Below are 66,081 nucleotides of genomic sequence, written 5' to 3'. Positions count from 1 at the left end.
CTGTGTGTGTGTATGTGTGCTGTATGTGTGCTGTGTGTGTACACAGTGTGTGGTGTGTGTGTGGTCTGTGTGTATGTGGCGTATAGTGAATGTACATGGTGTGTGCTCATGGTGTGTACACAGTGTATGGTGTGTGTGCACGGTGTATGGTGTGTGTACAGGTGTGTGGAAGGTGTATGGTGTGTGTGCACGGTGTGTGGAAGGTGTATGGTGTGTGTGCACGGTGTGTGGAAGGTGTATGATGTGTGTGCACTGTGTATGGTGTGTGTGCACTGTGTGTGGAAGGTGTATAGTGTGTGTGTACGGTGTATGGTGTGTGTACAGGTGTGTGGAAGGTGTATGGTGTGTGTGCACGGTGTATGGTGTGTGTACAGGTGTGTGGAAGGTGTATGGTGTGTGTGCACGGTGTGTGGAAGGTGTATAGTGTGTGTACAGGTGTATGGTGTGTGTGCACGGTGTGTGGTGTGTGTACAGGTGTGTGGAAGGTGTATGGTATGTGTGCACCGTGTGTGGAAGGTGTATGGTGTGTGTGCACGGTGTGTGGAAGGTGTATGGTGTGTGTACAGGTGTGTGGAAGGTGTATGGTGTGTGTACAGGTGTATGGTGTGTGTGCACGGTGTGTGGTGTGTGTACAGGTGTGTGGAAGGTGTATGGTGTGTGTACAGGTGTATGGTGTGTGTACAGGTGTATGGTGTGTGTGCACGGTGTATGGTGTGTGTACAGGTGTGTGGAAGGTGTATGGTGTGTGTGCATAGTGTGTGGAAGGTGTATGGTGTGTGTACAGGTGTGTGGAAGGTGTATGGTATGTGTACAGGTGTGTGGAAGGTGTATGGTGTGTGTACAGGTGTATGGTGTGTGTACAGGTGTATGGTGTGTGTGCACGGTGTATGGTGTGTGTACAGGTGTGTGGAAGGTGTATGGTGTGTGTGCACAGTGTGTGGAAGGTGTATGGTGTGTGTACAGGTGTGTGGAAGGTGTATGGTGTGTGTACAGGTGTGTGGAAGGTGTATGGTGTGTGTACAGGTGTGTGGAAGGTGTATGGTGTGTGTACAGGTGTGTGGAAGGTGTATGGTGTGTGTACAGGTGTATGGTGTGTGTGCACGGTGTATGGTATGTGTGCACCGTGTGTGGAAGGTGTATGGTGTGTGTGCACGGTGTGTGGTGTGTGTACAGGTGTGTGGAAGGTGTATGGTGTGTGTGCACGGTGTGTGGAAGGTGTATGGTGTGTGTGCACGGTGTGTGGAAGGTGTATGGTGTGTGTACAGGTGTATGGTATGTGTGCACGGTGTATGGTGTGTGTACAGGTGTGTGGAAGGTATATGGTGTGTGTACAGGTGTGTGGAAGGTGTATGGTGTGTGTACAGGTGTATGGTGTGTGTACAGGTGTGTGGAAGGTGTATGGTGTGTGTACAGGTGAATGGTGTGTGGAAGGTGTATGGTGTGTGTGCACGGTGTGTGGAAGGTGTATGGTGTGTGTACAGGTGTGTGGAAGGTGTATGGTGTGTGTACAGGTGTATGGTATGTGTGCACGGTGTATGGTGTGTGTACAGGTGTGTGGAAGGTGTATGGTGTGTGTGCACGGTGTATGGTGTGTGTACAGGTGTGTGGAAGGTGTATGGTGTGTGTGCACGGTGTGTGGTGTGTGTACAGGTGTGTGGAAGGTGTATGGTGTGTGTGTGTACTGTGCGTGTGCACCGGTGTGCTCGCGGTGTGTGCACCATGCTGACTTTCCCTCCTCAGTCACTGCACATTCAGAGAAGCGACGCGGACCTGCTGAGGACGAAGCTCCGGCGCCTGGAGGAGGAGAACAGCCGGAAGGACCGGCAGATCGAGCAGCTGCTGGACCCGGCCCGGGTGAGTGCCCGCCGCGGGCGTGCCCGGGCCAGAGGCGAGGCCGGGCGCCGGGCTGCCCGCTGTCCTCACGCCTCCCTGCCCACAGGGCCCGGACTTCGTGTGGACTCTGGGGGAGAAGAGGCCGGACGCCGGCTGGGTGAGTGTCAGCTCTGTCCGCTGAGTGAGGCCCCCTCGCTCCAGAGCGCGCCCATGGGTGCAGCGACTGCAGCTGAGGGGCTCGAGCTTCCTGAGACCCCCCTCCGGAGCCCGGCCTCCCGGACGCCGCTGAGGGCCTGGGAGGGGCCGGGCCGGGGGAGGGCCAGGGGAGGGCGGCTGAGCAGCCCCCACGGGTGGAATCTGTAGGAGACACGGTCACGGGGCCTCCCCCCACTAAGCAAGTGCCTGCCGCCGGCACCTGGTTCAGAGCCGGAGCCGAGCAGAACCTCCCCCACACACACATCGCTAACGCCCGTGGCACGCTGAGGGACGGCGATGGGCGCGGGTGTGGGCAGTGCTGGGCGGCAGCAGCAGTGCACAGACCGGCCCCGGGGCAGGCGGGCTCAGGAGGGAGTGTCAGCCCAGGCCTGGGCTCTGCTGCAGGTCATCAATGGGCTGAAGCAGAGGGTCCTGCGGCTGGAGCAGCAGTGCAAGGACAAGGACAGCACCATCAGGTGCGGGAGAGGGGGAGCAGGGGGGCCGGCCTGCACCACCTGGGGCTGCCACGGGGGGGGGGGGCGGCCTGCACCACCTGGGGCTGCCACGGGGGGGGGGGGGCGGCCTGCACCACCTGGGGCTGCCACGGGGCAGGGGGGGAGGGAGGGGGAGCCTGCTGCCTCATTCACTCTGGCATTGGCTCCAGGTTCTCAGCTACAGCTTGACTTCCCACCCACCCCCCCTCTGCCCCAGGTCCCTCTGCCCCAGGTCCCCCTCTGGTCCAGGGCCCCCTCTGCCCCAGGTCCCCCTCTGGTCCAGGTCTGGTCCAGCTTTGTGTTCCCCCAGAAAAGGAGAGTGAGTACTAGCCGTCTCCTGCAGGTGTCAGTAGGGAGCAGGGTGTCCTTGCCTTTCCGGTGCTGCCACATTGAAACCTCTGGCCCCTGTGCTCACTCTCCCCTGCAGCAGGACCTGAGGGTCTTGACACAAGAAGCCCTGAAGCGTGGCTTGTCCCAGGCCGCCCCCTCCCCTGCCCCCGCCCCTCCCCTCCCCTGTGGGAGGCGGACGGGAGCCCTCCCGCTGTGGCATTGGCTCTGGCTCGGGCTCTGCTCTGTCGTGCAGCGGTTCCCTCTCGTCTCTGCTGTAACGGTCACGTGCCAGCCCCCGTGCAGAGGGCCTGCTCTCCACCGCCCTGGGTGCCGCTCCCTGTCCGTCAGCAGCTGGAAGGGAGACTGCTGGCCGGACGGACGGAGAGAGCACTTCTCTGTCCTGTTACGCTCTGCCCCGGACGCCCACCCCTCCTGAGGCCCCGCCGCAAGGACAGCTCGCCCTAGTGACGCATGTCAGGGCGCCTGTCCCCTTCCTGGGAGCAGCGGGCGCGGGAGGGCCCGGCTGGCAGTCTCCCTCAGGAGAGGGCCCTGTGGCCGCCCTCTCCGGGGCCAGACCGGCCGTCTGCCGGGGCGGCTCTGCTCATGCGGGACTTGTCTCAGCAAGCTGCAGACGGACATGAAGACCACCAGCCTGGAGGAGATGCGGGTTGTCATGGAAACGTACTACGAGGAGGTGGGTGTCCTCTGCCGGCGGCGTGGGCTGGTGGGGAGGGAGGGTCGCTGCTGGCGTGGGTGGCCACGCGGCACAGTGGGGACCCCGCCCCCGCCACGCGAACATGGTCAGGCACAGCGCCTCCCTCTGGCACGGCAGGCGGGCCTGTGACTGGCTCCGGGGGGCGTCCGTGGCGCTGGGCTCAGTGCCTCTCTCTGTGCCCAGATCCACCGCCTCCAGACGCTGCTGGCGAACTCGGAGATGCCGGGACGCAAGTACGACACCTCGTGTGACACGCACTCCTGCCGGCGTCCCTTCGCCGCGGTCACCCCGGTGCCCCCCGCCCTCTCCCTGCCAACAGCATGGCCTGTGCAGTCACTGACCGCTCCTCCCACTGCCCCCAGGCGGCCGGCACGGCTCCCAGGCGCCAGGGTGCTGGGGGATGGCACAGGGCGCGGGCGGTCAGACAGGCGGGGGGGACACTCAGTGACCGAGCCGAGGCTCCGGCAGTGCCTGTCCGACCCGGCGTGTCCGTGCTGACCAGGCCCCTGTGCACGGCGCGTGCGGCGGGTGGAGCCTGGGAGGGCCGAGGCCACTCTGGGCTGGAGGGAGGGGTGTGCATGCACCAGGGTCCGCAGCTGGGCCTCCACCGCGGTGCTGGTGCGGGGACGGAGCCCTGTGGGCTGACGGGGTCAGAGTGCGTGTCCGAGGGCCTGAGCGGTGCGGCCCGCAGGCCCGTGATGGAGCGGAAGGCCGGCCTGCGGCGGCAGAGGAAGCTGAGCGGCGCGCTGCTGAGCCTGTCGCGCAGCGTGCAGGAGCTCACCGAGGAGAACCAGAGCCTCAAGGAGGACCTGGACCGCGTGCTCAGCAGCTCGCCCACCGTCGCCCGGACCAAGGGTACGCCCTCCCCCACCCCCGCAAGGCCGCCAGGCAGGACCTGCCACTGGGCAGCCAGCTGATGCGCCGGGACTTAACGAGCCCCTGCCGTGCCCGGCTCCGGCCTGGGTGACATGGTGCCGGAGGGGGAGGAGCCAGCAGGTCGGGTGGGCAGGCGGGATGAGGGCGGAGAGGTGCAGGTTTGGGGCGGTGAGTGAGGTCAGGGCCGAGGCTTTGGCGGACCAAGGCCTGGTGGCCATCGGAGCAGGTGGCCGGGCGACATCAGCACCTGCGAGTGAGCAGAGGGGCCAGGAGAGGCTGCGGGGGGGGGGGGGGGGGGGGAGGCTGTGGGCTGGCACAGAGGGGACCATGGCTTTGAAGAGCCTGACTGACGGGGCAGACCCGGGTTGCCTGAGGCCTAGGAGCCGGGTGCTGGGACTCCACAGTGGGGGGCAGATTCCCCGCTGCGGAGAAGCCCTTTGGAGCAGGACTCTGCCGCCTCACGGGCCCGGGGCGGTGCCGGGCGAGGACGGGTGGCTGCAGGCCCAGCGTCCTGAATGCCGTGCCTCCGCCAGGGTGTGCGGAGTGGAGCAAGCCCCGGCTGCTGCGGCGGATCGCGGAGCTGGAGAAGGTGAGCGCCCACCCAGCACGCTCCCTGCTGGTCAGGGCCGCCTTGTGGGGTGGAGGTGGGACAGGCGGGGCTTTGCTCCTGGACGCGGGGACTGAGCGTGGCCCTGAGCATGGCTGACCGCAGATGGGCGCAGGCCAGGGGGCGCGGGCCGGGCAGGGTGGGTGCAGAGGGCCCAGCACCTCAGAGAGCCACCGCCCCGGCCCGTGTGGCTCCTGCTGCCCACGCATCGCGGTGGTTTCCTCAGTGTGTGTGCTGCCTGCGCTCACGGACGTGGCCGGCCACATGCACGCCTCCTGCACGCCGAGGTCACGCTGACGTGACGCCCGAGCAGCGGAGGGGCTCAGAGCCAAGTGGCCCTGTAGCTTCACGTGTTAGAAGTGACACGTACAGCTCTATGACCTGGGCTTTAAACCGAGCTTGTCGGGAAGGAAAGGCCCAGGGAGGCTGTTCCGGCCGATGGATCCGGGGAGGGGAGCGGGGGTCGCAGGATAAGATCTAACAAAGCCTGTGTTGCCCCCAGAAGATCAGTTCGATGGAAAGCTCCAAACCGCAGGCCCTGGACGGGGTCTGGTCGGACCCCCTGGCGCTCTCGTGGGGGCACCAGCAGCCGTGCCCTGAGCCCCAGGAGGACAGCGAGCGCCCCCAGGACAGCAAGTGCCAGGAGGACAGCGAGCGACTCCGGGGCGCCCTGCGGAGCCTCAAGGGCGAGCGGAAGGCCCTGCAGGCCCAGCTGCAGGACAGAGAGTACGTGTCCCTCCGAGCGGCCTCCGCTGAGCCGTGTCCTCCGGGCCGGGGGCTCGGCTCTCTGCAGCCCCGCACGTGCTTGTAGGGTTCCGGCTGCGAAGTGCAGGCCACGGGAGTGGTGGAGGGACAGGCATTGGCCACACTGCGTCACTGACAGGCGGCCCCAGGCCCCTCACTGAGCTGGAGGACGTCCACTCTCCTCCAGTCCTGTGCGGAGGCCCACAGGCTCCCCCGGTGTCCGACACCTGCCTGACGGGTAGAGAGCCGAGGTCTATGGCCCGGCTCTGCGAGAGGAACCGAGCCGGGCGGCTTCTGAGACCGCATCTCAGACTGCTGCTCGGTGGCGGGAGCCAGCACCCCGCGCCTCGGTCCCGCCCACCGGGGGCAATCTGACAGTGCCCGCTGAGACCCCTGGTGCCCTGTGCACATCCAGGCCGGGAGCACTCCCGCTGCCCGGTGGCTGAGTGCCCGCTGCGTCTGACAGCGGAGCCGCGCCTGCAGGGAAGCCCGAGAGCATCCGGGAGCGAGGTGGCGGCTCCTCCTGAAGGCGGGTGTGTCGGGAGCGAGCGGCCAGGCTGGGAGGGCAGAGGCGTCTGTGACGGCCCCCGAGCCTCACGTGGCAGCAGCTGCTTCCGGAGCCTGCTGTGTGCGCTTTGCCCACCACCACGTGTGCGGCCCGGCTTCCGGCTGAGGCCTCCTGGAGCCCCCACCCAGCCGCTCCCTGTGGACGGGAATGGCCACGAGGGCATGGCGCCTGCGGGCCTGTCCCCAGGACGGTGGAGCAGGGCTGCTCGCCACTGTCCCTGCCTCTGCTCTCGCTGGCGGCGGTGGCATGTGGCGTGGGCTCGCCCATCCTGGCTCTGCCTCGCCCTCCGCCCCTGTTCGCCCCCCATCGTGAGGATGGGAGGGGCTGCTGGCTGAGCTCCCTGCAGTGCCGGCCGCTGGGGCTGACTCTCACTCTGGTCTCTGCAGCCTGGAGGTGAGGCAGCTGCTCCAGGCCAAGGCCGACCTGGAGGCGGAGCTGGAGGAGCTGCGGCGAGGTGAGGAGGCGAGGCGAGCGCAGGAGGCGGCTCTGAGGTGAGCGAACCAGGAGCCAGCGGCATGGCCGCTCCTCGGGCCGGCCAGTCAGCCCGCGGCCCGGCCCCTCCACCCAAACCCTCAAGCCCCGCGCCCCGTCCGGCCTCCTGGGACGGTGCCTCCTGGTCCACCCAATGTCCATGGTGGGTGGATAGAGAGAACGGGGTGTGTCCTGCCAGGGAACGAGAGGGACACAGTCGGACACGCACCACGCATGGACGGGCCTCAGACGTGTCCACGGAGCGTCAGGCAGGCAGGCTGCCGAGGACCTGGCACGTCCAGAGCAGGCCGGGCAGGCAGGGAGGGGTCAGTGGTTGCAGGGCGAGGCCGGGGCATGGGGGTGACGGGGGTGCGGGCTCTGGGCTCCCCAACACCGGGAGTGTACTGGGCCCCGCTGTGCGCTCTGAAATAGCGGCTTTTACACCAATGAGAAACCCCCACGAGGCCGAGCAGGGATCTGCGCTCTCAGTGATCACTAAGTCAGGCTTCTGAAATAAACTTCACTTTTACAAAAGTGTGTTCTTAAACATACACCAGGACAGCACTTCCTTCCAGCTATAGGGGCGGGAGATGCTGGAGCGGCTCCAGGGACAGCTCACTCCTGCCAGTCCTTACCCCCCGCGGCCGGGCCTCCCCCCCCACCCCCCCACCCCACCCCCAGGCCTCCCCCGGCCCCGCCGCCTCCCCTGGCCCCCCCACCAGAACCGAAGTGGTGTTTGTTCTCGGGAGAAAGGCAAGGCTGCGGTGCGCTGGGCGGGCCAGGGGCGGGGCCGGCAGAGGCTTTCGCTCCCTTAGCCACATCGGGACCAACCACGCCCACTGAGCCGCGTTGCCAAGCACCCGCTCGCACTGTCAGCCTCTCCCGTTCCCGCTGGCCCCACGGCGCTCCCGCCAACGGGACGACACGCGTGCCCATGCGGGTGCCGCGTGGCGGCTGGGCCCACACCACTGTCTGCCGCCGGGTGTCACGCGGACGCTGGGCACCGGTGACGCAGCCCGCGTCCCTGTCCCCCACAGAGAGGAGATGGAAGCGCTGACCAGGAGGTGTCAGGACCTGGAGGCAGCCAAGGAGGAAGAGGCAGTCGGCCCCGCGGAGGGGCCCCCTGAGGTACGGCCTCCACGTGTCCCCACGGAGCCCCCGTGAGGACGTGGTGCAGGTGGCGGCTCTGGAGCGGGTCCTGTGGGCCGAGCGTGTGGACCCCACGTGGCACCACTCAGGCTCACTGACCGTCACGGAGCCGTTCTTGCTGCTTTCTCCTTCAAAGCCGGCTAGGAGCCTGCCCTCGCCCGAAGGCCCGCATTTGTACCTGCATCAGCCACAGACCGAGGGCCGGGCAGCAGGCATTCTGGCCTGTGTAAAGCCACCGGCTGCCTCCGGGAGCCCGCATCCCGGAGAGCACACCCGAGGGCCAGGCAGCAAAGCCCTTCCGAGCGTCCCCTGGGCGTGCGGGCGCAGACTCCGGGGCGTCCCCTGGGCACAGACTCCGGGGTGTCCCCTGGGCGCAGACTCCGGGGTGTCCCCTGGGCACAGACTCTGGGGTGTCCCCTGGGCACAGACTCCGGGGCGTCCACGGGGCACAGACTCCGGGGCGTCCACGGGGCACAGACTCCGGGGCGTCCCCTGGGCACAGACTCCGGGGCCTCCACGGGGCACAGACTCCGGGGCGTCCCCTGGGCACAGACTCCGGGGCCTCCACGGGGCACAGACTCCGGGGCGTCCACGGGGAACAGACTCCGGGGCGTCCCCTGGGCGTGCGGGTGCAGACCTCTCCGCACCGCACAGTCTGTCGGGGCCAGTGACCCCGCACCCTGGTTCCCCGCAGGCCCCAGAGGAGCCCCGGCCCGCGGGAAGTCTGCCTGAACAGGACCCGGAGCCCAGCGCCAGCGAGGACAGCCCGGCCCCGCCCTGCACCTGCTCAGAGCAGCGGAGACACGCAGCTGCCAGCACCCTGCAGGCCCGGTGGAAGGCGTACAGGCGCCAGGTGCGGGTTCCCGGGCCCTGCGGGGCTGCACCCACCAGGCAGTGCTGAGGCCCTCCCAGCCGCCGAAACCTCTGCTGTCTGTTCACCGACCCACCATCCCTGGGCCCCTCGGACGGGCGGGCCTGTGGTTGGTTGAGGAGGACATGGGACAGAACAGACGTGGAGAACGGTGTGCCTGGGAGGGCAAACACCACTCTGCAGGCGCAAGGGCCCTGGGAGGAGTGAGTGCGCACCATGGCAGGGGCAGGGCAGTCCCAGGCCTGGCAGAGTGGGCACCTGCTCTGTCTCCCCCCCGGGACTGGCGGGGCCGGACAGGGAACGGCTCCGAGGGGAGACGCTGATCCTCACACTGACTCGGCCTTGTCTGTTTCAGAAGAGAAAGGCCGCGCTGGACGAGGTGAGCGGGTTTGGGCCCGGTTTCTGAGAAGGTGAGTGTGGGGGGCTCCGGCAGCTCAGTCCTGGCCCCGTGGGATCCTTCGGAAGACACAGCGAGGCTCCTCCGGGGTGCGGAGGGTGTGTGACGCGGTTCACGCACACTGAGCCTCCGGGGGTCACGGTCACGGTCACGGGGCCGGGCCGGTGAGAGAGGCGCCCAGTCTCGGTGACTGTGCGGTCGGACGTGAGGGACGCCCTGCCTCTGCTCTTGGAGCTTCCCCCCAAAATCTCCCCTGGTCCCAACCCCCACCTTCTGGGCATTAACCCATCTCCTGCCCTCTCCCTGCCAGGCGGCCACGGTGCTGCAGGCGGCCTTCCGGGGACACCTGGCTCGGGCGAGGCTCTTGGCGAGCCCAGCGTGTGGTCCCGGACCTCCCAGTGCGCCCGGCCTCCCCAGCCAGGTACCCCCCCAGGGCGGGGCCCAGCGGCCCCTCCTCGTCCCCATCCCGCCTCCCCCAGGTGGTCTGCCTCCCTCCCAGCCCTGCAGGCCCGCCTGGCGCTCCCCAGCGCCCAGTCACGTGGCGGCGCTGGGACACCCGGCGAAGGTCCTTCCTGCCGTTCAGATGGGAGCTTAGACCGAGCGGGCGCCTCTCCTCGGGAATGGGGGTGTCCTCTGAGGGTCTCTAGCGCCAGGAACTGACCCGCACCGGGAACTCTGCCTGGAAGGAGGGGCCGCCCCCGAGGGAGCTGTGCCACCCGAGGGCGGACGGCTCAGGGCTCGCCCTGTCGCTACCCACAGAGCCCGCCCTCACCCCGCCCTCCGAGCCCCGTGGTCCAGGCCGAGGGCGACCCCCGGCAGGAGGCGGCCGTCATCCTCATCCAGTCGGTCTTCCGGGCACACCTGGCACGGGGCAGGCCCAGGTGAGTGCCGGGCAGGCCCCCTGCTCTGTCCCCGGCACAGGTGCGCTGGCACGGGGTGGAGGGGGCTAGGCCAGGGCAAAAGCCGCACCTGCCAAAACCCACCCCTGTCCTGGTCAGACGGGCAGGTCAGGCAGGAGGGTGAGGCCCGTGGGGCTGGCAGAGCCCAGCACATGGACTGGCTGCACCATGTCCCAGCGCACCCCCCCTTTCTGAGGAACCGCGGGCCCCGCCCCCCAGGCTCAGGGCCTCCTGCCGCCACACCATCCCGAGGGATTCGTGCTGCTGCTGGTCACGCTGCCCTGGGGCAGGACTCAGCCCCTCTGAGCGAGCTTGGCCGCGGTGGGTCCACAGCGAGGCTCCCCGGCCGGTGTATGCTGCTCTCCCCCTCCACACCTCCGTGTCTCGGCCTGCAGGGCCCACAGCTCCTCCACGCAGAGAGGCAGCCACGCAGAGCCGCATGGTCCGGCTGCCTACGACCATGGCGCCCCCTCCTCCCCCGGCACTCAGCCAGCGGAGGAGGGCGGGGCCTCACCCCGAGGCAGCAGGGCGGGGGTCTGAGGTCCGGCCTCAGTGAGCAGGCGGGGGGCTGGCTGAGGCCTGGGGGAGCCCACGGCCAGCTGTGTCAGGAGGGGTTCGGCCAGGGCGCAGCTCCCTGCTGCCCACCCAGCCTGGCCAGTGGCCCCGAAGCCAGCGAGCCCAGCCGCGGTCTCTCTTCCAGTCCCGGGGCGCTCCCTGCCGCCCCCACCAGGACGCCTGCTCCGGCCGCACTCAGCACACCCTCCTCGCCTGCCCCCGCGGCGGCGCCTGCCGGTGAGTCACGTCATCGCGTGTTGGTGCCAGGGCCACAGCCCACCCCCCGGAGCACAGGACACGGAGCGCGTGAGGGCCCGATCCCCGCACCTGCAGACTGAGCCTCCCCCCACCTCCCTACCCCGCCTCCCATCACAGCGCCCCCTCCCGGGGCTGTGGGAGGACAGGCGAGCCCCATACACTTCCTGGACTCAGAACCAGCACCGGTGCCCGGTCCCCGCCTCGGCCCGGTCCCCGCCTCGGCCCTGTCCCCGCTGCAGGCAGGCATCCCGGCTCTGCGCTCGGCTCCAGCTGGGCCCCCCTCGCTGGTCCCGGGGCTGGGTTTTCAGTGAAGAATGGCTTGAGCTTCCTTTTCCGCTCAGGAAGGCCCCGAGCCGCTCCTTGGAAACTGGGGTGGTGGGACCCTGTGAGGAGGCAGCTGGGAATTGCTTTCAGCCCCCAAATCCAGGGCGCTCTCTGTCCTGGGGACCCTCCTCCCTCGTCCTGCAACTGGGCAGCTCACCTCCACCTGCTGGAGGGGGAGGAGGCCGGGTGGGAGGCAAACTGAGCCTGCAGCCTTAGATCTGAACAAAGGTGCCGGGAGGACGGAGGCCGCGGGTCCACCCGGCGCTGACTCTGCTTCGGGCCTCGTGTTCAGGTCAGGAAGACGGCGAAGGGAGCAGTGGGGACGCCGTGGAGGGCCCAGCCCCGCAGCCCTGCCCTGGTGAGTGGGAGGCCCCGGACAGCAGCGGCCACGGGGCGGGAAGGAGATGCCCTCGGCCCAGCACCTTCCCTGCAGGAGGGAGGGGCGGTTCCCGGACCTGCTGAGTCTGCACACAGCTCGCCCGGAATCCCCATCGGAAACCGTCTTACCGTCTCCGTCGCCCTTGGCAGCCTTGTCCGGGCTCTCACTCGAACTCCAAACCTCCGTCTGTAAAGCTCAGCAGACGGTCCGGGACCCGCCCAGCCCTGCACTGGGGCCCGGGCTCCCCGGCCCAGCAGAGCCCGTGCGCCTGGTCCTGTGATCAGGCTGCGGGGTCGCCCCGGCTCCCGGCAGCCTGGCCGCCGCCGCCACTCCGTGTGCAGCCTGCTCCCGGACCAGGCTGTGTGACGGCCCGAGCCGTTCGGTCTGGTTTTGAGGGGAAAGGCCTGGGCTAACCTTGAATACTGACGTGGTTTTTTTGTTTCATTCGGTTAATCCTCACCCGAGGGTGTTTTTCCATTGGTTTTAGGGAGAGTGGGGGAGAGGGAGACAGAGGAACATCGGTGTGAGAGAGAAACATCGATGGGTTGCCTTCTGCAAGAGCTGGGCCAAGGAGGAGCCTGCTACAGCCCCTGCCTGGAATCGAACCTGAGCCCCTTCCCCAAGGCGACACTCTATCCCCGGAGCCAACCCGGCCAGGGCGACGTTTTTATTTTCATACGTTTCCACTTCGGTGACCATTTCTTCGAGTCACAGAGGAAGCCGATGCGGCGAGAGCTCCCTCCTCTCCCTCCGGCTCAGCCACATCTCCCCTCCGATCCGCCACGCAGAGAGCGAGGGTCTCCGGTGGGTCCTGGCCCCGCGCCGGAGGGGGCAGCTCAGCTGTGCGGGGGGCACGCAGCTTGGAAGCCCCAGTGGCTGCTGGGTGGTCCCGCCTCCGCCCCTGATGGGCGATGCTCAGGAGGAGGCTGGTGGCCCGGGCGCAGCATTTGCCGCCACCGCCCGCCGGACCTGCTGCCAGGGCGCTCGGGAGCCCCACACTCAGCCGCCGGTGCCGGTGCCAGTGCCAGTGGCGGCAAGGCCTGCCTCTCACGGCGTTTGCGTGTCGGAAAGGCCAGTGTTCGGAGCTGAGCCGAGAGGCGGGGGTGGCTAGGCGGTGAGAAGCGGGTCCGGGTCTGTCCGACCGCTCTGGCAGGAACCCGTTTCCTGCCGGAGGCGGCGGGTGACCCCTCCCCGGTTCCTTCCAGCCGCGTCCCCGCCCGCGCCCGCGCCCTGGGAAGACGTGGACTCGGACGACTCGGACGAGGTCGTCGTGGCTCCAGCTCTGCCCGCCAAGAGGAGTGCCGCCCTGCCCCCCGCCCTGGCCCCCTGCAGGCGCCCCGCACTCGGGGACTCGCTGTCGGCGGAGGGCGAGCTCCGGAGGAAGCCGCCGGAGGACAGGCCCTGACCGGCTCGCTTTCTCGGGAGAACAGGACCTGCTCTCCCCCGCACCTCCGGCTTCTCGCGTGGCTGGTTTGTGGGAGCCGAGCGCCCTCCTCCCCGCGGGCCGGTGCTCGCCTCCCGGCCGTGTCCGCAGGGTGGAGCCCGGCCTTCCCCCTCGCCGCCGGCTGCTTGGTGCCGGCACAGGCGGCCGCTGCCCAGCCTCACTCTACCCGCTGGGCCCGTCCCGGTGCCCGCCCCGCCCAGAGCCAGTGGCCCGGAAAGCCCGCAGGTGCTGCGTGTTCCGAGGCCCCTCCGCCCGGAGCCGGCCTCTGCACATCTGTCCCTCCGGCCGCTCCGGGCGAAGGGCCTGAGGGAGCCCCCAGGGCCTGGACAGACTTGTGTCCTGGGCCGTGTGGGTGTGTGTACGTCCTGTGCCCTGGCCTCAGCACACGCCGCGCCTCCGTGACTTGATGGACGATGCTGTGGCTGTGCGGTGTGCAGCCTGCCTGTGGCCTAGCCCCTCAGACCCGAGACTGTTCCCTGGAGATGGCCCAGCCCCTGCCGGGCACACGTGCAGGGCTGGGACCCAGGGCCCGCCCCCTCCTGCTGCCAGTCTGGCACCCACTTCCAGCGCCCAGGTGGGCACCAGTGCTGAGGCCCGCAGGGAGCAGGGCCGGGTGAGGGAGCAGGGCCTGTGTGAGCCTGGGGGTGAGACAGGGAGGTAGCAGGACGGAGGCTCCTGGGGAGGCTGGCCGGGGTCTGAGTGTCGGGGAGGGGTGGCTCTGGGCCATTTCTCTGCACGCCTGGGCATCACCTTGCCCTGTCTGTGAGCACACCTGTCTCCCCAGACCGAGCTGGCAGCGACCTCACGTCATTGGCTGCGGAGCTGTGGGGGGACCCGCCCACGACCCGGATGCGGGGACCACCCCTCAGGCTCCAGGGGCACTCCCTCATGGCCTGTCTGTCCCACAGGGCCACCCTTATCTCAGTTCCTACTTCCCCCTTCCCCGCCCCCCCCCCTCGCACAGACAGACTGCAGCCCCGGGAGGCGGGCGCTGGTGGGAGTGGCCCGGACTCGGGCAGGAAGAGGAGGGGAGGCCAGGTGGATGCGGGGCTGCCGGCGTGTGTGGAGCGTGGCCGCCGGGAGGGTGCGAGGCGGGGCGGCCTGGGTGTGGCTGTGCTGACCAGGGCTCGTCTGCGTGGCAGGAGGACGGGCAGGGCCCTGAGGCAGGCGCTGCTGTGTGCCGGGCTGTCCCTGAGGCGGGTGGCCTGGGAGAGGAGGTGCCAGCCCGTCCGCAGCGGGGCGGCCAGCCCCAGGGCGCCCTGGGACGGGGGGCTGGGAACAGGTCGCGCAGTGGCCAGTGGCTCGGGCTCCGAGGACCTGAGAGCCGACACCAACCTGCTGGCCCACCTCCCGCCCTCCCCAGCCCGAGCAGCTGACCCCCTCCTACGTCCTTAAGGCCCAGGTGCCCTCTGGAGTGTGACCCCGGGCGGGCAGGTCCCTGGGCGGCGTCCGTCTGCCGTGTCCAGCTGCCCTCGTTGTTGAGACGGGGTGAGCCCCCTGCCCCGAGCCACGCCGTTGTGAATAAAGCCATTTGCCGCCATTGTCATCCTCGCCTGGAAAGCTGCCGTTTCATTGCTCCCAGGCGTGGCTGGGGCTCCTGCCAGCCTGTCTGCCGGGCCCGGCACCGCACGCTGGCTGCCTCCAGACGCCCTGTCCGTCCCCCAATGTGTCTCCTGCTCCCAGCGAGGACTTGAGCACCAGGAGAGGAAAGAGGGGCGTCCCCGAACCCCACTCCACTCTGCTTTGGCCGCAGGGAGAGACGTTCCGGGCCGAGCGAGGTGCCCAGCGAGGACGGGCGTGTCCTGGGAGCCCGGCTTCCCAGTGCCCGGCAGACAGGTGTGTCCGTGGTCTGTCCGCGTGCACTGCTGCCGGCCCTGGCCCTGGCCCTGGCGGAGCTGCTCTGAGCCCCCAGTGACCTGGGGTTGGCCGAGGCGTGTGCCAGGCCCGGCCTGGTAGCCGATGCCCGCGTGGCGAGCTGGCAGTGGCGCTCGGAGACGGTGGGGCCTGTGGGCCGTGACGGCGGGCAGCGGGCACATCAGACAGCCTGCCACGCGCTCCCCGAGCCGGTCAGAGCAGAGGCAGCCGGCGGCGGGGGGTCCAGAGTGTGTGGAGCCTCCTCCCGGGAAAGGAGAGCCGGCCTGTAACCATAGAAATGTGTGTCAGGGGCGCACACACACACACACACACACACACACACAGCCCTCGCTTCCCTCGGGAACTCTGCTTCGCCGCCTCGGAGACCAGCCTGGCCGATGATGTAAGGCCGATGATGTAAGGCAGGAATGCGCCCGCCCGTCGCCAGGGAAACGGGAAGCCAGGATCCGAGCCTCCCCTTCAGCTCGCTGGGGTTCCGGGGCGCTCTGGCGAAGGGTGAGCCGCGGTCGGCTCCCTGCTGGGCACAGCCAAAGGCCTTGGAGGGGCCTCCCTTCCACTCACCCCGGGGCCCAGCGTGCAGCCTGGGGCGCCCCCTGGAGGCACTGCTGGGGGGGGGGGACGGGGTGTCCTTCCTGAAGAGGCAGGTGCCCCAAGGCCCGGGCTCCCAGCGAGGGGAAGGGGTGCGTGTGCCCCAAAGCGCTGCCCCCGCTCCCGGCACACACATCTGAAATGGAATGTAAGACCAAGGGGAGCCCTGGCCGGGGTGCTCAGTGGGTAGTGTCGACTGGAGGACCAGAGGGTCATGGGTTCGACTCCCGGCCAAGGGCATGTGCCTGGTTGCACGCTGGGCCTCTGTCGGGGCACATGTGGGAGGCAACCAACCAATGTGTCTCCCACACCGATGTTTCTCTCTCACCCCTCCCGCTCTCTAAAAGCCAATGGAAAAAATGCCTTCAGGTGAGGATCAAAGATCAATTTTTAAAAAACGAAGAGCAGCCGGGCTGCTGTGGCTCCATGGTTGAGCATTAACCTAAGAATCGGAGGTCAGGGTTCGATTCCCGGTCAGGGCCCATGCCCGGGCTGCGGGCTCGATCCCCAGTGTGGGGCGCACAGAGGCAGCTGGTCCATGACTCTCATCAGCGATGTTTCTCCCTCTCCCTTCCCCTCTGATGTCAGTAAAAACATTGTCTAAGGAAGAGGAGAGGCCCTGGGGAGCCGGCCCTCCCCTCCCATCCCCCGCTGCCCCGGCCCAGGCCCTGGGCCTCCCTGTGCACGGGGGACACTGCCTCCCCTCCCGCTGGCTGCAGCCCTTCCCCGAAGCCAGCCTCCCCGCCCCGCCCCTCCCTGCCTCCGCCAGGAAAGCCTGCGCAGAGCCAGAGCGGGCCACGGCGCTCCGGGGCTCACAGACGGACACTGCGCCGGTTTAACACTCGCTGCACGTGGGCCGGGCCGCAGAGCGCTTGGTGGTGGCAGGTTCCGCTCATCGGTGTGCCGGTCCGTCTGCAGCGGCCGCTCCCGAGACCCCCCCTCCCGGAGACCCTGCCCGGTGCGCGGGGCAGGCTGGCAGGCGGGCACCGTGTGCAGAGGGGGCAGTGGCCAGAGGCTCGGGCATGCTGCCCCTCCCCCAGGAAAGGGGAAGGGGGGGTGTCTCCCTGGCCCTCAGCCTGCACGGTGCCCGGGGCGGGCCTCGGGCTGGGGCAGAGGCCTGTGAGGCCTGCCGCTCAGGAGTCCGCCCTCCCCCAGGGACGTGGGAACGGAGGCTGTGGCTGGAGGGGGACCGCTCGGCTCGGCTCTCAGAAGGTGGACGGGTGCTGGCAGCCTGGCGGGCACACACTGGCTCACAGCTGGGAGGGCGCTGTGAATGCTGCCGCCCTGCCCCCTACCCCCTTTGCCCCCTCCATCCCCCCCACCCCCCTCCGCCCCCTCCCCCTCCGCCCCCTCCATCCCCTCCCCCCTCCCCCTCCGCCCCCTCCATCCCCTCCCCCCTCCATCCCCGCCCCCCTCCGCCCCCCCATCCCCTCCACCTCCGCCCCCTCCATCCCCTCTCCCCTCCGCCCCCCTCCATCCCCGCCCCCCTCTGCCCGCTCCATCCCCTCCCCCCTCCATCCCTGCCCCCTCTATCCCCGCCCCCCTCCATCCCCTCCCCCTCCCCCCTCTGCCCCCTCCATCCCCTCCCCCCTCCATCCCCACCCCCTCCATCCCCGCCCCCTCCATCCCCGCCCCCTCCATCCCCGCCCCCTCCATCCCCGCCCCCCTCCATCCCCTCCCCCCTCCATCCCCTCCCCCCTCCGCCCCCCTCCGCCCCCCCATCCCCTCCACCTCCGCCCCCTCCATCCCCTCCCCCCTCCATCCCCTCCCCCCTCCACCCCCCCATCCCCTCCACCTCCGCCCCCTCCATCCCCTCTCCCCTCCGCCCCCCTCCATCCCCGCCCCCCTCTGCCCCCTCCATCCCCGCCCCCCTCCATCCCCTCCCCCCTCCATCCCCTCCCCCCTCCGCCCCCTCCATCCCCTCTCCCCTCCGCCCCCCTCCATCCCCGCCCCCCTCTGCCCCCTCCATCCCCGCCCCCCTCCATCCCCTCCCCCCTCCGCCCGGAGCCCGGAGAAGCCAGCCTGATGGAAGAGGAGAGGAGAGTGCTCAGGCAACCGGAACCCGGGGTGGGGCTGGGGGTCTCAGATGGGGAGTGCGTTCTGGGCCTGGTGGGGCAGGCAGGGTGGCAGCCCTGAGCCGGTGTGCCATGGAGCCGGGCCTCGGCCCTGGGCAGGTGGGGAGGCCGCCCAGTGGGGCCGCCGGCTCCCGTGTCCCCTCCCCGCCCCGTAGCCAGGCTGCAGAACCGGAGGGTCCCGGCTGCGGTGCTGCTGGCCCACCTGGCCAGGCCTGGGCACGCTCCGTGTCCCCGTCTGTGCACGGGGAGTGAACGTGCCACAGCTCTGGCTGTGAGCGGGCAGCCGGGCATCGCCTACCGAGGCCTGGCCGCGCCCGCGCCCACTACGTCATGGCCGTGCCCGTCCCAGCGCCGGGAGGGCGGGGCGGGGGAGGGCAGAGGGAGACTTTGGACTTGGTCCTGAGGCCGGGCAGCAGGAGGGACAGGGCAGGTCCCCCAGAGGAGACGGGGCGGGGGGCAGGGCAGGCGTGGCCCGCGCTCTGGTGGCCTGAGCAGGACGTCGGCTCATATTCCCAGGGCCCTTCGGAGAGGCCGCCGTCCGGGGAGGGCCACCCTGGCTCCCCCTGCCCCCCCACCCCTGTCCCCCGCACACACCCCGCCTGGGAGGGAGGGAGGGGGGAGGTGTGTCAGAGCTGGGCTCGGAGTCTGGGCGCCCAGGGCCCCCAGGACGGACCCTGCTGTCGGCGTGGTGACAGGCTTAGGGCTGCGGGTGGGGGGGAGGCTGGCCTCCAGCTGTGGCCGCCTCCCCGGGTTATCCTGGCACCCATGGGGGGTGGGGGGTGACTCCTGCTTTCAGACGAGGAGACCGAGGTCGGACAGCTGCCTCTGAAGGGCCTGTGCCCTGGAAAGGGTCTGTCCCTCCCAGCCAGGCCCCCGCCACCACCCATCACACACACACACACACACACACACACACACCCCGCTGGCCGTTCCCAGGCCGATGCAGGGCCACGCGCTGCCATGGCCCCCACGATGCAGGGGGAGTGAGGCTGCAGGGAGGCCACACCGGCCTCCACGCCCGTGCCCACCATTCGGTCCGCCCCTGCTGTGCCCGCAGGGAGCGAGCGGCTTTGCTGGCTGAGGAAAGGCATCTTCCCGTGTGTGAGCCCAGGAACCAGAATTGTCAAAGCCACATCCCGGCCCGCGTCTGTTCCACCCCCGTGTTCATGCCTCCGTGCCAGGCCTTCGCCGGCATGGCCTTGGCAAACAAGCCTCAGAAGGGGGACCCTGCAGGCCGCCCGCACTTGGGCTCGCACCCTCTTGCCTCGCCGAGATGCCAGGCGGACATCTCAGGTGGCCTGCAGGAGCAGCGCCAGCCCCAGCCCCCTCGGAGCTGCCGCGGGACGGCAGGTGCCGACGGGAGAACGGCCTGCTGAGCCCCAGCCGCGGCCCCAGGGGGGCACACACACAGGCGGGTCCGGAGCAGCAGGTGACGGACCTCCGGCTTTGTAAGCTGATCGCTCGGCGGGCTGTTGGAGAGAGCGTCCGACCAGAGAGAAGACGGGGTCCCCTCTGTCTGCACCTCGTCTCCCCTCGCCGCCGCCTCTTACAAAAGGGTGGTGCCATGTCATGGGGGCGAGGCTCTGGGTGAAGGGCCGGGGACTTGGCAGTGGCCAGACGTCTGAGGACACGGTCCCCCAGGCGGCCTCGCTCTGACCCCAAGCCGCGCCGCGTGGCGGTGGTCCTCCGGACGGCGCCGTCGCTGGCGGCTGGCACTCCCACACCTCCGCCTGCAGCGCAGCCGATGCCGCTCACAGTAGGACGGAGGAGGAGGCGCAGGGGAAGCCTGGCCCTGGCCCTGGCGGGTGGCAGACACGTGGCTGTCGCCGTGCGGGCGTGAGCACGCCCGTGGTTCTCGGCAGCCGGGCCCTCGGGCCGGTGTCGGGGAGCAGGCTGGGCTGGCCACAGCACCGTGGGCGCCGGGGAAGCCGCCCCCCGCTCTCCCGGGAGCTCTTCCCGTGGAAAAGCGAGCCGCTGTGGGCCAGCCCGCTGCAGGGATCCCATTGTCCTGGCTTCCGCCCCGGCCCGGGCCGGCCAGGGGGGCCGGCCCCCTGGCCTCTCTCCAGGCTCCACGGGTCTGGGGAGGCCCCGCCGGAGCCTCAGCCCAGCCACCGCGGCCGGCCCCGAGCTGGGCCTGGGCCTGGGCCTGGGCCGCGCTGGCCCGGCCTCCCCCTCCATCCTAGGTGCTGCCAAGGGGCTCAGGCCCGGGGCCCAGGCTTCTCCTCCCAGGGACACCCACACACACTGCTTCCCGGGAGGGGGGGAGGGAGGGAGAGAGGGAGCGAAGAAGGAAACGGAGGGAGGGAGGGAGGGAAGAAGGAAATGGAGGGAGGAGGGAGGAGGGGGGAGGAGGGAGGGAGATTCCCAGGGAGGCCCTCTCACATGTGTCTTGGGGAGGCTGTGGGGTGAGTTTCATCCCCGTTTTAACCATCCAGAGTCTAACTCAGTGGCGTTTAGCACATTCACAATGTCTGCACCATCACCACTCTGTTCTGGAACATTCCCACCACCCGCGAGGAAACCCCGTCCTCACTCAGCGCTCACTCCCCCCTCGCCAGGCCCTGCCGCCTCTGACCCCCTGTCCGTCCGTCCGTCCCTGAGGAGGCGCCGCCCTGACCCCGCGGTGAGGGAACCCCGCTGTCTGTGGAGGTCCTCACAGGCCCCTCACCGCTGTAGCCGCCGGCCGCGTGGTCCTCGGTGTGGCTGGGCCGCGGGCGCTGCTCCGATCCATCGCCAGCGGGCACGCGGGCCGTTGTCACCCTCTGGAAGGGTCCTGGGTTGGATTCCAGTCAAAGGCACATGCCTGGGGTTGCGGGCTCGATCCCCAGTGGGGAGCGCACAGGAGGCAGCCGATCAATGATTTTCTCTCATCATTGATGTTTCTGTATCTCTCCCTCTCCCTTCCTCTCTAAAATCAATGGAAATATATTTTTTTAAAAGAAGAAGAAGAGAGGGAGGGCGGGGCTGGGGTGGAGCGGCCACGCAGGGCTGTCCTTCCTGTCCTCCGGGCAGGCAGTCCAGGCTTCCGGTCCCTGGAGGAGGGGCACCGCCTGGAGCCACTTCCTTCGCTGGGAGAGACCTCGCAGTTCCCTATCTGTCACCTCCCTGACTCACCCTGAGTCATCGCCGGCCCAGGCCCCGGGGCGCTGGGGCCCATCCGTCTCTGACTTCGCGGGCTGTGCCCCGTGCCAGGTCATCCTGCTGTGGCCAGGCTGGAATCTGGTTCCCTAACTGGGTGGCAACCTCATGCCTCCCGAGCCAGGGCCCGATCTGGGCCTCAGCGGCTCCGTCTGTGGAATGGGACTAAAGGCCAGGATCCAGCCACACATCCAGCAGGGACCTCGGTCCGGTTCTGGAGGCTGAGGTCAGGATCCCGGAGCCGGAAGGAGGTGGCTCCGGACTCCTCGGGGTCCTCCCTGTAGACGCATCGCCCCCTCTCTGCCTCCATCTCTCAGCGCGTCCCCCCGCGTCTCTGTCTCCGGCCAGAGCCTGGGGCCTGGTGTGACCTCCGTCCACGGTGACTCGACTTCCAGGCCCGGGGCACAGTCCCCGGCCCAGGAAGCAGGACCGGAGCCATCGCACCGAGTCAGCGTGGCTTTCTGGCCTGGGCAGGAGGATGCGCATTTGGGAGGCTTCTGGAAAGTTCACGGACCCCGTGCCTCCACATGGGGACCCTGGTGGGCCTGCCACACCGGTGCTGGGCAGAGCAGGGGTCTGTGGCCGTGTGAGCTGCTGGTGGTCACAGGAGCCAGGAACCGAGTCCTGTGGGGATGGCGGTGTGACCCCCTCCTCCCGCCCGCCGTTAGCCTCTGTGGTGTCTACATTATCCTGAGAGCAGGGACCACAGCTTGCAAAGGCGCCTTGCCCCTACCTCTCCTGCCTGCCGCCTCATCCCAGGGAAGCGGGAGGGCCAGGGCAGTGGGATGAGCAGATGGACAGGCCTCCCGAGAAGCCACTGCCCAGCCTGCCAGGAGGCCCGGCTGCTCGCCAAGCTGGCTGAGCCGGCTGAGCCGGGCGCAGTGGGGCCCGGGAGCCCGGTTCTCACACGCAGATCCAGAAGTAATGCCCCAGGGTGGTGAGGAGCCAGAGCCAACAGACACACCTACGGACCCGGTGCGAGAGGGCGCCCAGGGCCAGGCACCACAGCGTCTTCAGTGCCCCCGTGTCGGGGCTCCCACCTGCACTGGAACGGGCATGGGGCTGCCCAATGGGGAGCGCTGGCTGCGGAGCCCCACCATCTGTGGCCGGCCCTCCCTGGCAGAGGCCTGAGTTCCCGGCCCGAGGGTGCCAGGCTTCCTTTCCCTCAGTCTGGACAGAGACTACACCTTTCCGGAAGGGAGGGCCAGGGCGGGGCTCCGGCTGCCCTCAGGCCCTTACCGCCTTCCACGGTAAGGGCCTCATCGCTCTCCCCTTCCACGAGGAGCATATGGGTGCACAGAGAGGGGTGTCACTTGCCCAGACCCACAGCTCAGGGGACCCGCCAGGTCTGGATCTAGATGGTCCGTATTTTACAGACGGTCACTGGGCGCCTGGGCCAGCCCGGCCGCTGCGGGCCGACCCCACAGAAGCTTAATGAACGTGCAATAGTGGATCCAACGAGCTCGGGCTCCGGCCCGGGGTGCGGGGTGCAGGTGTGGGGTGAGGGGGGCCGGCAGCCGGCGTTCAGAGCCCCGTCCCCATCCGCGGGCGGGGAGAGGGCACTGGTTCTCCCCTCTTTCCTGCCCAGCGCCCCTCGGCTGGGGCGGGGAGGGAGGAGTCCTGGTGGGCGGGGCCTAACACAACGTGCCAATAGCGACGTGGGGGCGGAGTCAGAGAGCCGGGCCCTGAGGGCGGCGGACCAATGGCGGAGTTGGGGGCGGAGTCGGAGAGCCGCGGGGGCGGGCCCGGAGGACGGCGGACCAATGGCGGGATGGGGGGCGGAGTCGGAGAGCCGCGGGGGCGGGCCCGGGGGGCGGCGGGCCAATGGCGGGGCGGGGGCGGGCCGGCGGCGGCGGGCGGGGGCGCGCGGAGGCGGCGGCGGCGGCGAACAAAGAGGCGGCGGGCGCGGGCGGCCGAGCGGAGCCGAGCGCCGACGAGCACCGCCGAGCCGGGCCGACCGGGCCGGGCCGGGCCCAGGGGCGCGCGGGCGATGCGGGCGAGCGGGTCGGAGTCGGCGGGCCCCTGAACCCCCCGCCCGGGCCGGCGAGCAGCGCGCGGCGGCCGCGTGTGGGCGGCGTCGGGCCGCCATGGCCGGGGTCAGCTACGCGGCGCCCTGGTGGGTGAGCCTCCTGCACCGGCTGCCGCACCTGAGCCTGCGCTGGGAGCCCACCGGCAGCCAGTTCCGGCCCGAGGACCCCGACTACCAGCAGGTGCCCGGGCCGGGCGGGGGCGCGGGCGGGCGGGCGCCGGGTCACGGCCCTTCCCTCGGAGGTCCGGGCCCCCTCCCCCATCGGCGCGGCCGGCCCCCTCCTCCTCCCCGGCCGCCAGCCCTCCCCGAAGGCCGCCCCTCCGGCATCAGGCTGCCCCCCGGCGTGAGGGTCTCCCCGGGTCACTCCTTTCCGGCATCAGGACCCCCTGCCCCCACCGAGGGTGCGGGCCTCCTGCAGCCTGGCTTCCCTTCTGGGGTCACTTAGGCCCTCTTCCGGGCCTCCGTGGAGCCCCTCCGCCAGCTGTCAGCGCCTGCCAGGCCCCTGTCCGTCCCGGGGCAGAGGCCCCGCCCAGGGGACCCGCGGTGGTCAGCGCGGTGCGTGCTGAGGGTCGCCCTGCAGCCGGCGCAGGCCCGGGACCCAGGACCAGGCCGTGGCTGTGCCTTCCGGCCCGGATCCCGGTTCCAGCCCCGAGGACCCGGCGCCCGGTCACCTGGAACCCCTCAGGCCACGTCTGACAATCATTGCACAGCCCCGGGGTGGGGGCATCGACTTGGCTCGTCCAGACGGCGGAGAGTCCGGTGCCCCGTGGACCGTGTCCCTCCCCACCTGGGCCGAACTCCTCTCCGTGGCAGAGAGCCAGCCGCGAGGGCGAGGATGCTGTGGACACCCTGGCGCCGGCCCCGCTGAGCGGGTTAGGAAGGGGCGAGGGGCTGGCCCGCAGGCCCGAGGCAGCTGAAACCAGCGCCGCATTCTGGAGGCCCAGCCCGGGGCCTGCAGGGACCCTGAGCACTGGCTCTGCCTCACCGGCCCGGGGGCTCTCACCGGCCCGGGGCTCTGCCTCACCCGCCCTGGGGGCTGTGCGTCCACAGGCCAGGGGCTGGGCCTGGCCTGAGGCGCCGGTTCCCTGCCACCCGCCGTTCTGGGGCACCTGGGCTGTCGGCGGCCGAGCTGTCCTGCCGGCCGTGAGCTGCCACCTCTGCACGCCGCCAACCACGCTTGGCCTGGCCGCCTGGCTCCTGCTCTCGGGGTCCCCCCCCCCCCGTGCCAGCTGGGATTCCAGGACACCGGTAGAGAGTGAGGGGGGCACACACCTGGGGCGCTGGAGGCCCCCTGGGCACAGCCTGGCGCCTGCAGGCCCTTTGCCCCCGGAGGACCCTGCCCGTGGGCAGCCCCCGAGCCTGTCCGCTCCGTGTGGGAGGCTCTGACTCACTCCCTCCGCCCCCTCTCGGAGGAGCGGAGTGAGCGCTGAATAATTCACGGGGTGGAAACCGGCGTCTGCATCCCTCCGCCCCCCCCCCCCCTGGTGCGGCGCCGAGCAGGCCTGGGGCGGCTGCCTCTGCCTCGAGCGGTGCCCCGGACAGGTGCCCGGCCCACCCGAAGGCCGGCTCTGCTCCCGGGCGGGGGCAGTGGGCTGCCCTGGCCACGGCGAAGCCCTCCTGGCCGGCCAGGGGAAGGCGGGCCTGGCTGGAGGGGTGGCCGGGGAGACCGGCCTGGGCCCTCCTTTGCTGTCTCCTGTCCCCCACCCGCTGTGGGGAGCCAGGGGGAACCCCCCTGGAAAGCCCGGGGCTCCCCGTTTTTGGAACGCTGTGGGGGGACATCTGTCACCAGCCCTTGGCCACAACAGCCGGGGAGGTGAGGACTCCATTGCACAGATGAGCAAACTGAGGTGCAGAGCGGAGGCTGGCCCGGGGTCACGAGGTGAGCTGGTACTCTCTGCCCTTGTCAGCTCAGGGGCTCTGGAAGCTCCACACGGATGGAGAAACGGTACGGCCTGGTGTCAGTGCTGTGGGGAGTCAGGCAGGGCCTGGGGGACTCGGGGGTCAGGGAGACTATGCACGGCCAGCAGCCTGGGACCTTCCTGGAGCCCAGCCTGCAGTGGGCACTCTGGGCCATCTTCCAGGCCAGACGGTGGCCTTGCCTCAGGTTTGCCCAGTGTGTGTGTGGAGGGGGGGCGGAGATTGGGGAGGTGGGGGCTTTCTTAATAAGAGCCTGGGTACTGGATGCTTCCTGCAAGGCCCTAAACATGGGCCGTAGCTGTGAGAGGCCTTAGGGAAGAGGGCTCCGGGCAGGGGCACAGCATGTGCAAAGGCCCTGAGGCAGGGAAGCCCGAGCCTCGGCCCCGAGGAAGTGTCCGCGCACGCCACCTGGGAGGACAGAATGGCCCCCGAGAGGGGTCTGAGACCGCGGGGTCTCCCCCAGAACCCAGCGCCGGGTTTAATGCGATTCAGGCCAGGCCAGCCCTGCCTGCAGCAGCTCGGTGGCTGAGGGTCCTGTCCGAGGGGTGGGGCTGGCCCCGGTGCCACCCTCGCGCTGGCGGGAAGGAGACGCTCCGGTTAGACAGCGGCATTCGTCCCCTCTCCTCGTTTACGAGAGGGAGACACGTCCTCGGAGCATCTGGAAAACAGGAGCGAGCTGGAGAGAAAACAGGCCCCTCCCCCAGGACTCCATCCGCACACTCGCCCTGGGGGCGGGAGGGGGGAGCGGAGACTGGCATCACCCTGCCCTCTGTCACCTCCGTGAAGCGTCACGTGCTGGGGACCGTGTCCGTGGTCCTTGGTTCCGGGGGCGTGGCCTGGGTCTGGGGCAGTCCGGTTCCGAGCGCCAGAGCCCCTGGGCCTGGGCAGCATCCACAGCGCCCCTGCACGGACAGCTCACACGCTTGGTTTGGGGTGCGGGCCCATGCCTGGGCGGGGCCAGGGAGCCCCGGGCCCAGTGGCTCTGCCTGCGCCCCTCCCGCTCAGTGTCCAGGTTCCGGGGAGAATCCCGATGGCTGAGCTGGGGTCTGGGCAGCAGAGGGCTGGCTGCTGTGCCTCCGCCACCAGCTGCCCCGCTGAGGGGTCAGTGTGGGCCGGACCGAGTCCCCGCCCGGCGAGCTGCGGGGTCTGCACCACAGCTCTGGTCAGGCCCTCGCTCCCGGTTGTGAGGGTCTGAGGCCGGGACGGCTCTGGGGCGGACGCTGGGGTGGGGCAGCAGCCGTGGGAGCCAGGCGGGTGCTCAGGCTCTGGGTGCCCTGACCTCGGGCCCTCTGCCGGAGAGGCACGTCAGGCCACGGGCACCGGCATCAGCGAGCGGGAGACGTGGCAGGCTCCTTGCTGGCCGGGCACTGCCCTGCCCGTGGACTCAGCCCTGAGCAGCTTCTGAGTCCGGGGGGGGGGGGGGCGGGGAGGACCACCTGGCCCTTTGCCTGGCCCCCTCCCCCAGGCAGCTCTGCTGGAGAAGAGGAACCGAACCTGCAGACAGAGGGTCACCACGGGGGAAGTGCCCCACGTGGTCCCCGAGGAGTTGGGGCCCAGGACAGGGGGACAGAGGTCCCTCCTAGGTCTGCTCCTGGCCCCCGGGGGCTCCGTGGCAGGCAGACACCTGCTGGGCCGCGGGTGCCCCTGTCGGGCATGGGAACGGGAGGGCTGTGGTGGGCCTGGGACAAGGCCAGGCCTCCAGGCCAAGGCCCCTGTGCCAGCTGGCCACAAGGCCACGCTTGTCCTGTGTGGAGCCAGGGAGGGCACCTGGCCGTGGGGCGTGCCCTCAAGAAGCAGGGCGTGTGGAGCCATGGCGTGCCAGGGCCACAGGTGGGGGGCCTCTGTGAGCTCCCTCTCCACCCCCTTGCCCAAGGCCTGGGCTCCGTGTGCCCAGAGTGGATGGGGCACCCGTGTGTGTGAGCATGCACACCGTGCCCCCTCCACCCTCAGTGCTCCCCTCCTGCTCAGGAGGCTGGGTGAGGCCTGGTCCCTGGGGGAGGGCAGGGGTGCCAGCATGGCCAGGCCTGTCCTTTGTTGACCTAGAATCGTCCGTGATCGGCAAACTGCGGCTCTCGAGCCACACGTGGCTCTCGGCCCGTTGAGTGTGGCTCTTCCACAAAATACCACGGCCTGGGTGAGTCTATGTTGAAGAAGAGGCGTTAGAAGAAGTTTAAGTTTAAAAAAACGTGGCTTTCCAAAGAAATGTCAACATTGTGCTGTTGATATTTGGCTCTGCTGACTGATGAGTTTGCCGACCACCGACCTAGGGCCCCAAAGTCTCAGGGACCACTTCTGCCTCCGAGAAGGGCGGCTGCCCGCTCTGGCCCTGACTGGTGCGGGGCCTCATCTTCCTGGTGGAGGCCAGCCCTGAGGCCGCCGGCCCCCGGAGGGGTGCAGAGGCGCTCACAGCCGTGGTGGAGGCAGCGGGGTTTCTGGGCGGCACTAGAGCAGTGACCGGAAGAGCCGCACACGCCCAGGTGCGGGTCTGGGGTGTGTGCGCGGCCTCCGCATTTCCTCCACGTGTTCTGGCTGCAGGGGAGGGGTGCTGGGCCTGTGTGACTGGTCAGAGCCCCCCGAACCCTGGGCTCGGTCCCGTGGCTCCTGGCGGGGAGGTGAGCGTGGTGTGTGCCGAGCGGAGAGGACGTGAGCCCAGCCGGTGTCTGCCCGGCTGGCTCGGACCTTGGACCTCGGTCCTCGGCCCTCAGCCCCCAGTGGGGAGGGCGGGAGGGATTGGACAGAGAGCGGGGCCCCTCGCAGGCTCCCGCAGGGCCACGAGCTCACCGGCATGGAATTCGAGAAACCCAAGCCCGCTCCATGGAAATGTGTTTTTAATTTCTGGCCGGCATCTGGGAGCCCCAGCCAAGCCTGTGTGAGGGGCGGGGGCTGTGGCCGCGGCCGTGCGGCCAGCTTGCACCCCTCGTCTGGGCCTGGGCCCTCAGCGTGCACCCTCGGCTGGCATGGGAAGTGGGTGCCTCCCCGTCCGGTGGTCTGGAGCGCAGGGAGCGGTGGGTGCCGAGGCAGAGAGCCAGCCCTAGGGGGGTCGGCCGCTCTGGGCCATGCGCCTTCCCAGCAGGCGGCCGGGCACAGGGGGTTCAGCCCAGCGCCCACCCCCCTCTCCTCACCGCACACCCAGGGCTGCAGCAGGACTTGGGGGCTCCTATGGATGCCCTGACCCCGTCTTCCCAAGAAGGAGACGGCGCTGGGGCCCATTGCTCCCCCACATCTGTCTGCCCCGCCCACTCCCGACAGCCCCCACTGCCCCTGGTACTGCGGGCGCAGGTCTGCAGCGGGGCCTCGGCCCACACTGTCCCCCTCATGGTGCCCCCCTGGCACCCACTGACACCCCTGACGCTTCTGCACCCGGTCCTTCTGAGCCTCCGGCCTGCACTGCGGGCTCTGGAGATGCTGCCCCCAGCACAGCTGTCTGTGCCCCGTGGCCCCAGTGCCCGGCCTCAGCCTCCTGTCCCGCCAGCGAGGCCAGCGTGTGTGGCGGGCACTGAGGGCCCCGGCCCCTCTGAGGCCTCCCTGTCCCACCTGTCGGGAGCGGGGACCCGGCCAAGGTGGCAGGGCTCCTGCCAGAGGCGCCGCCGCCACCCCGGCTGTGCCTGGGGGAGTCCCCTGCCCTCCAGCTGCTGGTGTCCGCGGCGCCCGCACGAGGCTGGCCAGGGGGTCAGGCTGCGGCCGGGCAGCAGGGTCTGGGGCGTGTCCTCTGGGCTGGGTCAGGTCCCTGTGAGGTCTCCAGGCAGAGGCTGCGGACGGCCGGGCAGAGGCAGAGCCGGTGCCAGGAGCTGTGGGGGTACCTGTGCAGTGTGTGACGTGCTCCCCGCAGGGGCACATGGAGGTGCTGGGCGGGCCGTGCGTGGCGCTGGTGGTCCGGGGCATTTTGGGGTGGCTGTGCTGGCGCTGAGCTGCCCCTCTGCACCGGGGGCTCCCACACGGTATCTGACCGGCCTGTTCGGGCCAAGGAGGAGCGGCTGGCGGGCCCAGCTCGAGGCCGCGACCTCCCACGGCCTCTGGCACCGTGCCCTTGGGTGGCACCGTGTTAGTAAGGTTCGGCGCCCGGCTCCCCCCCTCGTGGGGCTGGCGTGGGGCCCCTGCACCCAGGCTGCCAGCAAGCTTGGGGCTCAGCCAGGACACCCCCTCCCACCCGTGGGGCTGCCTCCCACAGGACGGCACTGCCCGGGCCCTTCCCGCCGGCTCCCTGCCAGGCCGGTGGGGCCGTGGGGCGCGGGGAGAGTGTGGCTCGGGGCAGGGCCGGCTCCTGGATACGCTTCGTGGGGGGCGGGGGCTGCAGGGGCCGCGAAGGCCGCGTGGTCCAGGCTGGAGACAGAGCGGGAGGGCCGGGGGCGCTGTACTGCCGTGTCCGTCCGCGCCGAGCCCGGGCACTCCTGGCGCTGCGGGTGGCGGGGAGCCAGCGCTGTGGCCGGCGGTCAGGACGTGGCCCAAGCATCTCGCCTCGCTGACCGGGCGCTGACATCACTCCATCTCTGACCGACGGAAAATTCCGTGTGGTCAGAGCCAGATGCTGAGCAGACAGTCCTCTTTCTGAATGGGCCTGGGAAGCCGGAGCGGGTGGGGGGGGGGCGGGGCCGGGGAAGCCTCGCAAGCTGATCCCTGGGGCTCTGCCTCGGAACTGGGCAGAGCCACGCGTGGCACTGGGCCCGGGGACTGGAGGACAGGCGGGGACGGGAGGACAGGGGGACAGGGGGGACAGGCGGGGACAGGGGGACAGGAGGCCAGGCAGGGACCGGAGGACAGGTAGGGACAGGCGGGGACGGGAGGACAGGGGGACAGGCAGGGACAGGGGGACAGGCAGGGACAGGGGGACAGGTAGGGACAGGGGTCAGGGGGACAGGTGGGGACGGGAGGACAGGCGGGGACGGAAGGACAGGCGGGACAGGGGGACAGGCGGGGACGGAAGGACAGGCGGGACAGGGGGACAGGTGGGGACGGGAGGACAGGCGGGACAGGGGGACAGGGGGACAGGTGGGGACGGGAGGACAGGCGGGGACGGAAGGACAGGCGGGACAGGGGGACAGGTGGGGACGGGAGGACAGGCGGGACAGGGGGACAGGGGGACAGGTGGGGATGGGAGGACAGGCGGGACAGGGGGACAGGTGGGGACGGGAGGACAGGCGGGACAGGGGGACAGGGGGACAGGTGGGGATGGGAGGACAGGGGGGACGGGGACAGGCAAGCTGGTCTCCGTGCTGGCTGGGACCTGGGTTCCCTCCTTTCCTCCCGTTGGCCTTCCAGAGCTGCCCAGGGCCACACTGGCCATCACTGTCCTGGCGTTAAGGTTCCCGGAGGAAGCTGCCCCGTCTGTCAAAGCTCAGGGTGGGGTCCTGGGCCCGCGTTTCTGAGCACCCTGTGTGCCAGGCTGCAAAGGAGCCTCCTGAGGCTTCCCAGCATCCCCCGGGGGACGGGGGCAGAGGGCAGGCCAGGGGGTGAGCGGGGTCCCTGTCGGCAGGCAGGCAGACGGGGGCGCAGACCCTGGCTCCGTGTGCGGGGCGGGGCTCCCCTGCCCTGCCGCTGCCTCCCGCGCTGGAGGAACCCCCGCCCTCAGGTGCCCCCTCGGAGCCCAGGCCACCCTCTCACTCTCAGGGCACAGGCCCCACCTGGACCAGCTCCCTGGCGCAGGGAGGCCTGTCCCCCGGGGTGGGCGTGTCCTCCCCCTCGGCCTCTGACGAGTGTGTGATGCCCAGGTCCACCCTCGCCCACCATCCCTGAGAGCTTACAGCCACGACCTCAGGGCACCTCCTCTATGTGCATGTGTGAACATGGGGTGTGTGTGTGATAGACACGTGTGGGTGTGAACATGCGGGGGCCTGCACATGTGGATGTGGGTGTGCTCACACTGACCTTGTCGGTGATCTGCCTGGGCGCCCTCCCCGCAGCCAGGGGGGCCCTGACTTCGGGGGCTCCCCAGGAAAAAGCCTTTCCACACGAGCTCATCCAGCCTGAGGAGCACCCCTGCAGGGATGCCCCCCTCCCTCCACTGTGCGGAGGTCAGTCAGACCCCCTCGCCTCCAGGCAGGCGGCGGAGCCCCCTGAACCTGGCACCCTGGCTCCCTGAGGGCTGACCCCCCCGGGGCCTGGGTTTGGGTGCTGTGGGCCCTCTCCCTGCCGCCCGATCTCCACGGCAGGGCCTGCCCGGAGGCCTCCACGCCCGCAGGAGGGAGCTGCTCACCGGTTTCTGTTTTGTGTTTTAATTATAGCGTAGCTCGTGTTTGTGGCTTTAAAAAAAGAGAGAAAACCCCAAAAGAACAGCCCACAACAGCAGAGCGGAGTGAATCAGAGCCGGAGAGGGAGGTCCAGGCGCCGCTGCCCGGGGGAGGCAGGCCTGGCACCTCCCGGACGGAGCCCACAGAGCCGGTGCCAGGAGCCCTCCGGCCAGTGATGCTATCTCGCCTCCGCCCTCATCCGGCAGAGGGAGTGGGTGGTCCCGGCGCCGCCAGGGGGCGATCGGCGCTCTGTCCGGCCAGCTCCCGCCCCCCGCGCCTCCTCGCCGCTGTCTCTGCTCTGGGAGCAGCCTGGTTCTGGGGGTGGGGGTGTCCGGTGCAGAGCTCGGGAGGGACCAGGTGGCTGACCGGCCGGACGGGCTTTGGCTGTGAGAGGGAGGCTTCTCTCGGAGCCCGGCCCCGGGCGGTGGCTGTCCTGCCCTTGGCCTCTGACCCTATGAGATGGTCCAGCTGAGCATGAGGGTAGACCCGGGGGACCCACAAGAGGGCGCTTTTCCGAGCCCCCCAACGTTCGCCGACTCCCCACGCTGGGCAGTGCTGGGGGGAGGGTGGTGCCTGATTCCTGGCCGTCTCCCCGTGACCTTGGGCAAGCTCCGCCCCCATCCTTGGAGGCCCCCCGGACACACGAATGCCCCGAGGGACCTCGAGAGCCTGGGCTGAGAGGTGGCTCTGGCGCTCGCCCGCTCCCCACCCCTCCCCGTCCAGCTGGTGGGCAGGGGCAGTGGGGCCCACGGGGCCTGCCGGCTCTCTCTGGTGCAAGGCAGTGGGTGGCTGCACGCTCGCCCACGGTGCCCACTGCTTGCTGGGCGGCAGGGGCAGCCTGTGGGAAGGGCTGGTGCAGCCTGGACTGCTACCCTCGTGGTGCCCCGGCCTTCCCCAACCAGTGCCTCCTCCCCCTGCTGCCTGGCAACGGTCTCCCGGGAGACAGCGGCTGGCAGGGCTGGGATGCTGCAGTCCCAGGGGCCCTGCTGGGGGCAGGCGGACCTGGGTGTCCCACCCCACAGCTCCCAGGCTCAGGCCCGGGGCACCCCTCTGAGGGGGGGAGGGTGCTCCAGGGGCCTCCTGAGGCAGCTGTGATGGTGCCTGCGGGGGCACCTCCCGTGAGGGGCACAGCCCTGCACCCCAGAAGTTCGTACCTTCTCCCAAGTTCTCTCTCAGCGAAATGGGGTGAAGGGGCCAATGGCGCTCTGTGCCTCCTCCCCCTCCCCCGAGGAGGGCCGGCCGCTTCCCTGGGGGCCAGCCTCCGGGACAGGAGGGAGCCCCGGACAAGGTGGGCTCCGGGGCTCCAAGGTCTGAAGAGGCGGCTGGCCCGGAGCAGGCGGAGGGGGAGGGTGGGCGGTGCCAGCAGCACCCCCCCAGGCCCTGTGTGCGCGGGTCCTGCCGCAGACAGGCGGGGTTCCCGGCTGTGCCTGCCTCTGGGAGACCTGCCCTCGGGCCCCCCGCCACCCACCCAGCGCCGCCTCAGGCTCGGCGGGGGGACCCTGCTCAGCGGCTGTCTTGGTGCTGGTGCCCCGGAGGCGGAGGCCCCCTGGGGCGGGTGCAAGGCTGGGAAGGGTCTAGTACGGGGTTCCCAGACCTGGGCGACCACGGGCCCTGCCCGAGGGGGTGGGGCTCTCTGGGAGCCTGGCCCGGCCCGGGCTGAGCGAGGGGCGGTTGGTGGGCGGCGGGAGCCCTCACCGCGGCCCCCCCCCCCCCCGCAGGCGCTGCTGCTGCTCGGGGCCGCCGCGCTGGCCTGCCTGGCCCTGGACCTGCTCTTCCTGCTGCTCTACTCCTTCTGGCTGTGCTGCCGCCGGCGCAAGACCGAGGACCACCTGGACGCCGACTGCTGCTGCACCGCCTGGTGCGTCATCATCGCCACGCTGGTGTGCAGGTGAGGGCGGCGCCTGGGCTGGGGGCGGGGCCATGTGCGTCATCGCCACGCTGGTGTGCAGGTGAGGAGGGGCGGGGCCTGCCTGGGGGCGGGGCCTGGTGCGTCGTCATCGCCACGCTGGTGTGCAGGTGAGGGCGGCGCCTGGGCTGGGGGCGGGGCCATGTGCGTCATCGCCACACTGGTGTGCAGGTGAGGGCGGGGGCCAGGACTGGGGGCGGGGCCTAGCTGGGAGGGGAGGGGCCTTCCGGGGCGGGGCCTTGTGCGTCATCGCCACGCTGGTGTGCAGGTGAGGGGGCGGGGCCTGCGGGGAGGGGAAGGGCCTCCCGCGCCTCACGGGCCTCCCTGTCCCAGCGCCGGCATCGCCGTGGGCTTCTACGGCAACGGGGAGACCAGCGACGGCGTCCACCGGGCCACCTACTCGCTCCGCCACGCCAACCGCACGGTGGCGGGGGTCCAGGACCGCGTGAGTGCTGCGAGGGCGGGGGGGGGCGGTCCTGGCTCCCGGGGCTCACGGCTCCCCGTGGGCAGCGCAGGTGTGGGACCCGCGGGGAGGGGTGGAGGCGGTGGGTGGGGACAGGGCGGCTCACGGCTCCCGCTCCCCGCGCAGGTGTGGGACACGGCGGCCGCCCTGAACCTCACGGCGGAGCCCGGCCTGCAGAGCCTGGAGCAGCAGCTGGCCGCCCGGCCCGAGCCCCTGCGCGCGGTGCGGCGGCTGCAGGGCCTGCTGGGCGCGCTGCTGGGCTACACGGCCGCCATCCCCTTCTGGAGGAACGCCGCCGTGTCCCTGGAGGCGCTGGCCGAGCGGGCGGACCTCTACGACTGGTACAGGTGCGCGGCCCGCCCTCTCCTGCCCGCCGGTTTCTCCGCCAGGGCCCCCCACAGCTCCCAGCTCCAGGGCCCCGCCCCCCAGGCCTCCTCCAGGCCCTGGGTTGTGGGGTTGGAGGGTTGGGTCTGCGGCAGCTGCTCTGGCAGGAGGCCCAGGGGGCACCCTGAGCATCGGCCTGCAGGCCACATTGCCCAGAAAGGGCCCTCTGGGCTGGCTGTCAGCCTGGCTCTGCTGGATGCCAGCCAGCCCTGCCCAGTCCCCGTCCTTACCCGCCCCCAGCCCCGACCCCGCAGCCCACACCCCACACCCCCGTCCTCCTTCCGTCCCGCAGGTGGCTGGGCTACCTGGGCCTGCTGCTGCTGGACGTGGCCATCTGCCTGCTGGTGCTGGTCGGCCTCATCCGCAGCTCCAAGGGCACCCTCGTCGGGTGAGTCCCCCTGGGTCAGCCCCCCTCGCCCTCCTTCCTCACGGGGCAGGCACAGGTCTGCCTGGGGAGGAGCCACAGGCCCGGTGTGGGCGGGACCGGGGTGCCCTCACCGGGGGTGCTGATTGGCTGTCGTTGCCCAGGGTCTGCCTGCTGGGCGTCCTGGCGCTGATCGTCAGCTGGGGCGCGCTGGGCGTGGAGCTGGCCGCGGCCGTGGTGAGTGGCGGCGGATCCGTCTGCTGGGCCATCATGGGGGGCACACTTCTCGCCCCTCCCCCTCCCGTGGGTCGTGAGCGCCCCAAGGGGCGGGTCCTGTCCTTGGCTCGCGAGTCAGGCCCCCAGGGCCAGAGGCCGGGGGTCCTACAGCCTGTTCAGGGGGTGCGGTGACCAGGCTCTGCTCGAGAGTGGAGGGTTGGGGGGCCTAGCTTGGTAACCCCACTTTCCTTGCCTGCGTCCCCCCAGGGCTCCAGTGACTTCTGTGTGGATCCCGACACCTACGTGACCAGGATGGTGGAGGAGCACGAGGTGCTGAGCGGAGGTGAGCCTGCGGCCGCGCCTGACGGGCACCGGGGCGGGGCGGGGAGGCCCACCGGAGCGAGGCCGACCTCCTGGCCCTGACGGACCCGGGTCCAGGTGTGGGTCCGGGTCTGGGTGTGGGTCCGGGTGTGGGTCCGGGTCTGGGTGTGGGTCCGGGTCCGGGTGTGGGTCTGGGTGTGGGTCCGGGTCCGGGTGCGGGTCCGGGTGTGGGTCCGGGTTCGGGTCCGGGTGTGGGTCTGGGTGTGGGTCCGGGTCCGGGTGCGGGTCCGGGTGTGGGTCCGGGTGTGGGTCCAGGTGTGGGTCCGGGTTCGGGTCTGGGTGTGGGTCCAGGTCCGGGTGTGTGTCCGGGTGTGGGTCCGGGTGTGGGGAGGCAGGAACAGGAAGCCAGTGGTGAGCTGTGTCACCGTGGGTGGCAGACTGTGGACGGAGGACAGGCGCTGTGGTCCGGCGGTGATGGGGAGGGGCGAGGGGAGCGGTGACAGGGAGCGGGTGAGGATAGCTGCTCAGGCACGCAGTCGGGGGGGGGGCCTGCGAAGAGGCAGCATTAAAACAGCGGGAGAGGCGGTGTCTGCAGCCGCCCCGAGGCGAGAATGGACCTGCTGAGAGGAGAGGGGGCGGTGTGACCTGAGCCCGGAGGTGCCTCTGGCCGGAGGGTGGGGAGCAGGGGGGTGGCTGCCTCTCGGCTGCTGGTGCGGCCTCAGGAGGAGCGGCGGGGATGGGGCCCTGGCCTGCAGGCCAGGGACGGGGCTGGAGCGTGTCCTGCTGCTGCACGCACACGCGTGGAGCCTACGGGCGGGCGGAGGGCGTGGAGCTGGAGGACTTCCCAGGGGCGGGGGCGGGGGGGGCAGAGCGTGGGGGGCAGAGCGTGGGGTGCTGAGTGGCCCTCATGGGACTGTCCTGCCCTCCCTGTGCCCAGAAAGGCCCAGGGCCCATGAGGCTGGGCTAAGTACCGTTTCTGCCTCAGCTGGGGCGCCCCTGGGGGGCGTCTGGTCTGTGCGGGTCGGAGGGCCGATGGCAGCGGCCTTGGTGCCCCCGCCCGGCCTCCTGCTCGGCCCTGGGTGAGCAGCCCCCTCCTGGGGCCCCGGCGGGGTGGGAGCCTCCGGGCTCAGCATCAGCCTGCCAAACCCAGACCAGCGGGGCCAGTGGGTGCAGCCAGCCCTGCCCCCCTCCTGGCTGGGCCCAAGCCCCAGGAAGGGGCACCTACAGCCAGTGTCCCTGTTCGGGGCCAGACCTGACCCCCCGCCCCAGGGGCTTGTGAGAGGGCCAGGCAGCAGGGGGGTGGCAGGCGGGCAGCAGGGGGTGGCAGGCGGGCAGCAGGGGGTGGCAGGCGGGCAGCAGGGAGGTGGCAGGCGGGCAGCAGGAGGGTGGCAGGCGGGGGGCTGGTCCGGGCTCTCCCGGGCTGCAGCAGGCTCGGTCTGCTGGGCGTGCAGGTCAGGACGGAGGGAGGCCCTTTAGAGGCTGCTTAAAGGGGTGGGACAGGCAGGCCGCCTGTGCGCTGGGCCCTCAGCTGGGACTTGGCCGCGTGCCTTTCTCTTTGGGTGACGCTGGCCTCGGGTCTCCCTGAGCGGTGCTCCCGCCCCCAGTTCCGTCTGCTGCCCCAGAGGAGGGGGTGCGTGCTGCCCCTCGTGCCTCGCGTGGGGCACTCCGGGCAGAGGGTCTGGGTGCCCCGGGCTCCCTGGAGGCCACACCCACCCTCACCCGTGAACGTGGGCACTCACCCCAGGGCTCAGACAGACCGACACCCAGGCCATGCCCACCACGTGGACCTGCAGATACGCACACACGTGCAGTGCATGTGCACCCACAGAAGGCAGTGTGCACGTAGATATGCACACAGATGTGTCTGTGCACACATGTGTGCTCATGTGAGCACCTCGTAGCCGCGCGCACACAGGCAGGGACGGGGCAGTCGCTGAGCCGCCAGCCTCTCTCCGCAGACACCCTGCAGTACTACCTGGCCTGCTCGCCCCGCGCCGCCAGCCCCTTCCAGCAGGTGAGAGCTCGCTGCCCCCCCCCCCCCCCCCCCGCCGCCGGGAGGCCGCCCTGGGCACCACCCGCCCTCGTCTGAATGTCCGCAGCCCCGGCCACGCTCAGCCTCTGACCCCGGGCCGTGGGCAGGCGGCTGGGCGAACCCCGGGCCGTTGTCACTAAGAGCCCCTGTGGGGTGCCTGCTGGCGCGCCCACCCCTGGGACCCACTCCGGGGCCAGCCCTAAGGGCACACCAGCGGGTGGGCGTGGCTGGGCCGGCAGCCTCGTCCAGGAGGGTGCTGCGTCCCCCCCGGGGTAACTGGGCCTGAGCAGGCGGGTCTGAGGGGCACCTGGGGCTCCCCACGACCGGAGCCCCTGCCTTAAAGAGGCTGTGCTGCTGGGCCCGGGCACCTGGGCCCCTGCGGCCGGGGACGGCGCCCGCCAGTGCCCCTCGGGCCCCGAGTGGGCAGGGCCGCGGCGGGGGGAGGGGGACACGCTTCTGGCTGCTGCCACGCCGCTCCCTCGCAGACACTGTCGGGCAGCCACAAGGCGCTGGTGGAAATGCAGGACATCGTGGCCGAGCTCCTGAGGACCGTCCCGCGGGAGCACCCGGGCACCAAGGTGAGGTCCCCGCCGGTCACCCCTCCGTCCTTCAAAAGCTCCCGCTTCTTACTTTAAAGGTCACATGAATTCTCCGTATTTAAAAAGTGAGGGAACGGACCAGACCTGCCGTGGTGTGTCTCCGGGGGCGTCCCAGGGACAGACTGTGCTCTCCGGTGCCCCGGCTCCGCCTAGGACACGCACACACACGCGTGCACACAGTCGCAGCCCACCCCGCCTCCCGCCTCCCCTCCTGGTGTTTGTACCTGAGTGGGGAGGTCAGTGGGCCGGCTGCTTGGGTTTCCTCACAGCCACCGGGCGGCTCAGACATCGGCGGCTCCGGCCACCGTCAGGTGTGTCTGTCTGTCTACTTGGCACGCAGACCCGTCACAGTGCGGGCACACAACGGAGACGCACACCAACAGAGACGCACACAGCACAGATACAACAAGGCAGACACTGCAATGCACACAACACAGACAATGCAACACGCACAGCGCACACACCACAGTGTAGACGCACAACAACAGAGACGCACACAGCACAGATACAACAGCACAGACACTGCAGTGCACACGGCACAGACAGCAACGCAGACACGCCACGCAGACGCACTGCAGCCCAGTCGCACGACCGGGCTCGCTCTGCGCCGTGTTTTCGGGAACGTGTGCTATTTGAAAGGTTGTAGAAACCTTCCTTCCTTTAACTGTTCCTGGAATTGCAACCTTTAAAAGAGCCGGCCACGTCAGGAGAGCGGGTGTCTGTCCCTCCTGCCACGGGAAAGGACCACGTAGCGGTGGCCGCTGTGACAGGCTTCTGCGGTCTGCCCCACAGCCGGCCGAGGGCTCTGGGGACGCGGTTTCTAGAAGCCCAGGACCCCGAGGCCCATGCCGAGCCACAGGCTGAGGGCGACCTGGAGGCCGGGGGTGGGGTGGGGACCTGGGTCTCCCCCTTTGACCGCGTGCTGACCCGGCGGCGTGTGCCCCCAGGACCCTCTGCTCCGCGTGCAGGAGGCGCTGAACGGCACGGAGGTGAACCTGCAGCACCTCACGGCGCTGGTGGACTGCCGCAGCCTGCACCTGGTGAGCCCGGGGCCGGGAGGGCGGGGGCAGCCCCGTCTGGAGGCCAGCTCCCTGGGCCAGGCCGGCAGCGTGTCCGCTCACCGGCCTCCGTCTCCGGCCTCAGGACTACGTGCAGGCGCTGACCGGCCTCTGCTACGACGGCGTCGAGGGCCTCATCTACCTGGCCCTCTTCTCCTTCGTCACCGCCCTCATGTTCAGCTCCATCGTCTGCAGTGTCCCCCACACCTGGCAGCACAAAAGGTGAGGCCCGAGGCCCCAGGCCACAGCTCCCCACCCGGCCTCACTGGCCCCGCCCCGCACTGGCCCCGCCCCGCACTGGCCCCAGCCCCGCCCTGCAGTGGCCCCGCACTGGCCCCCACCTCGCACTGGCCCCGCCCTGCACTGGGCCCTGCCCCGCACTGGCCCCTCCCTGCAGTGTCCCCGCCCCTGCACTGGCCCCGCCCTGCACTGGCCCCGCCCCTGCACTGGCCCCGCCCTGCACTGGCCACTCCAGGGAACCGCCTTCCCACAGCCCGTCCCCCTCCCCGTGCAGACATGCAGGGTTTGGCTGCGGGGCCCACCTGGCTGCTGTGGGGTCTCAAGCTGTGCAGGGGGGGCCTCTGGCAGCCCTGCCTCAGTTTCCCCAGTCAGCACTGGGTCGGGTGGTGTATCGGGTGTTGGCCCTTCCTCCTTGGGCCCCCAGGGCTTACCTCCCACCTCCCGCCTGGGGGCCGTGACTGCTCTCGGGGGGCCGGCAGCTTGGATGGTGATCCCTCGGTCAGAACTCTTCCGCTGACCCTCTCTGTTCTCTGTTGAGGCGACGCTGGTGCTGGTGCTGATGATGGGGGTAGAGATGGTGGTGATGGTGTGATAGTGATGGTGATGGTGGTAGTGATGATGGGGGTAGAGATAGTGGTGGTGGTGGTGATGGTGCTGGTGTGATAGTGATGGTGCTGGTGGTAGTGATGGTGCTGGTGCTAGTGATGATGGCGGCAGAGATGGTGGTGATGGTGGTGGTGGTGGTGCTGGTGCTGGTGGTAGTGATGATGGGGGTAGAGATGGTGGTAATGATGATGGTGTGATAGTGATGAGATGGTGATGATGATGGTGATGGTGGTGGTGATGGTGATGGTGATGGTGTGATAGTGATGATAGGGGTAGAGATGGTGGTGATGGTGATGGTGTGATAGTGATGAGATGGTGATGGTGATGGTGGTGGTGATGGTGATGGTGTGATAGTGATGATAGGGGTAAAAGATGGTGGTGATGTTGATGGTGTGATAGTGATGAGATGGTGATGGTGGTGGTGATGGTGATGGTGTGATAGTGATGATAGGGGTAGAGATGGTGGTGATGGTGTGATAGTGATGAGATGGTGATGATGATGGTGGTGGTGGTGGTGGTGGTGGTGGTGATGGTGATAGTGATGATGGGGGTAGAGATGGTGGTGATGGTGATGGTGTGATAGTGATGAGTGGCGTAGAGATGGTGATGATGGTGGTGGTGGTGATGGTGTGATAGTGGTGAGTGGCGTAGAGATGGTGGTGGTGATGGTGGTGGTGGTGGTGGTGGTGATGGTGATAGTGATGATGGGGGTAGAGATGGTGGTGATGGTGATGGTGTGATAGTGGTGAGTGGCGTAGAGATGGTGGTGATGGTGGTGGTGATGATGATAGTGATGATGGGGGTAGAGATGGTGGTGATGGTGATGGTGTGATAGTGGTGAGTGGCGTAGAGATGGTGGTGGTGATGGTGGTGGTGATGATGATAGTGATGATGGGGGTAGAGATGGTGGTGATGGTGATGGTGTGATAGTGGTGAGTGGCGTAGAGATGGTGATGATGATGGTGGTCGTGGTGGTGGTGGTGGTGATGGTGATAGTGATGATGGGGGTAGAGATGGTGATGGTGATGATGGTGGTGGTGGTGGTGGTGATGATGGGGGTAGAGATGGTGATGGTGGTGGTGGTGGTGATGGTGATGGTGATGGAGACGGGGTGGTTGCTCCTGCTCCCTCTTTGCACGGGTGGACGGTCCCCGTGCCTGCGCAGGCCGAGTCAGGGCCTGGTTCCCGTCGCGCACCCGCAGCCCGTGGTGTGTGGGTGCCCAGCCGGGATGGGGCCAGCGGCGCCGGCACAGAGCCGGCCCGCGGTCGGTGGGGCGCCCGGGCTCAGCCTGAGCGGTCTGGCCCCTCCCCCCGCAGAGGCCCCGAGGAGGACGGGGAGGAGGAGGCGGCCGCGGGGCCGCGGCAGGCCCACGACAGCCTGTACCGCGTGCACATGCCCAGCCTGTACAGCTGCGGCAGCAGCTACGGCAGTGAGGCCAGCCTCCCGGCCGCCGCCCACACCGTCAGCAACGCCCCCGTCACCGAGTACATGTGAGTCCGCGGGCCCGAGGGCGCTGTGGGCGGGCCGTGGGGGGCCGTGCGGAGAGCAGGGACTGTCCGCGGGGGCCACGGAGGCGGTCAGATGGAGGAAGGGCCCAGGCCTGGCCACATGGTGGGTGGCAGGCGGGCACCTTGGGCCCACCCTGAGCCCTGGTCATGTGCTGGGCTCACGGCTCCCCAGGCCCTCGCGAGCCGAGCCAGGCGCATCCAGGGAGGGTGTGCCCGCCCTGCTGGCATCAGGATGGGAGGGCGCAGAGCAGGGGACACACCGCAGGCTCGGACGGGCCCTCGGGCTCCGAGCTGGGCCAGGGCCGCGGTCACTCAGCCCCTCTCCTTGCCCCTCAGGAGCCAGAATGCCAACTTCCAGAACCCCCGCTGCGAGAACACGCCCCTCATCGGGCGCGAGTCCCCGCCGCCCTCGGTAAGTGCCGGAGCGGGTGGGGGCCGGCAGCGGTGGGCGGGGGCTCACAGCGCCAGAGTGGGCGGCCGGGCCCCGCTTCTCTCCTCCCACCTGACCTCTTCTTTCCTCTTTGTAACTCTGAGCTCCCCCGTTCCGGGCCCTGGCCGGTGCAGCCTGGCCTGGGTCCCCTCGGCCCTCAGGCTGAGACGTGGAAAAGGGGGCACGCGGTTTGTGCCAAAGAGACGGGCTCGGAGAGCAGCCGGCGGCTTCCTGGCAGCGGCGGCTGCAGGGCAGGTGCCAGAGCGGCGAGCGCTTTGCCGGGGACATCCCTGCCCACGTGTGCGGGGGCCCCTGTGCCCGGCCGCTCAGAGCTGGCCTGGGGACCGGGCACCGCGGGGTGGACACGTCCCAGTGCCCGCTCACCGCCCTCCGGCCCCGTGGCCTCTGGCCGGCCCACGCCTGGCGTTGAGGCCGCACTCTCTGTCTCTCTCTCCCGCACCCCACCCCTCCTGGGCCCGCCCTCCCAGCGATATCTGGCTGCCCTGGACTCGGGCAGCCCCACGGGCTGGCAGTTTAAGCCCCTGGACAGTGCCTGACCGAGGTGGTGGCGTGCCCTCAGCGACAGGTACTGACCCGCCTGGGTCCCCCGCCCTGTGCTCCGCCCCCACTGCCCGTGCCTCACGCCCTCTGCTCACAGCTGGCGGGCCTGGGCTGTTCCAGATCAGGGCGGGGGCGTGAGGCCTCTGGTGCTGGCCGCGACCGTCACTCGCCTCGGTACACTGAGCCCCCCACCCCCGCCCGGCTACAGGCGGCCACACCCCCCGTCCCCTCCCAGCAAGGAGGCCTGACCCCGGGCCCTGGGCACGCTGCGCTGGGTCCCAGGGCGTCCACGGCCTGGCCCTCGCGAGGCCCCTGCACGTTCAAGTGCACCGGGTGGTGGGCGGCTGCAAGCTGCTCCCGGCGTCCCGAGCTGAGCACCCGCATGGCTGCGCCCGGCCTCGCTGCATGTCCCGGAACGCACGCCTGGCGCCCGGCTCCTCCCGGGTCCCCCGGCCCCGCTGGGCACTGCAGCCTGCTCCCCGCCAGCACGTCCGGGCCTCTCGGGACAGGACGCTGGCCCCAGAGCGGGGCCTGGGCGGGCAGCGTGTGGCCATGGCATCAGCGCCGGGCTCGGGGGCACCCACGGCCTGTGGCACGTGCCTGGGCGTTTGCCCCGCCCCCGGGCGTGTGACCTTTATACCCGCCTGGTCTTCACACACGCCACCTCCACATGTGTGTGAGCACGTACACGCAGGCACACGCACCCGCACACGCACACACGCCCATGTACACGCACCCACTGAGACGGGCGGCTGAGACTGCGGCTCTCCCGCCCCGGCCGCCTCGGTGCCTGCGCCTGTGCCCGCGCCCAGGGAGGCCGGAGCGGGCAGCCCCTCCGCCCGCAGCCCGCCCGCCCGAGCTCTGCTGGAATGGCTGACCGGGACCCTCAGCCTGCGGGAGAGGCCGGCTCGTGGGTGGCCTGTGGCGCCCGGCATGGAGCCTCTGGGCGCTGGTGAGGGTGCGGAGCTCTGCCTGGCACAGCGCCCGCATGCCCGGTCCAGCCTGGGCCCTCGGCGGCTCAGGGTCCTGGTGCCGGGCCAGCAGCCCCTCCCGAGCCCGCCCCCAGGGCTGCCAGTCACGCTGTCCTGGTCTGTCCTGCCGCCTGCCCCAGGGGTGCTCCCGCCTGGCCCCCAGGCCTTGCCCGCCGGCCCACACCCTCACTCGCCTCCTGTCTCCCGCAGTACACGTCCAGCATGAGAGCCAAATACCTCGCCACGAGCCAGCCGCGGCCCGACTCCAGCGGCAGCGGCCACTAGACGCCGGCAGCCACGCCCACGTGCCAACCGGCCTGCTCCTCCCCCAGGCCAGCCGCTCGGACGCCCGGGCGCCCCCTCTTCCTGCAGGGACCCTGCCGGTGGAGACGAGGAAGCTCTGAGCTCACCCTGACCGCGGGGTCCATGCCTGGACACAGAGCGCTGTGGACGCCAGGGCCCTGCGGCCCCATCTCCCCCTTCCCCTTCCCCTAAGGATTCGTCCGCAGAGCCCGCTCCGGGCCAGCGGCAGCCCCTGGGGCTCGGACCCTGTGGACCTGCGCCTCCAGCTCAGCCTCCCCGCCCTGACGCCTGGTCACTCGCTGCCTCTGCCCAGCGCCTGCTCCTCTGCGCGTCTCCCCCTTTCTCCTTGACCGCAGGCCCCTCCCGCCCGTCGCTGAGCCTCTGCGCCACCCTCTCCGCCTCCACCAGCCTCGCTCTCTCCCTCAGCTCCTGCCGCCCGAGGACAGCCGGTCGCCAGCCTGGCTGCTCACTGAGGTGCCAAACCCCTCCCCAGGCCTGGCACCTGTTCCGGTCCATTTGCACTAACTACTCTCCTCATCTCTAGGGCACGTGGCCACTCAGTCCTTCCCGGTCCCCTCACCCGCAGGTGCCGCGTCTGGAGCCGGCCTCAGCGGGGGTGGGGGAGTTCACCCCAATTGCCTGTGAATGAGCCCTCGGCCCTGCCCCGGGACTAACCACTAACCTCACCTCCCCCCCCCCCCCCCCCCGGTGCTGCGGCCCAGCCGGCCGGTGTGAGCCGAGCGCGGGGGCCCAGCGGGGCCCGGCTGAGCAGCGGCCTCTCGGGGCGCTCGCTGCGGAGCCCTGGAGCCCCTGCCGGCAGGTGCTGCCCGGGAGCTGTGGTCTGTCAGACCAGGGTCCCTGCGGCCTCGGTCTCCCTACCTGTGAAGTGGTGCTTCTGGCTTCAGTGCAGTGTTTGCTGCCTGCCAGGGAGGGCGGCCCCAGGGCAGCACGCGAGTGCCGGCCAGGGCCGCCTGGCAGCGAGCGAGGCCCAGCCGCTGGCCGGGCGTTACGGACTGTGGGCCCCGCTCCAGAGGCCCCTCCCCGGAACCTCCTCTCTGTGCTGGTGTCTGGGACCAAAGCGGGAGGATGGCCCCCGGGCAGCCTCTCAGGAAGGGCGCCCTGGGCCCCCGGGCGCGGTGAACCTCACTGTCCAGCGTGCTCCAGGCCCCGCCCTCCCCCTCCCCCCTCCCCTCCCCCGTCCCCCCTCCCCTCCGGTCAGGAGGGGCCCAGCAGTCCTGCTCGGCTCTGGCCGTGTCCTCCGCTGCTGGGGCCACTGCTGTGAGCCCCCCCCACACCATGTGACTGGGCAGCGGAGCAGCGCCCGCCGGACCTGGGCCCCGGAAGGCTGGGTGGGCGCGGGTGGGCGCTGGCCTGACCCGAGGCCGGTCCCGGGAAGCGGGGCTTCGGCTCTGAGCTCCGTGCGCGGCGCAGGGGCCACGTTCTGGGGTCTCTTCCTGCCCCTGCATTGGCCTCCGCACCCACTCCCACTCCGCTCCTGTACCCGTAGGTCAGGGCCTCAGGCCCCACTGCATCTTGGGGGGCAGGCCGTGACCCCGTGGGGGGCAGGGAGGCCGCAAAGCCCCACAGGCTCGGCCCTCCGGCTGGTGAGCGGAGGCGGTGTGGGCCACCCCCTCCCCATGTCACTATGCAATCCCTCCAGCACCAGCCCCGGCCCCGAGGGAGGGGGGTCGGGAAGGGAGCCCCCTGGGGTCCGTGGAGCCCGTGGCCTGTCCTGTGCACATGATCCATCCCCTGTGACAAACCCAGCCCCCGGCCCGCCCCCTGGTTACCCCCGAGCCGCCCCGCCTGAGGCCTGAGCCACGGGGCAGGGACCTTCCCCCCCACCCTGGGCCTGGCGGGTGCTGTCGCTGTTTTGGGGGGGGGTTTCTTTTTTTTCTTTTTTTTTGCCTTTTTTTTTTTTCAAATGGGTTTGGGTTTGATTTTTTTATATCTTTGGGGCTTTATTTTTCTTGGCAAATACTAAAATCTCATCAATGTGTAATCTCTGTGGTTTCTATTCAGCTTGGGTTTCATGTTTTAAAATAAACAGATTTTAAAAAACAGGCCTCTGCGATTTTACTCCTGAGGGAGTTGGGGGGGGGGGGGATTGGGGAACTGCGTGCAGGGACCTGGGGGCGGGGGGGGAGCAGACCGAGGCCTGGGGCTGGGCCTCTGGTCAGGGAGCTGTGACGGGGGGGGGGGGGGGGGGGGGCGGGGGGGCGGAGTCTGGAGGCCCCATAGCGGCTGCCTGTGCAGCCATGTGCGGCGGGGGGTCCACAGCAGCAGCGAGAGGAGAGAGGAAGCGGGGGGGGGGGGGGGGGGCGCGAGGAGCTTCCTGAGCCTCAGGGCTGGCTCCTGCTCCTGGGCACCAGGTGGGGGCCCCGTGCTCCCCAGGGCAGTGCGCCTCCGGTCACCCAGGGAACCCACCCGCCCGCCCAGGGGGAAGCAGCATTGTTCTCATCGGAGACACCCTCAGAGGGACCCACACAGTCCTGTGGAAGCTGGAGGGTCACGAAGCAAAAGAGTGAAAGCTGTTGTGGGACATTCCCACATCCCTCACACTGAACCATACGGTAACCCTAACTACATCCCAATCCTCAACCCTAACCCTAACCATATCACTAACCCTAACCCTAACCCTATCCCTAACCCTAACCATATCACTAACCCGAACCCTTAACCTAACCATATCACTAACCCGAACCCTAACCCTCAGCCCAATACCTAACCCTAACCACATCCCAATCCTCAACCCTAACCCTAACCATATCACTAACCCTAACCCTAACCCTATCCCTAACCCTAACCATATCACTAACCCGAACCCTTAACCTAACCATATCACTAACCCGAACCCTAACCCTCAGCCCAACACCTAACCCTAACCACATCCCAATCTTCAACCCTAACCGTATCACTAACCCAAACCCTAACCCATCCTTAACACCTAACCATAATGGTAACCCTAACCCTATCCCAATCCTCAACCCTAACCCTAACCATATCACTAACCCGAACCCTAAACCTAACTATATCACTAACCCGAACCCTAACCCTCAACCCAACACCTAACCCTAACCACATCCCAATCCTCAACCCTAACCCTAACCATATCACTAACCCTAAACCTAACCCTATCCCTAACCCTAACCATATCACTAACCCGAACCCTAAACCTAACTATATCACTAACCCGAACCCTAACCCTCAACCCAACACCTAACCCTAACCACATCCCAATCCTCAACCCTAACCCTAACCATATCACTAACCCTAAACCTAACCCTATCCCTAACCCTAACCATATCACTAACCCGAACCCTAAACCTAACTATATCACTAACCCAAACCCTAACCCTCAACCCAATACCTAACCCTAACCACATCCCAATCCTCAACCCTAACCAAATCACTAACCCAAACCCTAACCCATCCTTAACACCTAACCATAATGGTAACCCTAACCATATCCCAATCCTCAGCCCTAACCTTACCCATATCACTAACCCTAACCCTCAACCCAACACCTATCCCGAACCCTATACCTAACCCTAACACTACCCCTGACCCTATGCCTAATCCTATCCCTAGGCTTAATGCTAACCTTAACACTAACCATATCCTTAACCCTAACCCTATCCTTAACTGTAAACCTATCCTTAACCCTAAACCTAGGCATATCCCTAACCCAACTTTAACCCTAAACCTATCCCTGACTAGCCCTAATCCTAACCATGACCCCCCCTCCCTAACCATAACCCTATTCTTAACCCTAAATCTAAGCATATCCCTAATCCAACTCTAGCCCTAAGTCTAACCCTAATCCTAAACCTATCCTTATCCCAAACCCTATCCCTATCCCAAACCCTAACCCTAACACTAAAACTAACCTGAACCCTAATGCAGGTCAAAGCATAACTGAAAACCTAACCCTAACATAACACGACCAGGACCAGAACCCTAACCCTTACACCATCTTTATCCCTAAACCTAAGCCTAACCCTATCTCAAACCCTAAACTTAACGCTAGTCTTAACCCTAAACCTATCCATAACCTAGATCCTTACCCTAACCCTATCCGAAACCCTAACCCTAACCCTATCCCTAACCGAAACCCTAACCCTAACCCTATCCCTAACCCTATCCCTAACCCTAACCCTATCCCTAACCCTAACCGAAACCCTAACCCTAACACTATCCCTAACCCTAACCCTAACCCTAACCCTATCCCTAACCCTATCCCTAACCCTAACCCTAACCCTAACCCTAACCCTAACCCTAACCCTAATCCTATCCCTAACCCTAACCCTAACCCTATCCGAAACCCTAACCCTAGCCCTGACCCTTACCCTCACCCTCACCCTCACCCAAATCCTAGGCTGAACCCCATCCTGAATCTGAACCCTAACCCTAACCCTAATGCAGGTCAATGCATAACCCTAAACTTAAACTTATCCCTAACACTAACATGAACCTGAACCCGAACCCTAACCCTAGCCCTAACTTATCCCTAACCCTATCCCAAACCCAAGCCCTAGCCCTAACCCTATACCTATTCTTAACCCTAACCCTATCCCTATCCCTAAGCCTAATCCTAGCCCTAACCCTATACCTATTCTTAACCCTAACCCTAGCCCTATCCCTATCCCTAACCCTAAGCCTAATCCTAACCCTAGCCCTAACCCTAAACCTATTCTTAACCCTAACTCTATCCCTAAGCCTAATCCTAGCCCTAGCCCTAACTCTAACCTTATCCCTAGCCCTGACCCTAACCCTATCCCAGAACATTGTTAGGGTCAGGGGGTTAGTGTTTAGGGATAGGGTTAAGGCTAGGGTGTTAGTGTCAGGATTAGGGGGTTCAGGTTAGGGGAGCCTGTGCCTGTGGGGGTGCTGCGGGGTGCAGGCCTGGGAGAAAGGTTCAGGCAGAGCTTGGCCCAGCTGGTGTGGAGGGGAGGCCGGGGGAGGGGAAGGTGGTTCAGGGCACAGCCTGACCCGGGACTGCAGGCAGAGGGGCCTCAGGGAGGGGTCAGCGGACCAGTGGGCGGCAGCTGGACGGGGACGGGGCGCCAGGCCGTGTGGTCGCGGGCACGCTCTGGGCGGCGTCCTCGGAGGACGAGGCCGGGCTGGGCTTGGGGACAGGCTGTCAGGGCTCCGGGGCCGGGCGGCCCTATAGCTGCTTTGTGGGGGTCAGCTGCCGGTGGGGGTCAGCGGTGAGCACTGCACAGAGGAGCAGCCCGCCCCAGAGCCAGGCCAGGGCCGGCAGGACCGGCTGCCTCTGGACTGGACCCCGCGGCACGTTGGGACCCTGAGGTGAGCTTTTCAGAGGGTGGGGGGGGCTGGAGGGGTCTGTCCTCCCTGCCTGGGGGCTGCGCCCTCCAACAGGGCCCGGTCCTGGGAAAGGCGAAGCCACCACCTCTGGCCGCCAGGTGGCGCCAAAGGCCCGCGGTGTTTGGTCCATGGAGGGTCCTGGTGGCCTGGGGTGGGGGTACAGGGAGCTGTGTGAGCATATTACCTGGCAGCCCCCAGGGCCTGGGTGCCGCCTGCCATGAACCCATGTGCTCCGGGCCCTCCAAGGGCACCCACCAGCCTGGGGCGGGCAGACAGGCCTGGCAGACGGAGGGCCAGCCGGCCTGGCACCCACGTGCTCCAGCTCCCCGAGCACCCCCGTCCTGAGGGCGGGCCGGGTGCAGCCCAGCTGGTCCCCTCAGGTCTGGGAAGGCCCTGCTCGCTGCTGGCTGGTCCTGGGCGCCAGGCTGCCTCTACCTCCCCACTTCGCAGGCGTGTGATCTGAGGGCCCCACCTGTGCCCGCAGCCCCTCCTGTGCCCGCTGTGCCGGGGCCCGGAGCCCCTCCTGTGCCCGTTGTGCCGGGGCCCGGGGCCCCTCCTGTGCCCCCTGTGCCGGGGCTGGAGCCCCCTCCTGTGCTCACTGTGCCGGGGCCCGGAGCCCCTCCTGTGCCCGCTGTGCCATGGCTGGAGCCCCTCCTGTGCCTGCTGTGCCGGGGCCCGGAGCCCCTCCTGTGCCCGCTGTGCCGGGGCCCAGAGCCCCTCCTGTGCCCGCTGTGCCAGGGCCCAGGGCCCCTCCTGTGCCCGCTGTGCCGGGGCCCCTCCTGTGCCCGCTGTGCCAGGGCCCAGGGCCCCTCCTGTGCCCGCTGTGCCGGGGCCCAGGGCCCCTCCTGTGCCCGCTGTGCCGGGGCCCGGAACCCCCTCCTGTGCCCGCTGTGCCAGGGCCCAGGGCCCCTCCTGTGCCCGCTGTGCCGGGGCCCGGAGCCCCTCCTGTGCCCCCTGTGCCGGGGCCCGGAGCCCCTCCTGTGCCCCCTGTGCCGGGGCCCGGAGCCCCTCCTGTGCCCGCTGTGCCAGGGCTGGAGCCCCCTCCTGTGCCCCTGTGCCGGGGCTGGAGCCCCTCCTGTGCCCGCTGTGCCGGGCCCAGAGCCCCCTCCTGTGCCGGGGCTGGAGCCCCTCCTGTGCCCCCTGTGCCGGGGCTGGGGCCCCCTCCTGTGCCCCCTGTGCCGGGCCTGGAGCCCCTCCTGTGCCCGCTGTGCCGGGGCCCGGAGCCCCTCCTGTGCCCGCTGTGCCGGGGCCCGGAGCCCCTCCTGTGCCTGCTGTGCCAGGGCCAGGGCCCCTCCTGTGCCCGCTGTGCCGGGGCCCCTCCTGTGCCCGCTGTGCCAGGGCTGGAGCCCCCTCCTGTGCCCGCTGTGCCGGGGCCCGGAGCCCCTCCTGTGCCCCCTGTGCCGGGGCCCGGAGCCCCCTCCTGTGCCCGCTGTGCCGGGGCTGGGGCCCCTCCTCCACACTGAGGATCAGCAGAGCCTTTCCGCTCCCACTTGACCCCCTCGGGGAAGCCGGCTGGGCAGGCGGGAAGCAGCTCAGGCTGAGCAGAGGCCCCGCTGCACCCTCAGCCTGCCGTCGGGCCCGCCGCCCTGGCAGCTGGAAGCTGCGGGAGGCGGTCACCAGCCGGCAGAGGGGGGTGTTTCTGACAGGCGTCAGCCAGGCAGAGGCCGGGCTGAGCGGAGGCCAGGGTGTGTGCGGTGGGGACAGTGGTACCTCCAGAGGGTGGGCATGCCGAGGGCCTCTTCGCCTCCGCGGCACCTGTGGGCGGCCCCTCTGTGGACGGAGGCGTTCCCGCGGCCCTCAGCCTCTCCCTCCGGAGGCAGAGGACAGAGCCCCGGGGCCGCTGGGAGGGGCCTCAGCTCGGAGGCGGCCTCCATCGGCCACACCTGGGCCCAGGCCCTGCCAGCTCGGTGGGGCAATGCCAGCTACCAGAGGAGCCGGGTCTGACTCACAGGCAGGAAGGGGGCTGCGGCCTCGGCAGCTGCTGTGTGTCACTTCCCCTCACCACCCCACGCTGCTCCCCACCGGGTGCACGGGTGCCCAGCAGCCACAGGGGTCACACAGTGACTGCGCCGGGCCCGTCCCAAGGCCTCTGAGGCCACGCTCTGCCTGTCCACGGCAAGGTGGGGTCAGACCCACCGGGCGCCCACAGCCAGGAGCACCGGCAGGGCTGACGGGCGGAGCTGTGGCCGGTGGGTGGTGCTGGCACGCTGCCCCCAGGGGTTGTGGGCAGGGGGTGAATGCGCATTAGTTCCTTTCTGATGTGTTGCTCAGGCTGATCTCGGAGCAGAGTGGAGGCGGGAGCCCCAGGGAGGTCGGGAGGAAGAGGAAGTGAGGGCTGCCCACGCTGCTCCGGAGCAGGAGCGGGGTGTGTGTGTGTGTGTGTGTGTGTGTGTCCCAGGAGCAGCCCCTCCAGCTGGGACCCATGTGTGTGTGTGTGTGTGTGTGTGCGCGCGCGCGCGCGCGCGCGCGCGCGCGCGGGGTGCACTGGAATGCAGCTGCCCAGAGACCAGCACGGGGAGGCCAGGGTCTGGGGCAGCGTGGCCTCCGGGTTCGAGCCCTTCACACCTCAGCTGCCAGGCCCTGGGCTTCCCCTGCTCCCCAGCCTCCCCATCTGCAGTGCGGCCAGCGGTGGCCTCTGTGGCTGTGAGGGCGTCAGGAGGCCGGCCAGGCCCCAGCGAGGCCCTCCTCTCCTCTCCTCGCCCTGCGAGCTGGCGAAGGCAGTGACAGGACCCGGAGCACTGCCCGAGGGCACCTTTATTCACAGCCAGGACGTCACCATAGCAACCACAGGGTTCCCTGAGCACAGTCCCTCATTCCGCCTGCGGCTGCGTGGTGGCAGGAGCAGCAGCAGACAGCCCGGCCAGGTCCCCCGCCGGCAGAGTCAGCGCCTCTCGGTGCCTCAGCTTCGACCCCGGAGGTGACGCCACGTGATCACACCCTCCCCACTCCCGAGAACAGACAAGGACACCCACTCCTCACAGCCCACCCCCCCGAAACAGCGCAGTAAAAACACTGCCACGTATTTACAGACACGCCCACTGTGGGCGACTGGCCTCCACTGGGGAGAGAATACGCTCAGCTCTGCCCCCTCATCCGGGGACAAAGGCAAGACTCTGAGGGAGGAACCCCGACCCCGAGGCTGGGGGGGACTGTCCTCCGGCCACAGCTTCTGTCCAGGTTCTGCTGTCCTGGGGCTCCGGGCACAGGGCCTCAGCGGGCAGGGAGCCCTGACCCCCTCTGCCCAACGGACCCCGCCCCCCAGAGCCGCCCTCACGTGGCCGCGGCCGGACGGGGCCTGCTCCTCGCCGAGCAGAGCGGCTGGCGGGCACACGTACACTCACAGAGGCACGGCCCGGCCGCCGGCCGCCAGCGCCACGCCAGGGCGGCCCCACGGGGCCCGGGACGGTCTCAGTGTGGCTGGAAGCCTAGAAGCTGGCGGTGTGGGGGCACCAGGGCGTGTCGGGGTACAGGCGGCAGTGGATGGAGCGGAACCTGCAAGGAGAGAGGGGGCCTGGTCTGCGTGGGGTGGGGTCCCCCAGCACCAGGGGCCCCTGAGCTCGCAGGCAGCCTGGGGCACCCGATGGTCCAGCCTGCCGCCCTCGGGCCCGGCCTCCGCTCCCCACCTGGAAGGGTCAGCCTCCACCGAGAAGGGCCCCTTAACATGGACGGCGTTCCGCTTGTTCTCGAAGGTCCCATAGCTCAGGGTGACCTGCGGGGAGGGGAACACACCCCGCCTTGGCCCCAGGCTGCCATGTGGCCGCTGCCCCCCTCAGGCCGAGAAGGAAGGGAGTGAGCACTTGGCACTCTGCAGCCCAGGAACAAGGGCCGAGGGGCTGTGAGCGAGGGGAGACCCCGTGTGCAGGACGAGGCCCGGAAGGCAGAGGGGGGTGTCGGGAGAGGTGGACAGAGGGTCTGTGGGCCCTGCGGGAGGTGACCTGCCTGGGGTGTGGGTGCAGCAGCAGGCCCTCCCGGCCCCCGTGAGCCCCCCGGCCCCCCGTGAGCCCCCTGGCCCCCGTAAGGCCCCTCCCCATACCTGCTCGTGCAGCCGGGCGGCCGGCACCTGCTGCAGGTTCTCCAGGTGCGAGTGGAAGAGGCTGCTGCGGGTGAGCCGCACGCCCAGCAGGGCCTCCACGATGTAGCCCACCGTGCAGTCGTCCGGCAGCCGGATGCGCTCCGCCGTGCTCACAAAGTGGCCGCCGCTGCGGGAGGGCGTGTGAGCGAGGGCCGCGGCCGGCTCCGGGGGGTGGACACTGCCGTCCCCCCGGCTGCCTGCCGGACGCCCCCTCCCTGAGCCCCCCCACGGCTCGGCCAGTCTGCGGGTTCTGAGCGGGAGCTGCCGGTGCGGCAGTCTGGCCCTGGCCCTGCCTGAGTGCGGGCTCCCGGTGCCTGCTGACAGGGGAGACTGGGGGGAACCTCGCCTCAACCTGCCTGTGCACGTGGGGCTGGGGACCCCTGCTGCTGGGACGGTGGCCCCAGCCAGGCCCACATGCGGGGACACGGACACGGACACGGACACGGACTCGGGCCCTGGCGCCCGGCCTGTGCCGCACTCACCTGGCCCAGGGGCTCATCCTCAGGGCCAGCCCTCGGCTGATGCAGAAGCCAGCGCCGCCCGTGGCGAACCAGAAGTGGACGGGGCGCTGCGGGGGGCGGGGGCGGGGGGGTGGGGTGAGACCCTGCCCCGGGCTGCAGGCTCCGGGCCGCCCCCGCCCCCGCCCCCGCCCCCTCGGTCAGGCCCGCGCACCATCGTGTTGTCGCTGAGCCTCTCGGTGGCCTGGATGGGCCGGTCCAGGCTGGGCTTGCCGATGTACACGTCCTGGGCGTGCGGGAAGCCGGCCAGCAGCCCCAGCAGCGCCCCCACGTTCACGTAGTTGTCGTCGTCCACGTGGCAGAACCACCTGCGGGCGGGGGGCGTGTGGGCGTCAGGGAGCTGCAGGGGGCGGGCGTCAGGGAGCTGCGGGGCGGGCGTCAGGGAGCTGCGGGGGGCAGGGGGGGGCGTCAGGGAGCTGCGGGGGGCAGGGGGGGGCGTCAGGGAGCTGCGGGGGGCGGGGGGGGCGTCAGGGAGCTGCGGGGGGCAGGGGGGGGCGTCAGGGAGCTGCGGGGGGCAGGGGGGCGGGCGTCAGGGAGCTGCAGGGGGCGGGGGGGCGTCAGGGAGCTGCGGGGCGGGCCTGGCGGGCGCGCCTGGGCCCCACTCACTTCCTCCCGGACGCCATGAAGTGGTCGTACTCCACCGCCATCTTGCAGGACAGGGCCTGGCGGCTGTGGGCGGCAGAGCAGTTGGTGTTGATGACGGTGCCTGTGGGGTGGGGAGGGGAGGGCTGCAGAGCGGAGCGGCTCCGGAGACAGGGCCTGCGGTGGCCGGCGCCCGAGGGCCGACAGGGCGGGCGGGCGGCTGTCTGTCTGTCCCGGGGCGCGCGCCCCTGTGGGTTCCCAGCTCAGCCCTCCCCGTGGGGGACCCGGCCTGGGACCGCACTCCCCTCCCCCGGCCGCCCCGGCCATTCAGGCGGTTTTCCCAGCACTGGCCACCTGTTGCTCAAAGGGCCGGGGCTGAAAGGGCCTCATCTGCATGAGAATCGGGGGTGGGGGGCGGAGGGGCGGGCGGAGGGGCGGGCGCCAGCAGACCCGCTGAGTAAACCGCTCTGGCCTCCGACCTCTCCTCTGAGAGGGAGGGGGAGGGGGCCGTCCCCCCCCTCCCCCGCTGGGAGCGGGGCCCTCACCCAGGTCCAGGGAGGGAGAGGGAGGGGGCCGTCCCCCGGGAGCGGGGCCCCTCACCCAGGTCCAGGCTCACCCACACGCTGGGCCAGGGCCTCGTCCTCCCCGTCGGTGAAGATGAACGTCTGGAAGGAGAAAGGGGCCTTTTAGGCGCCCGGTGTCCCCGGCCGCCACGCCCACACCCCGCCCTGCTCTGGGCCTTGGTTTCCCCACAGGAGCTGCCGGGGTGGAAGGAGGGCTGGGGGTTACACAGACCCCACCCCCACCCCCACGGCGACAGCTGGGCCCAAGGCCACCGGCAGCTGTGCAGGCACCAGCCGGGCGGGGCCGCCAGCGCCAGGTAACCGGCTCGGCGCACCTGGTGGCACACACCCTTATTGACACAGCGCCGGCCGGGCGGGCGGGCGGGCGGAGGGGGACGCTGGAGGAGGCTCCGAGAAGCCAAGTCTCCATCCGCGGAGGACAAAGGCCCGCTGGGCAGCTGCCAAGGCTGCGGACAAAGGGTCCGGAGGATGAGTCACTGCGTCGTCCGCTCTGTCCGGGCGCGGGCCCGGGCGGCGTTACCGAAGTGGCCGCACGGCCGTTTCCATACAGCTGGCCTGGTTAACCGCCGCTGGGCCCTCGGCCCGGGGGAGGGGCGGGCCGGCCGCCTTCTCCGGAGACACAGACGGTCCGCAGGGAGCAGGCGGCCGGCCGCACGCGCCCCAGCCTGCCCACCTGCCTGTCCCCCCGCACGCCGGCCAGCACCCCGCTCCGGCTGCAGGCGGGAACCGGGCCGAGCCACATCAAGGGCTCACCTGTGCCAGCAGGGCTGCCCGGCCAGGCCGGAGCCTCCGGGGGCGGGCGGGGCCGGGGCTGCTGGGCCGGCCTGGGCCGGTCGGCACACGGAGGAGGAATGTTCCCTCCTCCGCCGCCCGCCCAGCGCGTGCCGCGTGCCGGGTGCACCGCCGGGCTGAGCGGGAGCCGGGGACTCCCCTCCTCCGGCCGCCAGGCGCCGGCTGCCTCCTGTGCACGGATCGGCGTGTGCAGGCCTGGCCCGCGTGCACACCCCGCCCGGGCCACCTGGGGGCCACGCACCTGGCGCCGGCTCCTCCCCCAGCCCCAGGCCCCGCGCCACAGCCCAGGACCCAGGCTCGGCGCTGAGGGGGCTGCGGTGGCCCCCTCCACCGCCTCCCCACACACCGCCTCCCCACGGAGCCGCAGACACCCCGGGGCCCGCACGCACAGACACGCACGGCCCCCGCCCGCCGGCTCCCGGCTCCGCCAGGAATGCCGTGGGAGGCTGGGCCGGCCTGTGCGGACGCCCCGCGGATTAGAAGGAAAATGCTTTCCTAATGAGATCAAGCGGGGCCTGTTCCCCGCTCGCCACCCTGAAAACCGGGCCCGCGGCTACGGAGATTAAAGTCACCTTTGTGGGAGAGCCAGGCGGGGAGGGCCCGGAGGGCGGGGCGGGCGGGCAGGGCCTGTCTCCACATCAGAGCCGCTGGCGGAGGGACGGGCGCGGCCCCCCCCACCGCGCAGAGGCCGTTTCCCGCCCAACCAACAGGCAGAGCGCCCTCCGAGGTGGGCACCGGCGGGAAACCGAGGCCGGAGCGGGGCGCCCGGCCCGGGCACACCCCGGGGCAGAGGAGGTGCCCGGGGCCCCTCCCCGCTCCCCACCGCCGGGCAGGGGGAGGAAGAGCAGGCGGCAGGGCTGGCGAGGGGGGGCCACAGGAAGCGGCATTGTTCCCGGCGCCACGGTTCGAAGAAACACAGGATGCCAGGCTCTCCCCCTCCATTGTGGCCGCTGCCACCGCCGCCGCCGCGCCCGGGAGGGGACCCCGTGGGCCCAGGCCCAGCCCCTCACCCTGACGCCAGGGCCCGGCTCCGTGTGACCCTGCTGCCCGGACCCCGGTCACTGCCAGTGCTGGGCGGCCCCCCCGCCCCGTGCTGATGGGGCCTGGACGGCTCTCTCTGGGCATTTCCGCTCGGTCTGCTCGAAGGGCGCCTCCTCCAGGAAGTCCCCCTGCCCCTCGCGGGTCAGCTGCCCACTCAGACTCACACAGCCTCCCCGGGTTTCCCCCACCGCAGCCCTGACTTCCTCCTTCTCCCCTCAGCGGGTCTGAATCACCCTGCCCAGGCGAGGCGGACTCTCTGCCCACAGGAACTGTGCCCGGGCCAGACGGGCCCTTCCTGGGGGGGTCATGGGCAGGACGGAAGCGCAGCCCTACATCTGGGGGCAGGCGTGCGCCCCCTCCCTGCCCCCGAGTGCCCGCTGGGCTCGGCGCCCAAGCAGCCTGCCTCTTCAACCCCAGAAGGCAAGGCGTCCCATTGCAGAGACTGGCAGACTGAGGCTCCGAGACGGGAACCTCTGCAGGGACGGGAACGGGGACCCTCCCGGGCAGAGCGCCCGCGCGGCGCACCACGGAGGCGCCGGGGGCGGAGGTCACACAGGAGGGGCGGCGGGCGGGCGGCCCGGCAGGACTGTCAGTCAGAGCCATGGGGGGGCCGGGACCCTCATCGCCAGGCAACCTGAGTGGCCAGCGCGGCGGTTCCCATGGAGCCAGCGCGGCACACAAGAGGCTGGGCGTCCGGGAGAAAGGGGCTTTGTTACCTTGCCCGGCGGCCGGCGTGAGAGCCGCCCGGCGCTGGGAATCCTAACGGCCCGCCCGCCGGAGCCGCTGGGAAAGACGCCGCGTTCCCAGGAGCCGCCGCGGGCGCCCGGCCCCCCAGGCCGGCCCCCGGCCCCTCGCCCTCGTCATGACCTCAGCAGCACCCCGACCCGGAGCGGGACTCGGGGCCGGGCAGTCTGGGCCTGGGGGCTGAGGCGGGACGAAGAGGGAGGGGTCTTCTCCAGGCCCCACCCCAGACGAGGACCCCTGGCCCTCACCCCGAATGCCCAGCCAGTCCCCGGGCTCTCCCGGCCGCCAGGCCCCGGCCAGGCCCCGGGCACGCTGCCCCGCCCGCCCTCCGCGCCCGGAGCCGGTGTCCGGCGTGGGGCGTGCCGCGTGGAGGAAGTGGATGCTCAGCGTGGAGCATTAGACACCCACCCAGCACCTCTGCACCGTGGAGGGGGCTCAGCACCCCAAACCCGGGCTCTTTCCCCGGGCCCCACCACCGCCAGCTCCAGTTATCCCAGGGACCTGTTCTCCATCCCATACAGCACCGGCCAGGGGAGCCCTGCCTGCGCCGAGGCCCCCATCCACCTCTAAGAAAAGCCTCTCCCCAGGGAAGCGAGGCGCAGGGTGGGTGCCCCAGGCGGAATCTGGGGTGCTGGCGCCCTGACTGCACCCCAACGCCGGGGGGCAAGAGCACCCCAGGGCTACAAGCCCGAGCCTGGCGGCGGGTGCAGGTCTGCGCGGCGCCCTGGGCTCCGGGGGACCCACCCCGTCCACCTCGGCCGGGACGGCGCTCCCGCCGGGCACACGGGCGGGCCGGGCCGGACGGCGTGGACACACCCCCGGCGGCGGCAGGGACGAGGCCACCGGGCCGGGCCGCGCTGGGCAGCGGGCCCTCGGGGCCCGGGGCGGGGCTCACCATGTCCGGGTGGCGGGAGACCCAGGTGTCCAGCAGCAGGTCGAGGCGCGCGCGGTGGAACTTCCGGGTGGTCTTCACGGCGATGAAGACGTCGCGGGGCGCCAGCCGCTCGGCCGGGGGCCGCGGGGGGCGGGCGGCGCCCCCGGGCGGCGGGCCCGCGTCCCTGCGCGCGCGGGTGAGCCGGCCGAAGTACTCGGACAGACTCCGCACCTCGGACAGGCTGCGCCCCTCGCCCGGCCCCGGCGCCCGCGCCGCCCCCGCGGGGCCCGCCAGGCTGCGCAGCGCGCGGCGGCCGCGCTCGGCGGGCGGCGGCGGCGGCGGCGGGTCGGCCGTGAGCACCAGCAGGCAGGCGAGCAGCGCCCCCGCCAGCGCCAGCAGCAGGCGGCGGCCGCAGCGCTTCAGCATCCTGGGTGCGCTGCCCGCTGCGCGCCGCCCGCACCCCGAGCCCAGCGCCCGGTCCGCTGCGCGTCCTGCGGCGCCCCGCCCGGCCGGCGCCCTTAAAGCCTCAGGCCTGGCCCCGCCCCGGGGCGGGACTTCCGTGAGGCCACGCCCCCATACGTCCTTAAAGACGCGGGGCCTGGCCACGCCCCGGGGAGGAACTTACGCTCGGCCACGCCCCCGCCACGCGCTCCCTGGCTCCGGGGGCGGGGCCTCGCGCCAGTGGTCCCCGGGCCCTGCCGCGCCCACGTGGGCCCCGCGGGGGTCTGGGAACCGCGGAGGGCGCCGCGGCCCCGCCTCCGCGCCCCGGTGCGGCCCCGCCCTCGGGGGCTCCCCGCGGGCAGCCCGGGGCCTCTGTGGCCCTGAAGGGGAAGCCGGGCTGCCCGCGCCCGGTGCACCCTGCGGTCCGGCCGCGGAGGGTGCGCTGGGCCCGCGGACCGGGCTCTGGGGCGGGGCCCCGCTCCCAGGCCCCACAGGGTCGCCCTGCTTCCCCGCAGGCGCTTCCCTCCGAAGCCCGGCTTCCTGCCCGGCCGCGCGGGCCCAGGCGCTGGGCGGGCGGGGGCTGAGGCCGGGCCGCGCGGCTGTCTCCGGTGCCGGAGGCGCTCGGCCACCGGGGCGCAGGTGGGAGGGAGGTGCCGGGACCGCACCTGCACCCGTGCCCCGGCCCGTGGCCGTTTCCTGGGACCCCGCCAAACGCCGGGGCTGGTCCCGGACTCCGGCGCCCCGTGGCGCGGAGCCCCAGCCGCCCCGCCCGCCCGCCCGGATGAAAGGCGGCGGCCTCCGGCCCATTTGGTCCCTCCGGCCGGGCAGATGTGGGCCCCCCGCCCCGCCTTCCCACGGGCCGGCCGCCGCCGCACGCGCAGGGGCGGAGGAATGTGGCCTGCAGGCCGGCGAGGGTGAGGGGCGAGGGGCCGGAAGTGGCCAGGGGCCCCCAGCGTGGGATGGGGGTCTGATCCCCCCTCCGCCCGGAAGCGCGGCCCAGGGCGGCTCTCCGCTTGGCTGGGCCTCCTTCCCCTCCCGCTGCTGCTCCGGGACCACCAGGTTCCCCCGGCCGCCCCCCCTCCCTGCCCACCGCCCCCCTCCCTGCCCACCGCCCCCTATCTCCCCGCCTGTCCCCCGTCTGTCTGCGCTGGCCCCGTAGTCCTTCGCATGCCCCTCCACCTGAATGGCCACCGAGACGCCAGGCCTGCTGGCCCATTTGCTGGCCGGCCGGCCGGCCACCGGCCGTGGGTGGGGTGGGGGACAGCGGTTCCCAGGCTCTGCCTGACGCCCCAGGTAATTAGCAGGCACCTCCGGCGGCAGATGCCGGAGCAGATGGTGCCCCAGTGACAAGCTCCCCGCCGTGTGCCTCCTGCCATAAACCCTCCCTCCTCGGCCTGCCCAGCCCGGACCCAGGCGGCTGGAGAGGGGAGGGCGTGGGCAGGGAGGACCCAATGCCGGGGAGGGCTCCCCCAAACAGCCCTGAGCCCAGGCCAGCACCAGCCTGTCTGAGGGTGTCAGTGCTGCACGGCCCTCCCTCCACCGCCCCCAAACCCCGTCCAGTCCAAGTCTGGGCTCTTTTGAGACAGAGCCTCCTCCCTGCGCCTCCTCTCCCCTGGACCTCTGGGGCGGTCCTGAGACCCATCTCCGTGTCCCCAGTCCACCTGGTCACCTACCCCCACACAGAGCCAACCACTCTGCTCCCACCAGGCGCCCCACATGTATCAAACCCCCAGGGCTGCCCGGCCTCCGCCCCGTCCTGGCCCGTGTCCGTGCGCCTGCCCTGGCCTGGCCTGTGTCTGCCTGATTCCTGCCTTCCCTCCTCATTGTCCTTCAGCCCACCCATCGATGCGCCCCAAACCTTTGCACAACTGTGCCCGTTCCTGGGACTGGGTCAGCAGTGAGTGGTCCCACGAAGCCTGAGCACCTGCCGGAGGCGGGAGGGACCGCAGACTGCCTCCCGCCCCATCCCTCCCCCATCTCCCGCCCAGCCAGCCCCACAGCACCCTGCTTGCTGCGGCTCGGGCCGCCCAGCCCTCTGACCCGCGGGCCCGCAGGAGCCGTGTGCCCACTGCGTGGACGTGTGTGAGGCTGGGGAAGGGCTGCTGCCCGGTGAGGGGGCGGGACTGGCCCCGCTGCAGGGCCGCATGGCGCCCAGCGGGGCTTCCCTGCCCTCTCGGACGTGTGGGAGTGGGGCCGGCCGCCTGTCTGGGACGCAGGACAAAGCCTGCGGCATTCTTGTGGGGCCGTGGGCTTTGGCAGGGCGATTCGGTTTCTTTGCTGTCAGGAGAATGGAATTTCGTGGTGACTCCTTGCGTCTGAACACTGTAGGGGGAGGTCAGGGCAGCCCGCCCCCCAGGCTCAGCCCCCGTCTGAGACACTCCCCTGCCCGACCCTCATAGAGAGGAGGTGGATGGGGCGGCGCTGGGCTTGGGACCGGAAATGGGGGGCCGGGGAGTGTTGGTCAGGTTGCCAGAAAGCCCCTTGGGGCCTTACGGTGCTCGGGAAGGGGTGGGGCGGGTGAGGGTGGAGGGGGCCCTGCCAGGCTCTGATGGGGGGGGGCCTGCAACCCCATTGGGGCTCAGGCCCAATTCCCGCTGGGGCGCTGGAGCCCCTTCTCCACGGCGCCGGCCCTGGCTGTCCTCCCTGGGCCGTCTCTTCCCGGGAAGATCCAGGAGACATGATGGGTGACCCATTAACTCGCAGGAAGCCATCCGAGGCCGTGGTCCCGGGACAGCCTCCGCCCGGCCAGAGGGGGAGGCACGGTCCCCAGCTCCCTCCAGGTGGTGGCAGGGGCCGAGCTGGGTGCTGGCTCATGACGCCCCATCTGACGACGGAGACCCTGCCCTCCAGGGTGGTGTGAGGCACAGAGAACTGGCAGCCTGGAGCCTCCTTGATGCCAGGGGCCTGCGGGCCTCCTCAGGGCAGTGGCAGCCCGGCCACAGTGGCCCTGAGGGCCCGGCCCAGGCCCGAGGGACGGGAGGGGCTGGCGCAGACGCCTATGGCAGCAGGAGGGGCGCAGACGCAGCAGCTGGTCCCACTCCTGCCGCTGGGTGGGCACTGCCCGTGAGAATAGCCGCCAGCAGCTGTGAGTGGAGCCCCGCCCGCCCACCCGCCCGCTGCCTGCCCGGCCCAGAACCCCTCTCCCCAGCCGCTCCGTGTGGTCTGGGCCCCTTCCCTCTCTCCGTGGGCCTGGGACTGTCGTTGACTCTGTAACAGGGAATGGCTGGCACTGCCTGCCCCCTGCCCACCGGCTGGCCAGCTGGCGCTCTGCAGGCCTGAGGCACCATGAGCCCTGGGGCCAGGCCCTCTTCCCCGGACCTCGGGGCCCTGTGGTCAGCGGTCAGGTGGAGGAGCAAGGCTTTGGGAGACACCGAGAAGGCCAGCCAAGGGCTACCTCTTTCAGTGCTTCCCGACCCCCGTGCGCCCCCCATCCTGGCACTGGCCACATTCCCTGCCTGTTCCTCCCCCCAACAGAGCTCAGGGCGAGGGCAGTGCCCCTCCTGCCCTTTGCTGAGGCCGGGCACAGTAGATGCTCAATAAATACTGGTTGGACAGATGAGTAAGGGGGTGGACGGACGGCGGATGGGTAAATAGATGGACAGATGGATGGGTGGGTGGGTGGATGGATGGATGGACAGATGGAAGGATGGATGGATGGATGGATGAATTATGGATGGACAGACGAGTGGATGGATGGATGGACAGATGGATGGGTGGGTGGATGTGGAGATACGGACATATAGGAGTGCTCCCCTGCCTCTCTCTCTCACCCAGCCCTGGGGCAGGTGGGTCTCAGGGTGAGGGCTGCCCCCTGAGCTCTGCTGGCCTGGTGGTGGGCGGAGGGCAGGCCTGTGGAGGTGGCAGGCTGATGCCCGGGCAGGTGGCATACGGTGGGACCCCGGCACTGGGAGCATTCCTGGATCCCACCCTGAGGAGGCCCCCAGGTCCCCCTCAAACTGCCCCCCTCACCGACCCCCGTGCAGGTTGGACACGGGGGTCGGTGAGGAGAAGGCGTGACCTTGACCCCACCGTCCGGCAGCTGCTCTTCCTGGGGCTGAGCGTCTGGCCGGGCGGGGCCGGGTAATTGGATTTGCAGCCCCCAGAGCAGAGGCCTGGCCACCAGACGCCGTGGCTCACATCCTGCAGAGCCAGATCCCACCAGGGAGACACCAGAGCCACCCGCCCGCCGGCCGCCTTTGTCCTGCCAAGAATGGCGGGCTTGTGCTGCAGCCAAGGGTGGCAGGGCAGGCCGGGAGGGTGTGGCTGTGCCGTGCCCCAGGGCAGGCGGGGCCGCAGCCGGGAGGTGGCAGGGCCAGCCTCGGGGCAGAGGGGCCTGTCCCACGACCTCAGGACCCTCCATGGGACAGGCTGATGGGGTGGAGGAGGACATGGCATGGACACCCCAGCTGCCCCGGGGAGGGGTGCCAGGAGTGGCAACCACACCCACAGAGTAAGCCACTGTCATGTCTGTCCATCCGCCTGCCTGTCCGTCTGTCCATGCCACCACCCGTCTGACAGCACTTCCACACTGGCCCTGCCTGGCTGCGGGCGTTTGGGGGTGACTCAGAGCAGCCCTGGCCCGGCAGAGCCCACGGCCTGGAGGGAAGGTTTGTCAGGGACCCAGCTGTCCCCCGACAGGAAGCTGGTGGTAGGGCTGGTGTGCAGGGGCCGGGGCGGGGGTGCTTCCAGAGAGGGTCCTGGGAAGTGCTGGAGGTCTGGGCGGGCGAGGGGAGGGGGAGGCAGGAGCGGGAGATGTGCGGTTGGGCCGGGGGTGGGGTGGGGCAGAGGAGGGGCGAGAGGTAGGGCTGGGAAGGGGAGCGGGAACCTGAACCCGGTTCCTGCCAGGCTCAGGCGTGAGGCCATGGGGCCCCCAGGAGGGACCGCAGCCGCCCAGGTGTCCCGGTGGCCAGGGATGCGGGAGCGGGGAGCAGGCGGGCCGCCCCGGCCTCCTTCCCTCTCAGCCCCTTGGGAGGCCCAGGCACCCAGGCTGGGTCTGGGGAGGGCTCCGGAGGAGGCAGGCCAGGTTCTGGGAGGCGGGTGGGCCCTGGTGGGAGAGACAGAGGGGGCGACAGAGACCGGGCGAGGCCGGCCATCAGGGGACCAGGCCGGAGGCGTGACCGCTCTCCCTGTATCTGCGTCTCAGGGGCCTCACCCGGGCCTCAGCCCCGCAGCCGCGGGCCGGTGTGGGGCCGTCACGTAGGTCACCAGGACGCACTCATCTCGTCAGGGGGAGTCCTACTGTGCGCAGACAGGCCCGAGCAGAGCGTGCACTGCCCGGCGGCCCAGGTCAGGGCAGCTGGGCACGTGCTGGCTTGGCCGGGGCGGGAGCAGCTGCCCCTTTCTGCAGGAGGTGGCCTGAGGGCAGAGGATGTCTGTCGCCAGCAGGGCCGGGACAGTCGCCCCATGGGGAGCGGAAGGATTCCCCCGGGGTTCCGGGGGGAGGGGGGCTCAGGGCCTCTGGGGACAGTGGGGGCGGGGCAGGGCCCAGTGGTCCAGGGCTTGGTGAGGGCAGGGGCCGCTGGGGCCCTCAGGCTCTGCCCCCACCAGCCTCCAGGTGGCCCGGGCCAGGAGGGGGAGGGCGGAGGGCGGAGGGCGAGCCTCCTGCGGGCTGTTTGTCAGCGGGGTTTCATCTCCAAAACAGGAAGGCGGTATTGACAGAAGCGCCGGAATCCACGTGGCTGCCAGGTTCAGTTCCCCAGGCTCCCTGCCCCGCTGGGGGGACTCCCCCAGATCCCGCCCTCAAGGCCAAGGGCTCCCACCCTCACAGCCCCCAGGCCCGGTGCCAGCCAGGCTCCCGCCGGCGGCAGGCGGCCTCCCCGCCCCGGGCCGGCGGCGGAGCTGGGGGAGGGGCGGAGAGTGGCGGAGGGTCACAGGCCGGGCAGTGTCTCCGGCTCCGTTTGCAAATGAGGAAGCCGAGGCTCAGAGAGGGAAGTGAGCTGGCCGGTCGAACAGCGGGGATGAGGGGGCCTCTGCCCCGCCCCCCCAGGTTGTAAACACGCTGGGGGGTGCTGTCCACCCCTCCACCTCCCGCTGGGCTCTCCGTCTGCCCGGCCCCGCCCGCCCAGGGCTCGGCTGCAGGGACCTGGAGGTTGGCTGAGGGGAGGCTGGCTCTCCTGAAGGCAATGCCAGCCCCGCCCGGGCCCCGGGGCCCTTTGTCCCCCGAGCGGCTGCCTGGGTGGGACAAGGTTCAGCAGCAGCGAGAAGCCCACCCTCAGACCACCGTGGGGAGCCCCTGCACCCCACTTCCCTGGCTGCCTGGTGGGGGGCCGTGGATGGTAATTCCGGGCCAGCTCCTCTGAACCCTGGAAACGAGCTTCTGGCCTGACACCCTCCCAACTTCCTCTCCCCTCCCCCACCCGCTCACCATCGTCCTCAGGCCTCCCTCCCACCCATCGCCACCTCCTCAGGGAGGCCCTCCAGGCTCACCCGCTTCTTGTCTGCGCTGGGACCCCTCCAGCCCTGGCCCCCCACCCCCAGCCCCCAGCACACACACTGCTGGCGCCCAGGAAGTCCTGACGATGGTGGCGACGGCGCGGAGCTGGGAGTGTGCTGGAGAGATCGGTCCCATTTCACAGACGGGAAGACAGAGGCCTGCCCACGGTTGCACGGGAGTTAGCACCCTCTCCAGCCTCCCCGGAGAGCAAGCACCTCCCCAGTGTCTCCGGTTCCCCAGGAATCCCTGAGCCGCCCAGGACCTGCGAGAGGCAGAGGCAGCGAGTGAGCGGACCTGGGCAGGGGCTGCGGCCAGGCCTGGCTCCCCCGGCTCCCAGGAGCCCAGGAGGCGGCTGGACACTGATCCCGGAAGGGAAGGGGAGCGGGCGCCGGCCTCCACACCCAGTCCCAGCAGCATGGCCTCGGGGCACCCCTAGGTAGGGGAGGAGAGGGTCCCCAGCTTGGTCGGGGTCCTCAGCAGGCGGCTTCTCTTTCATGTCACTGCCCCCAGACGTGAGGCCCCCGGGCTCTGAGGCCGACCCTGCCCCAGGGACGGGGCCTCAGCAGACCTGCGGGCCGGAGCACCTCGGGCTGGCTGCCCTCCTGCCTCCCCCGCCGGCCCTGCTGTCACTCTACGCCGGTGACCCAGTTTCCCTCCTGTCTGTGGGGGGGGGGGGGCGCGGGGGACGACTCGGCAGACAGTGTCCCCCTGGAGGCGGGCGGCGGATCAGGTGTCCGGGCGGGCTGTCTGCCGGCGGCTTTCAGAGCCTCAATGGCCCCATTCCCTCCCTCCCCCGGGACCCCGCGGTGCGGCATTGTGACAGCGTGGGAACGAGCATCGGCGGGATGCGCCTCCTGCCCAGGCTGGCGGCTGCGGCTCCTCCAGACCAGGGGCCCCTCCCGCAGGCCAGGCAGCCACACGGGCCTGGGGTCATCGGCCCAGCCTGGCCCCCCCCCCGCCCGCCCAGGGGAGAGGTGCGCCCGGCGGGGCTGAGCAGAGCCCTGCACCTGGGGGTCCTGCCTGCTCAGCGCACGGCCTGTGCCCATGTCCACCCCCCAGGCTCCCTTCAGCCTCGCCATGGCCCCCCTCTCCCCCGCCGGTGTGGCTGGCCGGCCCTGCTGGTGACCACGAGGAAGCAGGACAGACGGACAGTCTCAGGTCCTACGGCTTCCTCCCTGCAGATCAGAGCGGGATGCGGGGCTGTCGGGGGGAGGGGCACAGGCCCAGCTGCCGGGCCGGACAGGCCCATCTTTGTCACCGTCACCCCGGCCCCGGCCTTGGCCCCAGGACCTGCTGTGCGGGTCTCTGCGTCCGGAGTGGCAGAGAGGCCCCGCTGGCCCCCTCTCGATGCCCCAGACACACGTGTGCAGCCATGTATGTACCTGCCCTCACACGCGGAGGAGCCCGTGCGTGTGGTGGGTGGGGGCCTGGCAACCGCGGGGCTGCACCTGCGAGCGGCGGCGTGTGGCTCCGCGCGGGGCCATGTGCGCACACGTGTCCGCACGCCGGGCCGGCCTGCAGCCGCACAGCTGCAGCCGCGGAAGGAGGCGGCGGCCGTCGGCCGTTCCGTTCCCGGGGGGCGGCCGGCCCAGGTGGGCGGCTGCGGCCGGGCCGGGGCGCTTCCTGTCCAGCGCGGGGGCAGCTTCGGAGGGAGTGGCCCCTCCGGAAGGCGCTGTGGGGAGTCCCTCCGATCCGGCCCCACCGCCCCCTCCGGCGCCTGCCCTGGCCCGCGGCCCGAGGGCGGCATCTCAGGG

At 70.0% G+C, this 66,081-nt stretch overlaps 3 protein-coding genes across 6 annotated transcripts in view; 2 read left to right on the top strand and 1 right to left on the bottom strand.

The window, feature by feature from the left end:
* The window catches only part of IQCE (IQ motif containing E), a 23,829-nt gene extending 9,154 nt beyond the window's left edge, over positions 1-14,675 (top strand). Inside the window, exons 6-22 of one of the 3 annotated variants that reach the window (XM_084886169.1) lie at positions 1,741-1,854; positions 1,940-1,990; positions 2,434-2,504; positions 3,474-3,546; positions 3,751-3,800; positions 4,259-4,422; positions 4,977-5,032; positions 5,553-5,776; positions 6,749-6,853; positions 7,871-7,961; positions 8,677-8,835; positions 9,209-9,232; positions 9,561-9,671; positions 10,010-10,131; positions 10,850-11,010; positions 11,579-11,644; positions 12,871-14,675. In XM_084886169.1, coding sequence (XP_084742295.1) covers positions 1,741-1,854; positions 1,940-1,990; positions 2,434-2,504; positions 3,474-3,546; positions 3,751-3,800; positions 4,259-4,422; positions 4,977-5,032; positions 5,553-5,776; positions 6,749-6,853; positions 7,871-7,961; positions 8,677-8,835; positions 9,209-9,232; positions 9,561-9,671; positions 10,010-10,131; positions 10,850-11,010; positions 11,579-11,644; positions 12,871-13,070 — 1,842 coding nt within the window. In that variant the 3' untranslated portion in view covers positions 13,071-14,675. The remainder of the gene's footprint in view (positions 1-1,740; positions 1,855-1,939; positions 1,991-2,433; positions 2,505-3,473; positions 3,547-3,750; positions 3,801-4,258; positions 4,423-4,976; positions 5,033-5,552; positions 5,777-6,748; positions 6,854-7,870; positions 7,962-8,676; positions 8,836-9,208; positions 9,233-9,560; positions 9,672-10,009; positions 10,132-10,849; positions 11,011-11,578; positions 11,645-12,870) is intronic. The other 2 variants (XM_084886167.1, XM_084886168.1) reach the window with 2 other exon arrangements.
* Positions 14,676-22,639: 7,964 nt separating this feature from the next.
* Positions 22,640-44,589, top strand: TTYH3 (tweety family member 3). 2 transcript variants are annotated; one of them, XM_084886182.1, is made up of 15 exons: positions 22,640-22,995; positions 32,674-32,843; positions 33,195-33,306; positions 33,451-33,671; positions 34,001-34,096; positions 34,237-34,309; positions 34,556-34,631; positions 36,568-36,623; positions 37,127-37,219; positions 38,188-38,280; positions 38,384-38,520; positions 40,462-40,635; positions 40,990-41,065; positions 41,572-41,669; positions 42,826-44,589. In XM_084886182.1, the coding sequence occupies exons 1-14, from the start codon at positions 22,873-22,875 to the stop codon at positions 41,638-41,640; spliced, it is 1,569 nt and encodes a 522-aa protein (XP_084742308.1). In that variant the 5' UTR covers positions 22,640-22,872; the 3' UTR covers positions 41,641-41,669; positions 42,826-44,589. The 2 variants fall into 2 exon arrangements, with proteins under 2 accessions (XP_084742308.1, XP_084742307.1); XM_084886181.1 differs by lacking the exon at positions 41,572-41,669 and having other exon boundaries at positions 22,641-22,995.
* A 6,398-nt stretch (positions 44,590-50,987) lies between these two features.
* Positions 50,988-57,935, bottom strand: LFNG (LFNG O-fucosylpeptide 3-beta-N-acetylglucosaminyltransferase). Its single transcript, XM_084886264.1, has 8 exons — positions 57,475-57,935; positions 54,035-54,083; positions 53,443-53,542; positions 52,991-53,144; positions 52,801-52,886; positions 52,280-52,445; positions 51,870-51,955; positions 50,988-51,738 (listed from the first exon to the last, which is right to left on the bottom strand). Exons 1-8 carry the CDS (start codon positions 57,877-57,879, stop codon positions 51,672-51,674), a joined length of 1,113 nt encoding a protein of 370 aa, XP_084742390.1. The 5' UTR covers positions 57,880-57,935; the 3' UTR covers positions 50,988-51,671.
* Positions 57,936-66,081: the final 8,146 nt, after the last annotated feature.

This window comes from Pipistrellus hanaki (genome assembly GCF_964339955.1).
Source record: "Pipistrellus hanaki genome assembly, chromosome: 5".
Classification (NCBI taxonomy): domain Eukaryota; kingdom Metazoa; phylum Chordata; class Mammalia; order Chiroptera; family Vespertilionidae; genus Pipistrellus; species Pipistrellus hanaki.
This window is presented reverse-complemented; position numbering and strand designations above follow the sequence as displayed.

Bases quoted from the DNA above. Each gene is read 5' to 3' on its own strand.
- TTYH3 (XM_084886181.1), top strand. From the start codon at position 22,873: ATGGCCGGGGTCAGCTACGCGGCGCCCTGGTGGGTGAGCCTCCTGCAC. The intron at 32,844-33,194 runs GTGAGGGCGGCG...TCCCTGTCCCAG, and splicing joins ATCGCCACGCTGGTGTGCAG to CGCCGGCATCGCCGTGGGCT. The intron at 38,281-38,383 runs GTGAGCCCGGGG...CTCCGGCCTCAG, and splicing joins ACTGCCGCAGCCTGCACCTG to GACTACGTGCAGGCGCTGAC.
- LFNG (XM_084886264.1), bottom strand. From the start codon at position 57,879: ATGCTGAAGCGCTGCGGCCGCCGCCTGCTGCTGGCGCTGGCGGGGGCG. The intron at 53,543-54,034 runs GTGAGCCTGGAC...CCCACCCCACAG, and splicing joins GGCCCTGGCCCAGCGTGTGG to GCACCGTCATCAACACCAAC. The intron at 51,739-51,869 runs GTGGGGAGCGGA...CTCTCCTTGCAG, and splicing joins GTGGAGGCTGACCCTTCCAG to GTTCCGCTCCATCCACTGCC.